General features: G+C 38.6%; 1 protein-coding gene and 1 long non-coding RNA gene across 4 annotated transcripts; both read left to right on the top strand.

Annotated features, from left to right (window-relative positions):
* The first annotated feature begins 35,774 nt into the window (after nucleotides 1-35,774).
* Nucleotides 35,775-37,707, top strand: LOC141623867 (inositol polyphosphate multikinase alpha-like). 2 transcript variants are annotated; one of them, XM_074440017.1, is made up of 2 exons: nucleotides 35,775-35,903; nucleotides 36,516-37,707. In XM_074440017.1, exons 1-2 carry the CDS (start codon nucleotides 35,861-35,863, stop codon nucleotides 37,454-37,456), a joined length of 984 nt encoding a protein of 327 aa, XP_074296118.1. In that variant the 5' UTR covers nucleotides 35,775-35,860; the 3' UTR covers nucleotides 37,457-37,707. The 2 variants fall into 2 exon arrangements, with proteins under 2 accessions (XP_074296118.1, XP_074296117.1); XM_074440016.1 differs by having other exon boundaries at nucleotides 36,513-37,707.
* Nucleotides 37,708-40,251: 2,544 nt separating this feature from the next.
* Nucleotides 40,252-44,033, top strand: LOC141623866 (uncharacterized). 2 transcript variants are annotated; one of them, XR_012533694.1, is made up of 4 exons: nucleotides 40,264-40,996; nucleotides 41,319-41,463; nucleotides 42,491-42,782; nucleotides 42,867-44,033. It is a non-coding gene; the product is annotated as an uncharacterized LOC141623866 (long non-coding RNA). The 2 variants fall into 2 exon arrangements; XR_012533693.1 differs by having other exon boundaries at nucleotides 40,252-40,996; nucleotides 41,319-42,782.
* Nucleotides 44,034-72,089: the final 28,056 nt, after the last annotated feature.

The raw sequence follows: 72,089 nt of genomic DNA, 5'->3' as shown, positions 1-72,089 counted from the left end.
TATGCTTATGGAATGAACATTATCATTTTGAGATAAACAAAAAGTAGGAATTAAAAAGCCATAATTTCATGAGAGACCGTCTCTCCCAAGTTTTAGTGAAATATGAATCATTGTAAAGAAACTTGAGAAATGAGTTATGGAGAAAGAAGATGAAAAGTGTAGTTAAAAGTTGATGGTGAATTGAATTAGGTATTCATGTGGAGGAAGATAAAAAAGTTTATTACCTTTATTATAAGATTATAATTGTATGAATAAATATTAGGGGAATTATTTAAAACAAATATGATATTTATAAGATTATAATTGTAGGAATAAATACTAGGGGAATTATTTAAAACAAATATGATATTTATAAGATTATAACTAGGTTTGTGACCCGTGAAATTCACGGGTTTATCTGTTTTAATTTTGTTAGTTTAATCTTTTTGTTTATACTTGTCTGAGCAATTAGTTGATCCATTTAAAAAATATAGTCTTGGAATACATAAAAGTTAGTCGCTTTGAGTGTTATTTCTTTGACAACTTTGGTTTATTTTCAAAACTATAGATTGTACTTTAGTTGTTTATTTTGATTAATATACTAATACCATGTGGTTTTAAAAAAAATTTAATTACCTTTAATAAGTCTAGTAATTCATGATAAATGCTTAAGATTACCTTTTAATTAGATTGTATAGATTATGTACAAAATTTTCTATGTGAAAGCTTGAATGTCTCTTTGTCATTTAGGCCAATAAAGTTAGTACGTGAAGACGAAAGAGTAAATTAATCCATAATATTAAAGAATGGGTCTCCTGAGAGATGGTCTCTCACTAAACTTATTGAGAGACATATTACAGCTTCATGGAAAAGTGGTACAAAAAGTAATAAAATACGTACGCATGCTATAAAATGAGGTACTAATAAAATGGTTACAAAATATGATAAAATAGGTACGATTGTTATGAAAACATGTACCAAATGAAAGACACTTTTTAAGGCACGACCAATAATTAAAGGGGTACGAAAAGTATGTAAAGAGGTACGATAAAAGTAGTCTCTCAATAACTTATTGAAAGACCGTCTCTCCAAAGTTTTGGTGAATATTAAATTATTGATCCTTTTTTTTCTTCTTTTTTTTGAGAATAATAAATCTCGAAATGTAAAGAGTTAAGAAGATATAGAATTATAGGACTTTTTATCTTCTCAATCTTTTAATTCTCATAAATCATATTTTCTAATAGTAGCATAATTATGAAGTTTAATAAATGATAATCTTAATATATTGTTTATATCAATTTATCAAAAATCCTAAATTTTAAAATTTTGCATAAAAGATAAAATGAGTTAAATGGTAGCCTACTACAAATCTCATTGCAATCTCATTTGTGCTATTATTTTTTTTTTTGGTTACAATCTCATTTGTATTATAAGACATACACACAAGATAATATGACATGTACGCATAAGTATTATACAATAATTTACATTTAGCTATTATCAATACCAAAAGAGATTTTTTTTGTCCAACTTATTAATAAGATTGAGATCCTCGCAACTTCAATTTTATTCTATGAGAGCTATTTTTCAAAGAAAAAATGATGAATAAAAAAATAACACATACCCAAATAAAACATATAGTTAAAAGTTCCTGAAATAATTAAAAAAAAATTATGAACCTAAAAACAATTACTCATTCACATTCATGTTGTCAATCTTGTAGTTACTTTATAACATAGTATTGAGTGTAATGGGGGAGTATTTGTTTAAGCAATTATAGTACTTCTCTTCTTCATATAGTCTTCTTTCTTCAATTAACTATCCATACAAAAAAATCCATTGAGTGATTAATAACAAATAAAATAGTGGAATTTGATTTATATAATATTAACCTTATCGTTATTAATTTAAGTTTTCCCATACCACTCTTCTTCATATAGTCTTCTTTCTCCAATTAACTATTCATACAAAAAAAAATCCACTGAGTGATTAATAACAAATAAAATGGTGGAATTTGATTTATGTAATATTAACCTTATCGTTATTAATTTAAGTTTTCTCTTAAATAAGGTAAGAAATAGGCATTAAATTATAAAGATATAAGTATATTTACCTTTGAATAGTTCAACTCCACAAATCTTGATAGTCTCTTAATGAAAACAAAATTACATATATATTGAGGTTAAAAATGTGAAGATTACTTCAAACCAATCGAACTTAAAAATAAATAAATAAATTATTAATTTAAAAACCTTAATACACTTACCTTGATGTTGATACAATGATAAGAAAGATTATTGACACATACATAAAATTCGTTTGGCAATAGGGTTAAAAATGTTGGAAATCTATATCTCATTATACTCAACATATTCTTATATGTTACAAATTAATTTAGTCATAAAATTAATTTAGATCTTATGCATGCAAACTAAATAAGAAGAGATAAGAAAATCGATTTCTCACCATCAAAATTTTGGTCATCATATGGGCACCAACAAGATCTCCTTCTTGTTAGTTCTTGAGCTCAAATACTTTGGGATGATCCTCCATAACCCAAGTTTTCAAAGTAGAAAACCTCCTCTTGATTGCACCCAAGACTAACCCAAAATACCCACATAAAGATTAACTAGATCTTGATGTAAGTAACCTTAAAATAAATCTAATAAGTGTATAAATACTACACTAGTATAATATGGAGTTTATTAGAATTTTTATGAACAAAAGAACACAAAACTTCTTGTGTAATTTTAGAGAGAATCTTAATTTTTCTCACCCTTTTCTTATTATCTCATAAAAATGAACAACAACAATAATCATGTATGTTAAGGGGGAGTGGCCGGTTTTTTAAGTGGGTATAGGGAGTGTAGTTTTTGTCTTTTCCATGCCCAATAGCTTTTGTGCATAGGTTAGACAAAAATTGCTTTGGTTAGAGTAACCAATAGAAATCAAGGCATGCTTTAAACTTGTCTCTTTTGTGTCTAGTGTACACAAAACAAGGCATGTTTTACACGGTACAAATGACCCATTTACGGGTCCATTTTGGTTCTTATATTTTTCGCACAAATCACGTGTAATTTTATTTTAAACATCGCCTTATGTTCAAATAATTTCCGATTAATTTGATCAACAACACTCTGTAAATATACGTATACAACTGCACATATATTTTACGTGGCAATACTAATCACATTAGTCAATTAGTACAAATTTTAATAATTAACCGTTAATTATTAATTCCCGTCTCAAATAATTAATTATCGCACAATTAAATAATAATTTCCGTGCCTCAAGTTCAAAAGTCGAAATCTCTCCAAGTAATTTGTTCGACTAACTTTAGTCAATTTTAAGGAATTAATTAACTCGTATCGTCATACAATTTATTAATCTTTTTCAATTAAGGGAATCATCCTTTAGGTGTGACCTTAAGGGATCAACTGATCACCACCGTCGCACGACAATAATGTCAAACTCTAGCCAACCAATCATTACCGATATGTGTGGACCAGTTGACTATATATGTAATGTATCATCCCTTTCGTATTCTTGATATGAGATTTAAATGAATCTTTGCTTAACTCAATGAATCTTTGCTTACGATTTCTAACAAATCTAATTACCAAAACAATTTATCATTTCAAGGCACTTAACTCAATTAAGCATGTGAGAAACAATCCATTGTAAGTAGATGTGTTTAGTCAAGAATCAAAAACCTGTTTGATAATGAATAACTTTAATCTATACTCTTTACAAGAGATCCTTAGCAATGGTTCATTTGAGATTTTAGAAGCAAATTCATATTTGTCTTTAATTACGTTGTTTTAATGGAGATTTGAATCAAAAACCGAAATGATATCGTATATGAATTGTGGTAAAGAAATAGAACAATATGATAACGGAATAATGAAAACAAAACATTCATCGTTATAATAATACTTGTAAATAAGAAGTAAAGCATTTACATAGTGACCTCTACCCAACTATGATAAATGATTCCAAGATCCAAATTCATATTAACTTGGGGCACGGTGTGCCGAAATACCCTTTATTAATATAACTCGGTGGATTAACTCTTTAATCGATTCTACTTTTAGAACTCCTGGTCGATAAAATTACATTAATATTTATCTCTAGCCCGAAACACATCCGGAAATCGTCGTGAATACTTTCGTTGAGTTCAACCCAAATTTCGAATAAATTTGTCCATGATCCAAACTCATATCAAGTTAGGGCACGGTGTGCCGAAATACCCTTCATTAACATAAATTCGGTGGATAGACATTTATCACCCACTTCCCCTACGTAACAAGGTCTGTGCCCCGGTGTGGCCGAGTGCACTCCCTCACGAAATAGGTTTTCATGGTTTCTACTTTTTGGTAAGACTAAGTCTCAATTGTTTATTTTAGCGAGAGGTCATGTCAATTTATTATCTATCACGTTTTAAGTGAACTAAAGCGGTGAACTACGATAATTGTAATTGACACGGTCGATAAACTCAATTCAAAATGATAATGCATGTTTTAGTTATGGCGATTTAGCGATGCATGTAACATATAAATAAAATGCAAAGCATAAAATAAATCCTAGTATGGCCTTCCTAAAATAGAAAATCTAATTAACTATTACATATTCGGAAACCAACTCCATTGCTCCCTTGAACTTCGGTTTTGGCACGCATTTTGAGGTAACACCGTCTTTATGTATCGCCTTCTTGAGTGACACCGTCTTCAAGGAACTCCGGAATAAATAAATTACATAACAAATTACATAATTTCCTATTATACATTTGTAATTAAAATAAAATAAATCTATTAAATTACAAAACGGTGATACGAGATCACAATAAATTACAACCGTATCGATATTCCGATACATTTCGGGTAATACCAATTAAAAAAAAACTAAGGCCATACTAAGTAAAAATTACATAATTCAAAATTACATAAAATAAAATTATGACAATCATAAATAAAATGCAGCATTATAATATGTATGAACATGCCCAATTTTATGCTAAATCGCCTTTAAGGAGCCAATATCGTATATTAAATGGTTTTTACGGATTTGCGTGATTCAACCTTTTAAAATCACAATAAATTACATAAAATCATATTTATGCACAAGTTAATTACCCTAACCAACTTAGGACTCAAAATTAGTCTCCACTAACTATTTGACTATAATTAACTTATATTTCTTAAAATTGTTCATTAATGGACTCAAAATTACAATAAAATGCTATAAACTTCAAATAAATCACAAAAATTTCAAATAAATTCAAAATTTGAAATTTAAACTCATGAACATTCTGGAAAAATACCATGACACTCATAATGTTCAAAAACTTAGGTTAAAATTTCGAAAAATTATCGAAAAAACTATGTTGCAGATTATCGGATTTATCAATTATAATCATAAAAACATGAAAAAAATTATATTCATCAACTTTTCAATTTTAGATCTGAAAAAGATAATAAAATGCAATATGTGACGTCTTTTCTTAGTCATGAAATATGTTTTAGTAATTATTCACTAATTAAGTCACTATTTATGTTATTTTTCATCAAAAATTCATAAATCATGCATAAAGACTTCATTATAGCCAATTATTTTACAAACATCTTGTAAAATTTCATGTGACAACATATTAAATTTCTATGACCAGATTCGAAATTTATCTCATATTAACCCATTTTTCATTTAAATTCGATTTTTATCATGAAAAAACTATATTTCGAGTATAAAAACTCCAAAAATTCTGAAATTTTACAGGTCATCTAACAATAATATATGTGAAATCATATCCAAAAAACACTGGAAAATTCAAAGTTTAGCTAATTTTAGTCCGAAAATGACATTTTTATCATAAAATCACATTTTAATGCCATTACTATATAAAATGAACAATAAAAAATCCATAAAATAGCCCAAAAATCCTAAATACATTTTAGGACCATAAAATTTAATATGCATAATTTATTTCGTGATATATCATAATAACACAAATTTACAAGTTTTATATGTTAATCGTATAACTCGGAAAAACTATAACCGATTTGCATGCAAACAACCAAAGGCTCTCGATACCGCTTGTTGGAAATCTATATCTCATTATACTCAATATATTCTTATATGTTACAAATTAATTTAGTCATAAAATTAATTTAGATCTTATGCATGCAAACTAAATAAGAAGAGATAAGAAAATCGATTTCTCACCATCAAAATTCCGGTCATCATATGGGCACCAACAAGATCTCCTTCTTGTTAGTTCTTGAACTCAAATACTTTGGGATGATCCTCCATAACCCAAGTTTTCAAAGTAGAAAACCTCCTCTTGATTGCACCCAAGACTAACCCAAAATACCCACATAAAGATTAACTAGATCTTGATGTAAGTAACCTTAAAATAAATCTAATAAGTGTATAAATACTACACTAGTATAATATGGAGTTTATTAGAATTTTTATGAACAAAAGAACACAAAACTTCTTGTGTAATTTTAGAGAGAATCTTAATTTTTCTCACCCTTTTCTTATTATCTCATAAAAATGAACAACAACAATAATCATGTATGTTAAGGGGGAGTGGCCGGTTTTTTGAGTGGGTATAGGGAGTGTAGTTTTTGTCTTTTCCATGCCCAATAGCTTTTGTGCATGGGTTAGACAAAAATTGCTTTGGTTAGAGTAACCAATAGAAATCAAGGCATGCTTTAAACTTGTCTCTTTTGTGTCTAGTGCACACAAAACAAGGCATGTTTTACACGGTACAAATGACCCATTTACGGGTCCATTTTGGTTCTTATATTTGTCGCACAAATCACGTGTAATTTTATTTTAAACATCGTCTTATGTTCAAATAATTTCTGATTAATTTGATCAACAACACTCTGTAAATATACGTATACAACTGCACATATATTTTACGTGCCAATACTAATCACATTAGTCAATTAGTACAAATTTTAATAATTAACCGTTAATTATTAATTCCCGTCTCAAATAATTAATTATCGTATAATTAAATAATAATTTCCGTGCCTCGAACTCGAAATCTCTCCAAGTAATTTGTTCGACTAACTTTAGTCAATTTTAAGGAATTAATTAACTCGTATCGTCATACAATTAATTAATCTTTTTCAATTAAGGGAATCGTCCTTTAGGTGTGACCTTAAGGGATCAACTGATCACCACCGTCGCACGACAGTAATGTCAAACTCTAGCCAGCCAATCATTACCGATATGTGTGGACCAGTTGACTATATATGTAATGTATAATCCCTTTCGTATTCTTGATATGAGATTTAAATATGTGATCAATATGATCGACAATTGTGATCGCATTATTGTCGGGGACACTTACTCCAACAAAAAAAATTTGGCTTTAATTTTGGCTCACAAATGTGCCTTCCATAAAACATTTATATAGCCAAATGAGGATGCACTTTATGACTTTTAGACTTTTTTTTTTATTATTATTATCAAAGTTAATATATACATAAATATGTAGAAAGGTTTCATGACTTTTGAGTATTCGTTTTCATTATTAACATATTTATTATAGACATAAATATAGAGTAAATAGGAAGAAATGTAAAAGGTTTTTATTTTCTTTTCTTTTTTTTTTTTTACAAAATTCACAATACATGGATATTTATTTATCAAATTTAACAAAATTGAGCAAGTTTATTTCAATAAGATTTAAGATGGAGTTGCACATATAAAAAGTTTAAAATTAGAGTGATATAAATTTTTAATTTTTCGTCTAACCTATTGTAGTTTTGAAAATTAAAATATTAATATTTAATGTTAGGTATGTTATTATTTGCTCTTAATATTTACAAATTATTTATTATTTTATAAATGGTGTAAAATTATAATTATGTGATATTTATTTGTTGCTTAAAATATTCTAACAATAAACGTAAAAATTTTAAATTTAGTATGAATTTATTTTTAATGGTTGTTTAATTTATCTAAAAATTAAAAAAAGCTAAAGTGAATGTTTGTTATGCTATTTGCATTTAATGGTTCAATTTTTTTTCTTTATAAATAAGAAATAATGATGTGGCTTTCTATAATTGGTGACGTGGAATGTTGGTTATGCAAGGTGGCATTTAGTAATGCGAGGTGACATTGTCTACGTGGCTTTTAAGGTTTACTCTTTTAATAATATTTATAGATAATGATGTGACTTTCTAGAATTGGTGACGTGGGATTTTGGTAATACAAGTGATACCGTCGTAGAGTACCAAAGATAAATTTATAGTCCAAACTACTACTATAGCTAGTGGCAGTCAGGGTCGAACCACAGAGAGACGATGCAATTATTAGTTGTCTGATTTTAGTCTTAAAGTAACAAATGAGCGGGGGTTTGTTTTGAGTGATCTATAGCTAAAGGCAACAAAGCTAAAACAAATAAACGAGCTAATAAAAGAAGTAAATGAAATCAAATATTAAAAGGGTACTAAGATGATCAGTTCACTATAGTTTCGACGGCAGTACACTAGGTAGGTCTAAAACAATCATGTGAGACGGGAAAATAAGAAGTCCTCTCGGTCCATTCTTAACAGGTAGCATCTTTCAATCTCGCTACGGGTCCCTAATATCACTAATGCTAACTTTCGTCCTGAAAAGTGATTTAAAAGTCCAAATTAACTTATCTCTCGATCTTATTAATTTAGTCGTCTTAATTAGGCAGTCTATTTCCCTCCCCTATCTTTCGATCTTTATTGGGTCGGTCAATTCCTAGACATTCAACTAGTCGCGTGCACTCGATTAGTCAAATATAGCAATTAAATTAATTAAAACGAAGTAAAACTCACGGAGCCGATCGATCGACCTGTAGGGCTTCTGGTCGATCGACCATGGCGCGGTCTAGGTCTTCCTAATTCTAATGCCGCCTAACCTACAGATCCCCTACATCCTAGCACAGGGTATTTAGCTACTCATACTAGAAATAATGACAGCATTAAAATCAACAATTAAAGCATTCGAATTCATACTTAAATTAATTAAATAAACAATTAATATAAAACGATAATTGGCTTTGGGAATTCTAACCTAACAATTCTATACTACGAACGAATTAAAGCAGCGAGTATTAAACGAAGGAACAGAAAATACCGTAGGGAGAATTGAAGAGGAAAGATCAAAACCGAATGCAAAAATTAAACTTTATTGACGGAAATAATCTGAACTAATGACTATCGAATTGTATGTTGAGAACTTGATCATAAAACTGGATGATAACAACTAAAACCTAAAGCTACGTTATATAGGAATACAACGTGATTCTTATTTCCCAAAACCTAATTACAATGGGCTTCTAACTTCTCGTTCTATTTATTCACGTCAGAATTAACGGTTTGGTCGATCGACCATGCAGCTCAGTCGATCGACCAACCTACGCTGTATAGGAGCTACTGGAAGTCGTGCTCTGGTCGATCGACCAGAGGCATCGGCCGATCGACCACTGTAGCTGGTAGTCCGCTTCTAAATTCTTCATAAAGTTGTCTTTCAGGCCTCGAAATGCGCACCAAGTTCGTTTCTTGAGTAAATGCTTCATGTCAAATGCAATGCTAGGTACTTAGGGACGGATTTGGCCCGATATCTACTCATTTCCGCAATAATCTGCAATATTACATGAAAATACGAAAGTAGACGAAAATAGGGAAAATGGTAGCTTAAACTACACAAATGAGCTCTGAAATGCGTGTAAAAGAGGGTGTAAAACAACATATTTAGGACACGCATCAACAAGGCGGAATTTAGTAATGTGAGGTGGCATTTAGTCCATGTCTACGTGGCTTTTAATGTTTACCCTTTTAATAAGATTTATATATGCTAAATTTTTACCATAAAATGGTCACATTTATGTAGTAGCACAATACAACGGTCTCATTATAATTGTGATTGAGAATTAGACCCTTGCTCGTTTTCTTTAATGCTAAATATCCAATCAAAACTCTCTAATGCAGACCTCTTATTCTTGTATAACAATGTCATAATCATATTTTATCCATATAAATTGTCATTAACCAACAAAAAAATTTGAGAGATAAGAGATTGTCTCTAGATAAGTTATTGATATACTCCCTCCCTCCCGGTCATTTGTTGTCCTATTCCATTTTGGGTGTGTCAGTCAATTGTTGTCCTTTCTATTTTAGTATTGCATTTGATGTGTAATTTGATCTTTCACACCCAATTTATTCTACTTGTCATCTTATAATTGGCCCCTCCTCCCCTTTGCTTGATTTTTGTGCCAAAACCAAAGGACAACAATTGACCGGGACGAAGGGTGTATATAACACTAATCTGTATCCATTTATGCGTTTTCGTGACCTTTATTATATTGTAATCATGTCACAAAATGACTCTTTAACTTTGTATCTATTGTTATAATAAATATACTCATTTTATTTTTAACTGTGTTTTCACCTTTTTTGTTGCCCGTTGTACTGTTTTGTATTATAAATTATGAAATAATCTAATAATAAATTTATTCTGAGACCGTCTCTGTAGATACCCGTATCCGTCGATATTGGAATTTATAGAGAACCCGACAAACACCCGATGATGATAGGACACATGTATTCTTTAGTTGTCATTGTCATTGTTTGGAGCTCGTTTACGAGGTAGAATGGGCGTCGTCGATGAAGTATTCTATTAATTTAAATGATATTTAAATTAATGTTTTTTTAAGTGAATTCATTTTTATTATTTTAAATGATATTTAAATTAATGTTTTTTTAAGTGAGTTCATTTTATTAATTTAAATGATATTTAAATTATGGTTTTTTAGGTAAATTTAATTTATTTTATTTTATTTTGAATTTATTTTCCCAAGTTTATTTTATTGAAAATAAAATAAATAATTGATTTGAAAAATCATTTTATGAGTATATTTGATTTGAAAAGTCATTTATTTTAATTTATTAATTGATTTGAAAAATCGACTTTAAAAGCGAAGAACTCGTTTTTAACCGTGTGTTTTGAGCTTGATTTTAGCTCGGTTTTTAAGCCCGTTTCCTTTGCGAATTGGCACGAATCTCGAGTACATTAACCCACCTAGACCAATACCCATCAACCCATGTTCGAACCCCCTCACAAGCAGCCCAAATTCTCGTCCCAAACCCCTCACAAGCAGCCCGCAACCCAATCCCGTATACCCTGTTTTGCAGCTCAATTCTCGAGCCCAAACCCGCTCCAAACACCACCAAGACCCGTACCCATTAACCCTAACCCATACCCTAGTATCCTACCCATATTATCCTAGCTTAATCACCAAGAAAACCCCAAAAACGAACCCTAGAAACCCCCCCAAAAGCTGCTGGACAGCAGCTATGTTCAGCTAGCCCGATTTGCCTCCCCTCTCTTTTAACCTATTTTAACTCCCTATAAATACCACCCCTTCACCATACAATCATTCCTCTAAGTTCTCCATACATCCTACCATCACCCACAAGCTTTAAACCTCAGAAACAAACCCTAAACATCCTCCAAAAACCCTAAACAAACCCGACACACAAACTGAAACTGTTTGTGTGTCCTCTTCGAAAACCCATTCGTTCCTCCATCAAAACTCCATAAAAATTCGAGTTTCTTGTTCCTAATTAACCACATAACATCCATCTACACATTAGACAAAGATTTACGAGCCAAATTGCCCTTGAGAGTACACGAGATCCCTCGAAAAACAGAGTGAAATAACACTGCTTTTTTGCGGCTTACTCTTGTCTGTCCAGTTCTGTTTGTGCTCGTTTTTCGTGCCCAATAACCCAAATCGAGCAGGGGTTGCTTTAATATCCTTGTTCTCCTCTCTTTATAGTTTCCAAAACATCTTTCGAATCGAATTTTCGTCGTGAAACAAGAGAGATATCACTGTTTTAAAATCGCTGTCCAGAAACTTTCCAAAACCCGTGTTTGCTTTGTTCTTCGTCGACGACGGCCTCTCGAGATAAAATCTACCATCGATTACGACCCAAGACGGTGTCAACGATACATATAGGTTGAGGGTGCATCAAATCCCCTTCTCTTTTCTCTTTTTATTTCGTTTTTTTATGCCTTTTTTATTGTCTTTTTTTGTTTGTTTTTTCGCTTGTTTATCGATTGTTTTAAATTAACTATGAAACTAGTTAGTCCGAGTATGAGTTAAAGTACCACTGCGAACACCCGCGTTGACTTGAGATGGGAAAAGAAACCGCTACATCTGTCGGTCGTACACCCCCGTCTCATTTACATATCCTCGTGTTCAAAGTAGGGCATAAATAAAACAATTATCTAACTTTGTTCTTCGTTTCGACCCCCTTTTGTTTCAGCCAAATCGACAGACCCTAGGACCCGTTGCATGTTAGTTTAACCTCTGATTGTTAACCTATGACGTATTTAGATGACTTTAATTTAATTTAATAACCTAATTAGACACGATAGGTGGCTTCGACGTAAGTTATAAAATCAATCGACGATTCTGTAAATAATTGAATGCATCTCTCTCTTTCACCTAATTTCTCGCTAGTATAAGAGTGCGTGATTAGCACCTTCTTATTGACACTCGATGAGTTAATTTAATTAGCTTAATTTGACCTAATTAGACCCTTTAGGCCGTGTAGAATGCACCCTCATGCGACAATCAATCAACATCGTTTTTAACTCATTTTCTAACTTGTTTCCTATCCCTTTTCGCAATCATTCGATCTAATCAATGAATCTAACTTAGGAACTAGGTTGGCCTTGTCTTGGCCGTGAGGGTGGCCGTTGGTTTGGGCCGTGGGGTGGCCGTTTTATTTACCTTTCTCGTTTTGTTTTTATACCGTTTGTTTCCTCGTTGTTTCATTGTTTGTAATTTATCGTTTGTTATCGAGTTGTATCTTTTTTCAAGTTAGCTTTCTTTTATTGAGTCAAAACCTTTTCAAAAACCTTGGTCTTGTTTGGTTAGACGGTTGTTCCCCAATGCTTGTAGGAGCGTAGTAAACCGCATGTTGTCGAAAGCGACATGGCCCGGTTTATGCTAATGCATGCTTTGGTGCGTAGCCCTATGTCTAATTCGATGAGATTAAGCGCGAGCACGCATTACGAGGAGTGACCCAAGGACCGTGGGTCATGTGAGCCGTGGGCCACCCTCATGTGCACGGTTTTCAAGGCCCAATGGCCGTGTGTTTTGTGTCGTGTTTTGAGTTGTATGTAGCAATTGTAATTAGATCGAGTTGTAATTTATTTATCGTTGTGTCGGCATGAAATGCCTGGTTTGTAATAGGTAGATCCCAACGGCTCCCCCATTCCCCCTTAAGCCTTGTTTGTTTGCTTTACATGTTGTTAGATCAATCAACCCACATGCTAAATTACAACTTTGACAAAGTTAGTTTAGTTGCATCTAAAACGACATAAAAATTGTTGTCACATGATAGGGTTAAAACAACGTTTGCATATCATACATCGTACGTAGCTATGACCTTGTTTGAAATCCGACACTTGACTTAGTAGAGGCCGTTATCGACGGGCGGGGTTGGGTGTCCTTATGGGCTTCCCAACACGTACCCTCACCCTTACTCAAGATCTATGGTTTGTGGATCCGTCTAAATACCATTGGATTACGAGAGTCATTCAAATCGAGTGATATAGGGTACAAGTCTTTATCTTTAATCACTCGTAGTCGATTGGCTTTATGCTTTTCGATGAAAGGTGTAAAGTTGACTTGAACGGTTCCAAGTTCCCAAAAAACTTGGTGGCGACTCTAATTTGTCTTAATTCGATTCGAAAGAACCTCGAGTCGATTATGCCTAGTGTGGATCCCGCGGACGCAGCTTCCCGAGGGCCTTGTCCACGCTTTGGCGACTCACTGGGAAAAGAGGACTAGTTACATTGTGTTTCTAGGGTCTTTTCCTCCGAGGTGAAACTTGAAAAGAAAGTGTTGGAAAGTAAAACATTACTCATAGTGCTACGATTCATGCATAAACCCTTAAGGACTTGCCCGGGCCGTCCCAGCGTTTCTTCGTGATGCGTGGGGGGCGACGTCCCACTATGCCAGGAAGCTGCACATTGCTCGCTTCCACTCCGCCTCGCGTGGTTCTTGAGGGTGGGGACGATCTTCTAGGTACTTTACCTTAAGACACCTTGCTCTATAAGACCGCAAAAGGATGGAGGGCATAGACCTTCTTATAGAAGACTTGCCGAGACTTAGAGATGTCTAGGAGCATACATCCTTATAACATGAGAATGACAATGTGCAATGTGTTTTCCCGAGTCCTTTTTTTCGAAAATTCCAAGTCCTTTTCAAAACCGAACTTTTGAACAACTTACTTTCAAACCTAGCATGGTTTTCAAAACGCGAATGCTGCCCAAATAGGACTAGAATTTCGCCCAAAACAAGCTTTTATAGCCGGATGTCGCCCATTTCAAATCTCTTTTTTTCAAATTGATCATTCGTTTTTCAAAATCAATCCAAAATGTTTCTCGAACCTCAACCAAGCATGAAATGCGTCGAGTCGTGTCCGGGTCCTGGCCGTGTTAGGCCGGGCTTGTTTCAAGAGTCTAGAACACGACCTTGTTGGGTCACCCAAACTCACCTCTTGGGCTTTGAGTCATGTTGGTCGACCTTTTGGTCTAGAATAGTCCACAAAAAAAACGTCCAAGCTAGGCCTTATGGACGTTTCACTCGAACCCATGGGCTATGTTAGCCCAATCACGGGTTTAGTCACACCAAGTCCAGTTTAGAATCGAGTTATGACAGTTTGAGTCATGTCGTTTTGTCGAGTCTAAAATGAACCGATGTCTAAATCAAACCGTGAGTTGAACCTTTGGTTAGTCAATCTCAAGTCGAGTCTTTGTTCAAGTCAAGTTAGGGTCGTGTCCTTAAGTGTGCAGGGGCTCTTACTTTAAATATTGACTCAGTACGGGGTTTTCTTGTAGAAAGGCCGCCCAAAACCCGACGTCAAGCAATGGAAGATGCTATCAACAAGCTCACGGAGGCCGTGAACCTCATGATGACCCGAATGGATGTGATCGAGTCTAAGTTGGTTGAAGATTCCTCTTCATCTACCCCACCTCTGACTGATTTGGAAAAACGGTTCAAGTTCATCGAGGACCGTTTGAAGCTCTCCCAGGGTAAGAACATTCACTATGAGAATGCTAGGGCCTATGCCCCAGTTCAGGATAAGTTGCCCACGAACATGGTACTCACCGACATCCCAAAGTTCAAGGGCACCAAGATCCATCCACCATGTTAAGGCCTATAAAGGGTACTTAGCACCGAAGGGAGTACCGCCGATATGCTCTCTGAAATTTTCGCCCAATCTCTGGGTGAACACCCAAAGGCTTGGTTCTACAATCTTGACCTCAAGAACTTCCCCACTTTCGAAGATATTACGGTGGAGTTCTGTAAGCACTATGCTGACAACGTCGAGATTCAAACCAACATAAGAACTTTGGAGGTTATGACGCAAAAGGAGAAAGAGGGCTTTACTGAATTCCTCGCAAGATGGCGCGCTGAAAGCGTGAAGTTAGCTAAAAAGCCTGATGAAGTCGAAATGGTAGATAAGTTCGTGAAGAATTTACGACCGGTTTACCGTAATGCTCTGAAATACCAAAATTTTGGTTCTTTCAAAGAATTGATAAGGATCGGGATAAAGGTAGAGGACGATGTCCGAATTGCTTGGCCGAGAAGCCAAAGGGATACCAAGGGGCTTCATCATCAAAAGCAAAAGCACCCAGCCCCCACTTTGTTGAAACTGTCAATCTCTTAGATGGACAAATAAAAAGGCCTCCGCGCCAAGCTCCGAGGGTATTCACCGATATCGGGTGCACTTACGCCTATGCTCTCCAAAGGCTCATGGCCCAAGGAAAATTGAAGCCCATTGGTCCAACTCCGGACCCTCCTGCTGATCAACAAGGCAAATGGTATAAACCGAATGCCTACTGTGCCTTTCATCAAGGGAAGGGACACGATACCGAAAGGTGCTTTAGACTAAAGCACGAAATTCAAGATATGATTGAGAACGGAACGCTCCCAATCCCGGCCATAAAGCCTAACAACGTCACCAATCCGTTTGGCGACCACACTAACTTTGTCTCTACCGAAGATAGTGTCGATTACTCTCACTTGATCCGCCCATGTCGTCTAAAAGGGGTGTTCGTCGGAAGAATATTCGTAGATTGCTCCGAATTCCTACCAAGCTCGAGAAACGAGATTACATTCGGGGATTTTGTTGTTGATTGTACTCCTTACATACTCCGAAGCGGCAATGAGATCAATGGCGTTTGGGCTGATGACGAGGATGATGTTTACCTCGTCAAAGGTGCGACAATTCCTCACACCCAAGAAGAAATCTTAAAAGTGAAGCAAGATGCCCTAGAGTCAAACCATTTGACTAGATCCGGGCGCCCATATCGTGTGGAGAAAGCTAAGGATATCCCGAGTAAGGCACCTCAAAAGGAGCCGGCAGTGGTCGAAGTTCTTGGTGAAGGGTCGACCTCCGAGGCTTCCCTCATCAAGCAACTCCAAAAGACTAAGGCCGACGTATCTATCTGGCAACTTATCTTGAGCTCTTTCGAGCATCGTCAAACTTTGTTGCAAGCTTTGATGAACATGACCGTGTCGTCAAATACTACTCCTGCGGATATGGTCACCCACATCGCCCGTAATCGGCCTCAGATTACCAACGGTGTGACATTCTCCGACGAAGATCTGCCGCCGTTCGGGCCTCGACATAACCTGGCCCTCTATATTGCTACCGTGTGTCTCAACAAGCATATCCCTATGACCTTGGTTGACGACGGATCGGCCGTCAACGTACTCCCTCCGAAACGGCGCATATTCTCCGGCTTGGAGAAGAATGACTTCATCCCCACTACGCAGCATGACGTTCGGGCATTCGATGGCACGGTGCGTCGAGTGAGTGGACTTGTCGATCTAGTAGTACAGACTGGGCAAGTGGAAAAGAAAATAAGTTGCCAAGTGATTGACATATGTTCATCCTTCAACTTATCTGTGGAAGGCCTTGGATCCACGCTGCGAAGGCCGTAACATCAACGCCGCATCGAAAAATCAAGGTCCCACTCAATGGCAAAACCGTCACCATTGACGCCACGCCAATTATCAGCAGGAGGAGACATTACCTCCGAAGTAAGGGTCGAAGCTACCAATGACGCATGTGGTTTCGAGATTGTCAACATGATCGAGCTGAACTCCGAAAATATGGATCTATATACGGGAAGTCATGTCTGCGAGGTGATTCTCAAAACTGGAAAGTATTTCGGTTTCTCTTTATATCCTAGAAAGGAGGAGGTTTTCAAGTTGAAACCACCCGTAGCCAAAGGAGTAACTTTCGGGCTTGGATATGAGCCCACTGAGAAAGATCTACGGGAAAAGAAGGGAAGAACGATCGAAGATCGAGATATTAAAATGGGACCGTATCACCTAACTCTAAACGGTCACTTCGTGAGAGCTGGGGAAGAACTCCCTTGCATGGACTTCCCCGAACCTATCTTTGACCCAAAGAAGAACCTTATGGTCCCAGGAATCGAAGTATTCCAAGATTGCTACTACATCCCCGAAGACATTCTGACCGTGATGCCAATAGAAACCAAACCGGATCCAATAGATGACGAGAACGCCATGGGTCTCCTTTTCGGTGAAGAGAAGAAATCACCAACACCAAACGAAGATTTGGTAAGCATGATCCTGAGAAGCGAACGGTTCGACCCATCTACCCTCATCACCGATGTGGATCCTCTTAGGACCAACACGGGATGGCGGAAAACAATCAAGTGGACTGACAACAAAGGACTTCTTTTCAAGTTGACAACGGGAGAAGGAGAGATGTTCAAGCCAAATGATGTTACCGATTCTGAGTCCGAGTCGAGTCCGAGTCCGAGTCCGAGTTAGGTCCTAAGATTGAGTCTAAGGAGTCAGGTGTTGAAAATACCCCTCCCCTAGCTTTCCCTTCCTATGCACCTTTTCCTAATGGTGGTATTCCGGGGCCTGTCCCGAATACCCCTATCTCGCCACTGAGTTCTGATCAGTTGGCTCAAATGTTAGCGCATTTCGCGCAATTTCAAATCAATAATAATATGAACCAGTTTGCTTACGACTTGTCTTACTTACATTGCAATTCAATTTTTGAAAATGATTGTTTTAATAATGACATTGAGACTGAGGTCGAGGATGAACAGTTGGTCGAAGAAGAAGAAGAAGAAGAAATGGAACCACCTCTACAGTTGATAAAAGGGTTGGAAGAGTACGAACAGAAAACTTCGATCATCGAGGATACCGAAACTATCAATGTAGGTACAACCTTAGAACCACAGGAGCTTAAAATAGGAACTACTTTAAGTCCCACCGAAAGACAGGGGTTCATTGATTTGTTACATGAGTTCAAAGATGTTTTCGCATGGTCCTACAAAGACATGCCAGGCATTGATAGGGAAATTGCGAGCACGGGATCCCAATCAAGCCGGGTATAAGCCGATCAAGCGAAGCTACGCAAAATGCACACAGATTGGTCTTTGAAAGTCAAGGAAGAAATCGACAAGCAACTCAAAGTCGGGTTCATCAAGGTGTCGAATACTCGACCGGGTGGCTAACGTCGTTCCAAAGGCCCAAGAAAGATGGCAAAGTTCGGGTTTGTGTCGACTTCCGGGATTTAAACAAGGCAAGTCCGAAGGACGATTTCCCATTACCCCACATCGACATCCTGGTTGACAACACGGCAAAACACGCGTTACTATCCTTTATGGATGGATACGCCTGGTTATAATCGATCAAGATGGCGAAAGAAGATATGCATAAGATCAAGCGTTCGAACGCAATGGGGAACCTATTGCTACACAGTAATGCCTTTTGGGTTGATAAACGCAGGGGCTACATACCGGAGGACCGCGACAACATTGTTACATGATTTGATGCACAAGGAGGTCGAGGTTTATGTCGATGACATGATTGTCAAGTCAAAGGAGCGTGATGGCCACCTTGGTACATTACGCAAATTCTTCGAGCGATCGCTACAAGTATAACATGAGGTTGAATCCACAAAAGTGCGCATTCGGAGTCACATCCTGCAAACTGTTGGGTCACATCGTTAGCCACCGTGGCATCGAGGTGGACCCATCAAAAATAAAGGCTATAATGGAAATGCCTCACCCAAAACCGAGAAGGAAATTCGAGGTTTCCTGGGAAGAATCCAATATATAAGTCGGTTCGTGGCAAGGCTAACTATGATATGCGAACCAATTTTCAAGAAATTGAAGGTCGGGAACACGTCGTATGGGATGATCACCGCTGTCAAAGCTCGATAAGATCAAAGAAATACTATCTTCCCCCCGTGCTCTCGGCCCCACCAACGGTACGGGTTACCACTTTTGTTATATCTTACAATCCACGGATACCGCAATGGGGGCAATGTCTTTGGCAGAGATAGTCGATAAAGAGGAGAGAGCGATTTACTACATTAGTAAAAAGTTCTTGGAGTATGAAATCAAGTATACTCCACTCGAAAAGACATGTTTGGCTTTAGTATGGGCGACAAAGAAGTTACGGCACTACATGCTCAGTCATAGTGTCCGCATCCACTCGAAGATGGACCCAATCAAATACTTGTTTGAAAAACCATTCTGAACGCAATGGTGTCAAGATGGACTCTAATGCTTTCCGAGTTCGACCAAATATGTACCGCCAAAGTGATAAAGGGAAGGGCGGTTGCGAGACTTCCCGATAACCCAATAGAAGAAACTGAGGTTTTGGATACGTGGTCGTTTCCCGACGAAGATATCGTTCACATAGACAATGATACGTGGGACCTCTATTTCGATGGAGCATCGAACTATAGGGGATACGGGATAGGAGTTCTACTCATTTCGCCGGAAGGTGAACATGTTCCTATTTCGATCAAGTTGGACTTTAACGTCACTAATAACGCGGTGAATATGAAGCATGCCTACTCGGTTTGCACAAAGGTTCTCGAGTTAGGTATCAAAAAGCTTGTAGTACATGGGGACTCGTCATTAGTGATCAATCAAGTGGCCGGGACGTGGAAAATCCGAAGTGATAGCTTGGCTCCGTACCAAGCAAAAATCGAAGAACTAGAAAAGTTGTTCGCCGATGTCAAGTACGTGCACCTCCCCTGGAGATGAAAACCAGTTTGGGATGCACTATCAAAGCTAGTCGCTCCGATCAACATACCCGATCATATGGATACTATGCCGATATGTGTCGAACGAAGATCATCACCCGCCTATGTTAATGTAATCGGAGACACAGAAGAAACCGAGGCCGAACCTTGGTATCATGCTATTCCGAAATTTAAAGAATCAGGAGAGTATCCACCCGACATGGATAACCGCGGAAAGCGCTATTCGAATGCTAGCCGCTCAATTCGTTAGAACCAATGACGGACAATTGTACAAGAAGACTCGCGCAGAACATCCTTCTGCGATGCATAGACTCACCAACTGCGAAAAGAGTCATGGAAGAAGTCCATGACGGAGAGTGTGGCCCACACATGAACGCCCATATGCTGGTTCGTAAAATCATGAGATTAGGGTATTATTGGACCACGATGGAGACAGATTGTCGCCAATATGTCAAACATTGCCATAATTGCCAAATCTTCGCAAACATACAAAGATGTGCCACCGTCACCGTTATATACTCGACATCACCATGGCCTTTCTCAACATGGGGAATCGACATTATTGGAAAGGTCAACCCATCTCGGAACAGGGGCATTGCTTCATGTTAGTCGCCATCGATTACTTCACGAAGTGGGTAGAAGTGAAATCATACAAAGTCCTACAAGCGAAGCAGGTAGCAAAGTTCATTCAGAATGAAATCATTTGCAGATATGGGGTGCCGCATGAGCTCATTAGCGATCATGGCACTCACTTCCAGGTAAACCGCCGTAATACTTGAAAAGTATAAAATCAAACACCACAAGTCGTCACCGTATCGACCCCAAACAAATGGTGCGGTGGAAGCCGCCAACAAGACAATCACCGTGATCCTCGGAAAGATGACCGACAATTATCGCGAATGGCCGAAAAGATACCGTTCGCACTATGGGGATACGTAACGTCTATTCGCACAAATGACCACGGAGCAACTCCGTTCTATTTAACGTATGGGATGGAGGCGGTTCACCTATCGAATTAAAGGTACCTTCTTTAAGGATCCTGTTAGAAAGTCGTCCCTCAAGGCGACCGGCCGCAAGCCGTATGATTCCTTGGTCATGCTCGACGAGCGACGGCTAAATGCGTTACACCATGTTCAACTCTATCAGAAAAGGATACAAAGGGCATTTAACAAGAAGGTGAAACCTCGAGGAATAAAAGATGGGGATTTGGTCCTAAAGTCTGTGCGCGCTTTATTACCAATCGACCCGAGGGGAAAATTCAAGCCGAATTGGGCCGGTCCTTACCTGTAAAGAAGATATTATCGGGAGGGGCAAGATCGACGGATCTAGATGGAAATGACTTTGCGAATCCGACGAATTTGGATCAATCAAGAAATACTATCCTTAGAACTCACTCTCAATGTCATAAAATAAAATTTTGAATTGCGGTGCTCGTGAGCGAGTCTAGGCCGCGGCACTTTTGCTTCACGCTTTTTTTGTGCGTTATAAATCGATGATTGTAGCGCGTTTGTTTTGTGGAACTACGAGCTCGGTTTGATTCTCGTTGATAACGAGATACGTAGGCGCTCTTTAAAAGAGTACAACCGACCCTTCCTTGAATAAAATGAAATTTTATGCAGAAACTGGGAATGTTAATAGATAGTAAGTCTTATTAAAGGTCGGGCGATGCCCATTACATCCTTCAAAAAAAAAAGAAGAAAACAACTAGTAACAGATAATAAGTAGTAGTATTAAATAATATATTTGGAGTCAAAGGCTCCTACATCTTCTTTTTCCCTTTGCCTTTTGGGTCACGTGACCGAGGCTCCGGTGGGGGAGGGGTAGTTGTGTTCTGTCTAGCGCGCTTCTTAGGAGGAATCGTCATTTCTTCCCGAGGGCCCAGCCTATCTTTTACACTCAAGTGAGGACCAAGCCTCCCTTCTAAGGCTGAGCCCGAGTGTGTCTTTGAACCCAACCGTTTCCACGCACCTGTCGCCTGTGAGTCAGTCTTAGGAGTCTTCTCAGTCTTAGCACTCGACGTAGGCTAGGACGAGGATATAGGTTCAGATGAGTAGTGTCAAGTCTCGGAATGAGTTTTATCTAACGGTTTAGGCAAAGATGCTGAGTCATATAGATGTAGGTTTGTGTTGGGAACATAAAATATGAAAAACCCGCTGAAAAGAAAGAAGGCGTGGAAGAAAAATAGTAAAAACCCGCTGAAAAGAAAGAAGGCGTGGAAGAAAAATAGTAAAAGCCCGCTGAAAAGAAAGAAGGCGGTGGCAAGAAATGATGAATACTCGCTGAAAAGAAAGGAGGCGAGGAGAAGAGTGACAGAATGTTCCCAACAAGAGTGACATGTGATGTCTAAGTGTTCTCATAAAATTAACCTGTGTTTAGTGTCTGGGCGAAGCCAACATTGTCCCTCTGTGAGTTTAATACACCTTGTCAATGCCAAGTGATCTTGATTCCCATGTGCCCTCGGGAGCACGCCCATGCCATACGATATCTCCGTCCCAAGTTCGACGACCTTGTGATTCCCATTTGCCATATTTTGGCGCCGGAGCGGCCGATTTACATTTTCTACCCTCGACAAGTCCATATTTGAATTAAAGCCCGTGCACACTTACGGTTTTATTTTCTTTTTGTTTTGCGGTAGCGGGCTACGCCCACGTTGTTCGCAAGTCATATAGAATGTCTGAGTCGCATTTCATGCTCACCCATCAAGGTTCGATTTCAAAATTTCAAAAAACTTTCAAAATTTCAAAAACTTTTTGGGTCGACGACCCAGCATCCAAGTGATTCATTTCAAATTCAAAATTTGGGTCGATGACCCAGTCTTTCAAATTCAATTTTCAGGTTGATGACCCAATCATTCAAAATTTTCAAATTCAATTTTCGGGTCGATGAACCGATTATTCAAAATTATCAAATTCAACTTTCAGGTCGATGACCCAGTACTTCAAAATGATCCAATTTCAAGATCGATGATCCAAATGTGCTCATGTGATGATTGCTAGTGCGTTTTGTGTTTCAAATATAGCAGGATATGCTTCAACTGGGGGCTCTAAAGTCTTCGACTTTAGAGCCATTGCAAACTGGGGGCTCTGAAGCCGTTGGCTCCAGAGACCATTATCAAGATGTAAAGGATGACATCCACCAAGAATTCAATTCGATACAAGAGTATGAAATGGAAGAATTCCGTAGCTGAAAGCAAATGATGAAAGTGGCGGCAACCTCATTGGAAAGTCCCGTCCCATTCGGACAAGCGCCAAAGTGAGATGATAAATTTTGGGCAAATGTCGTGAGATGATGAATTTTGGACAAAGGCCAGCAGATGATAAACTCGGGCATGTGTCGGCAGATTCTTAACTACGACGCGGGTTTGATTCCGTCAGAAACGGATACGTAGGCGCCTAAGGATAAGGCTCAACCCACCATTTATGCAACTTATGGGTCGATGACCAACGAAGATAATTCGACGCAACAGAAGGAAGAGTTAATCCCCGACGAAGTTTCGGTATGATCTCTTCTTATGGTCAAGCGAGCTTATATACGCAAGTCTAATGGACTATAAACGACCCGCAGAATCCTCGGTCGAAAGGGACTGGGGTATACTGACTTTCGCCTTGTCCAAGCCTCAGTCAAAGTGGGGGCTCTGTAGATACCCGTATCCGTCGATATTGGAATTTATAGAGAACCCGACAAACACCCGATGATGATAGGACACATGTATTCTTTAGTTGTCATTGTCATTATTTGGAGCTCGTTTACGAGGTAGAATGGGCGTCGTCGATGAAGTATTCTATTAATTTAAATGATATTTAAATTAATGTTTTTTTAAGTGAATTCATTTTTATTATTTTAAATGATATTTAAATTAATGTTTTTTTAAGTGAGTTCATTTTATTAATTTAAATGATATTTAAATTATGGTTTTTTAGGTAAATTTAATTTATTTTATTTTATTTTGAATTTATTTTCCCAAGTTTATTTTATTGAAAATAAAATAAATAATTGATTTGAAAAATCATTTTATGAGTATATTTGATTTGAAAAGTCATTTATTTTAATTTATTAATTGATTTGAAAAATCGACTTTAAAAGCGAAGAACTCGTTTTTAACCGTGTGTTTTGAGCTTGATTTTAGCTCGGTTTTTAAGCCCGTTTCCTTTGCGAATTGGCACGAATCTCGAGTACATTAACCCACCTAGACCAATACCCATCAACCCATGTTCGAACCCCCTCACAAGCAGCCCAAATTCTCGTCCCAAACCCCTCACAAGCAGCCCGCAACCCAATCCCGTATACCCTGTTTTGCAGCTCAATTCTCGAGCCCAAACCCGCTCCAAACACCACCAAGACCCGTACCCATTAACCCTAACCCATACTCTAGTATCCTACCCATATTATCCTAGCTTAATCACCAAGAAAACCCCAAAAACGAACCCTAGAAACCCCCCCCAAAAGCTGCTGGACAGCAGCTATGTTCAGCTAGCCCGATTTGCCTCCCCTCTCTTTTAACCTATTTTAACTCCCTATAAATACCACCCCTTCACCATAAAATCATTCCTCTAAGTTCTCCATACATCCTACCATCACCCACAAGCTTTAAACCTCAGAAACAAACCCTAAACATCCTCCAAAAACCCTAAACAAACCCGACACACAAACTGAAACTGTTTGTGTGTCCTCTTCGAAAACCCATTCGTTCCTCCATCAAAACTCCATAAAACTTCGAGTTTCTTGTTCCTAATTAACCACATAACATCCATCTACACATTAGACAAAGATTTACGAGCCAAATTGCCCTTGAGAGTACACGAGATCCCTCGAAAAACAGAGTGAAATAACACTCTGTTTTCGCGGTTTACTCTTGTCTGTCCAGTTCTGTTTGTGCTCGTTTTTCGTGCCCAATAACCCAAACCGAGCAGGGGTTGCTTTAATATCCTTGTTCTCCTCTCTTTCTAGTTTCCAAAACATCTTTCGAATCGAATTTTCGTCGTGAAACGAGGGAGATATCACTGTTTTAAAATCGCTGTCCAGAAACTTTCCAAAACCCGTGTTTGCTTTGTTCTTCGTCGACGACGGCCTCTCGAGATAAAATCTACCATCGATTACGACCCAAGACGGTGTCAACGATACATGTAGGTTGAGGGTGCATCAAATCCCCTTCTCTTTTCTCTTTTTATTTCGTTTTTTTATGCCTTTTTTATTGTCTTTTTTTGTTTGTTTTTTCGCTTGTTTATCGATTGTTTTAAATTAACTATGAAACTAGTTAGTCCGAGTATGAGTTAAAGTACCACTGCGAACACCCGCGTTGACTTGAGATGGGAAAAGAAACCGCTACATCATTCGGTCGTACACCCCCGTCTCATTTACATATCCTCGTGTTCAAAGTAGGGCATAAATAAAACAATTATCTAACTTTGTTCTTCGTTTTCGACCCCCTTTTGTTTCGGCCAAATCGACAGACCCTAGGACCCGTTGCATGTTAGTTTAACCTCTGATTGTTAACCTATGACGTATTTAGATGACTTTAATTTAATTTAATAACCTAATTAGACACGATAGGTGGCTTCGACGTAAGTTATAAAATCAATCGACGATTCTGTAAATAATTGAATGCATCTCTCTCTTTCACCTAATTTCTCGCTAGTATAAGAGTGCGTGATTAGCACCTTCTTATTGACACTCGATGAGTTAATTTAATTAGCGAATTTGACCTAATTAGACCCTTTAGGCCGTGTAGAATGCACCCTCATGCGACAATCAATCAACATCGTTTTTAACTCATTTTCTAACTTGTTTCCTATCCCTTTTCGCAATCATTCGATCTAATCAATGAATCTAACTTAGGAACTAGGTTGGCCTTGTCTTGGCCGTGAGGGTGGCCGTTGGTTTGGGCCGTGGGGTGGCCGTTTTATTTACCTTTCTCGTTTTGTTTTTATACCGTTTGTTTCCTCGTTGTTTCATTGTTTGTAATTTATCGTTTGTTATCGAGTTGTATCTTTTTTCAAGTTAGCTTTCTTTTATTGAGTCAAAACCTTTTCAAAAACCTTGGTCTTGTTTGGTTAGACGGTTGTTCCCCAATGCTTGTAGGAGCGTAGTAAACCGCATGTTGTCGAAAGCGACATGGCCCGGTTTATGCTAATGCATGCTTTGGTGCGTAGCCCTATGTCTAATTCGATGAGATTAAGCGCGAGCACGCATTACGAGGAGTGACCCAAGGACCGTGGGTCATGTGAGCCGTGGGCCACCCTCATGTGCACGGTTTTCAAGGCCCAATGGCCGTGTGTTTTGTGTCGTGTTTTGAGGTGTATGTAGCAATTGTAATTAGATCGAGTTGTAATTTATTTATCGTTGTGTCGGCATGAAATGCCTGGTTTGTAATAGGTAGATCCCAACGGCTCCCCCATTCCCCCTTAAGCCTTGTTTGTTTGCTTTACATGTTGTTAGATCAATCAACCCACATGCTAAATTACAACTTTGACAAAGTTAGTTTAGTTGCATCTAAAACGACATAAAAATTGTTGTCACATGATAGGGTTAAAACAACGTTTGCATATCATACATCGTACGTAGCTATGACCTTGTTTGAAATCCGACACTTGACTTAGTAGAGGCCGTTATCGACGGGCGGGGTTGGGTGTCCTTATGGGCTTCCCAACACGTACCCTCACCCCTTACTCAAGATCTATGGTTTGTGGATCCGTCTAAATACCATTGGATTACGAGAGTCATTCAAATCGAGTGATATAGGGTACAAGTCTTTATCTTTAATCACTCGTAGTCGATTGGCTTTATGCTTTTCGATGAAAGGTGTAAAGTTGACTTGAACGGTTCCAAGTTCCCAAAAAACTTGGTGGCGACTCTAATTTGTCTTAATTCGATTCGAAAGAACCTCGAGTCGATTATGCCTAGTGTGGATCCCGCGGACGCAGTTCCCGAGGGCCTTGTCCACAGTCTCTAAAGACATTTATCCAATACTTCTCAAATCCAATTTATTAATTGTTAGATTATTTAATTTACATGTATAAGAAAAGGGGAGAGATTATAATAACGTGATAAGCTAAGATCGGCAACAAAACATCGTTTAGTTCATAGTAAAAAAAATAATCAAATATATTAGTATTGAATTTAGATAGTAATCAAACATATTAGTATTTAAGACGAAGGTATCCGCCTTGAGCTTATTGTAAATCTCATATTAGCGACATAAAAGAAATTTCATGTACCAGGCCATTTAGTTAGTGGCCTATTTTCAAGGATCCTAAAAACTATGTTTAATGTGAAAGTGAGGTTTGGAGGAAAAAAAACACATAGTGGTTATTGTTTTATTATACTATATAGATTGTACAACAGACCTATATATTACATATTAAACTATCTAAGCCCAATAAAAATAAAAAAATTCTACACATCTCCTTTTTCCCTAATTCTGATTTCTCTCCAGTCGACAAACCCTCCCCTCTCCCTTCTCTTGATTTCTCTCTTAAACGACAGTTGATCAACCTGAATATGAGCTAAAAAATACGAGCACGTAATAATACGAGCTATTAAGATAAAAATACGAGGTAATGTAAAAAGAATACGAGCTTAAAAGAATTACGAACTTAAAAATACGAGCTATTAAGATAAGAATACGAGCTAATGTAAAAAAAATATGAGTTTAATAGGATCACGAGCTTAAAAATACAAGCTATTAAGATAAGAATACGAGTTAATGTAAAAAGAAAACGAGCTTTAAAATACGAGCACATAAGATAAGAATACGAGTTAATGTAAAGAGAATACGAACTTCAACTATTTTCATGCATTATAAATTATGGATAAAAAAAATTTCTTCCTTGCTAGTCACGTCATATGATTTGTTCTGCATAGTCAGTCAATTAATTATAATAATTTAAGGGAGAATATGATGGAGGAAGATGGAAGAGAGTTAGAAAAATATGAGAGAAGTAAGAGAGAAGGGGGATTTGATTGAAAATTGAATTAGGTAATTTTTTTTCCCCAAAAGTATTTGAAAAAAAGACTAAAATAAGTACAATAGCCGAATTTTTTGATTAATTAGCGTTATTAAGCAAACTAATTAGGTAATTAGTGTTGAGTTTAAACTATTTACGTTTATGGTGTCCACGTCATCACTTATTTTTTTTTGCAGATTTTTCAACAAAGCCGCTAATCTTCTTAGCGGCTTTTCTTCTTTTTTTACTAGTCATTGAATTTCCACAATCCAGTGTACTGGACTCAAAAATTGCGAAGATAACAGGTAAAGCCGCTAAGGATTATAGCGGCTTTGTCATCTTTTAAAAAAAAAATGGAACACAAGAAACCGCTAAGAAGTATAGCGGCTTTGCATGTGTATTTGGAAAAAAAGATTGTTTGCAATCCAGTAGGTACTGGACTTAAGAAATACAAAAAATACAGACAAAGCCGCTGATGTTCTTAGCGGCTTTGTGTAATTAGCAAAAAAAAAAAAAAGCAAACCCCTAAGCCGCTGAAGTTCTTAGCGGCTATGTATGTGAATTTGGAAAAAAAAAAGCTTGCACAATCCAGTAAAGTTTTTAGCGGCTATGTGTAATTTGCATAAAAAAAAAAAACAAACCCCCTAAGCCGCTGTGGTTTTTAGCGGCTTAACTTGCGGATTTGAAGAAAAAAACCACCTTCACACCTACACGCCTACATTCACACACCTGCCTAGTCCTCCACACCATCACACTCCTTCACACCAGCACACATACATTCACACCTGCACAAACATTCACTCCTTCACACCATCACACATACATTCACACCATCACACAATGCCCAAACATACACTCCAAACATGGGATTGAAATCCGGAAATTGGGGATCATTTCATTGATAACAAACTAAACCAACTAAAGTTCATACAAAATAAACCAACTAAGGTTCATACAAGCTAAACCAACTAATGTTCATACAAACTTAACCAACTAAAATTCATACAAACTAAACCAACTAAACTACTTGGCACATTAGCCTAATCTTGAGCGAGTCTTCTTTGGTCTTGAACTTGAACCGGTAGGTGTCTCCTCCTCACGGATAGGGGTAAGCCTATGCTCCAAGTGACGTAAATGATATCTAGGAGGAGGTTGGTGTGGAGGGCTTGGATGATCGGCTTCAATGGGTGGGACTAGATGCCCGTGTCCCGTGCGTTGCAAGCATTCGAGTGACATTGTCTGCATCTCTCGCAACATGCCTGATACCCGTCGTTGTGAGTACCAAAAATAAGATTTATAATTTCCTATTAAGACTAATCTAGGCTAGTGGTAACAGGGTCGAACCACAAGGAGGCAGACGTAATTTCTAGCTGTCTAATTATAGTCTAAGGTAACGATTGTGGGGGTTGAGTTGAATTGGTCTATAGCTAAGAATAAATAAAGACAGTAAACTAAAAAGACGGATTAAACAGATAAAGAAGGGGCACTAGGATGGTCGGTTCATTACAAATTCTTCGGCAAAGATACTAAGTCGGTCTCAATCAAACACGGGTGAGGCGGGAAAACAAGAGGTCCTCTCGGTCCACTCTTAACAGATAGCATCTTTCGATCTCGCTATAAGTCCCTAATATCACTAATACCGACTCTCGTCCCGAAAAGTGACTAACGAAACTAAACTATACCTATCTTTCGATCTCAAACAGTTTAGTCATTTTAATTGGTGGTCTAACAACTGTCCCTGTCTTTCGATCTAATGGGTCAGTCAAAAATTAAGCATATAACTGGTCGCATGCATTCGATTCGTTAAATACAACATTAAAATCAATTAAAACGAAAGGTAACCTCACGTGGTCAGTCGATTGACCAGGTATGGCGGTCGATCGACTGACACGCGAATTCAGTCCAATTTAATACTACGCCGCCTACGCCATAATTCGCCTACATCCTAGCACAATTGATTTAGCTACTCATGGCTATGGCTAAAATAACAATAATATTGACGGTAAAGACTACTGAATTCATGCTAAAAGTAGTAGAACAAACAATTAACATAAACGATAATTGGCTTGGGTTCTAACTAACAATTCTATAACTAACAACGCAATAAAGATGAACTGAAAGTAGAATGGAAGGAATATCGAAAATTGCAGAAGAATAGTAACGGAATGATTAGAAGTATGAATGAAAATCCGATGCAACCAATATTCCAAACCCTAACTATGATATTCTAAAACTGAATGTGAAACTTAGATAAAAACTCGATAATCAACTGATGTTTCTAGGGTACGTTATATAGCAACTAACGTAACCTTATTTCCTAAACCTAACATAACTTTGGGCTTCAAGATTCACGGTCTTTTAATTCTCGTCTGGAATAGCAATTTGGTCGATCGATCACTAGATTGGTCGATCGACGATCTTCATGAAACAAAGAGCTTCGAACTCAGAGTTGGTCGATCGACCGATGGCGAGATCGATCGATCGCTGAGCGCTACTTGACTTCTATAAACTCGTGGACTTGTCTTTTGGGCCTTGAATTGCGCACCAAGCTCGTTCCTCGGGTGAATACTTCACGTCATATGCAATGCAGGATACTCGGGGGCGGATTTAGCTCGATTTCCGCTGGATGCTTCACATTTCTGCAATAATGTACAAAAATACGGAAGTAGACGGAAATAGGGAGAAATGTAGCATAAACTACATGAATGAGCTCTGAAATGCGTGTAAAATGGGATGTAAAACATCATATAAAAGACACGCATCAATGCCTACATGTGATAGTGGAACATCCTCCGGCATGTTACCAAGCATAGTAGTAGCATGCCTATAGTTGTATAGATGACCCTCCGTCTGCAAAATTTAACAAGTACAATTCTTGCTAAAATTAAACTAATACTAAACAAATTGAAATTGTGTCTCTTCTTGCTAAAATTAAACTAATGCTAAAGTTGTTAAAATTGAAGAAATACTTACAAGTAGCATGTTGTCTGCCGCATTCGGATAGAAATTGTGTCTCTTCTCATACAAGTCTTTGGATTGTGTTTCGGTACTGAGGTTACTAACTACTAGACGAGTGATGGCACGATACCATTGTAGGTATGCATCATTGTAGTCAAGGTAACCATTGTAAGGGACACCTCTCGGGGTCAATCTACTCTTGCGGTTATTCCACTTCACAATGCTTTCTTTATGCAAGTCCTCATAATCAGTGGCATTTCCCCGACGATCAATTTTATGCAACTTTTTAGATGTTTTACACATAGGGGGAATGGTAGGATGTCAACCAAATTGCCTAACGACCCTATTAGGTGCCACTCAACGGCTTCAAAGCAAATGAGTGGTGCATTTACAATCCACTCACTAGGGTCTTCGGTACAAATGGCGGGAAGAAGGGAAAGGACCTCCGTAGGGTAGGGTTCCCAAGTGAACATGGTATCGGTCATTGTATCAAGAGCATGCCTACATTGAATTAAACCAATCAAGTGATACCTATAAGCCCGGTGTATTCTTAGCCACCTACAACCAAGTGGGTCAACACCCTCCACCACTTGCGAACCAAGAGGGTATTCGACCCCGGCTTGCTCCTCTACTGTTGATTTCATGATGGTAGGTCGACCAATAGATATACGTTCCCAAGCCCAAAGTTGCATTAGAACAAGACAACCACCAATTTCTATAGCTCCTTTTGTACACGCCGTACACAAGTTTCTATACAAATAAGCAAGTGTTCCACTTCCCCAACTATATTCATTCAATCTTTCCAAATTTGTCAAAAGAGGGAAGTAAATTAATTGTACTCTATTGCCACTTTTATCAGGAAAGAGCACGGTACCGATCAAATATAACAAATAAGCTTTTACATGTGCATGAAGATGTTGCTCGGTTGCATCTTGTGGTAGGCCTTGAAAATGTGCTCTTAACCAAGAAAGTTTCAAAGTTGTCCCCTTAAATGCATTAGGTGGTGGTCTAATACCTAAGTGATGCTCCAATAACTCAGGCCAAAAGTAATCAGATTTACCAGTTATAGGTAATCCCCCGACCTTTAGACCCAACAAAACATTAACATCTTGCAAAGTGACGGTGGCTTCTCCGACCGTTAAATGAAAGGTGTGGGTTTCTTGTCTCCAACGCTCAACTAATGCGGTTATCATATCAGGACGAGCTACAACATAAGCTAACCTATGAATACCATGAAACTGGGTTCCACTAATGAAATTCTCAACAGCTGGGTCTACGGTGAATTTAGATTTGGAATATAGATGATTTCTACATTTTAGCGGCTCGATATCCTTCAAAAAAAATAAACATATATGTTTTAAAATAAGTTCAACAAGTAAACACTGGATTTTTTTAAACATAATACTAAATTTAAAGAACCGTTAATTACCTCTCCTTCCCAAATAACCGAGCTTCTATGGTTCTCTTGCAATTTCAGAATGCTATCATCTACTGGACCCGGCTCCATTTGACCTAAACACATCAAAAAAATGTTAACATTGTCAAACTCCAAGAAAAAATAACATAGTTTTTAATAGTTCAATGTTAAACAATGAAAAAATAACTTCATAAATTACCCCTTAGATTTATTTCTTGCACATGATCGCTTGTTATGGCCCTCTACATTGCACAAACTACAACTAACGGGAGACTTGGAAACCTCATCCATTTCATTGCGAATTCTTTTAGATACCGGTCTTCCCTTTCCTCTTATCCAAGAATCATTAGGAAATAATTTCTTCTCCGTCCATGTCTTCCAATAACCCTCATCGGGAATAGGTTGAAAGATTGCACGATAACAACCATGATATTCCCCGGAAGAGTATAATGGGTCAACATATTGATCCACGTCGATTGAAAAAGCACGACATACCGCCATTACATGTGAACAAGGATAATGAAAGTTTTGCCACTTATTACAAGTACAAGTCCTTTCTGTCAATCGTACCGTGTGACTTCTTCCACCACGATTTCCAAGCCTACGACCTGGACTTGTAGTCACTTGATAAAGGCCTTGCTCAAAATCGTGTTCACTAACTTCATGATGGGCGGCAATTTCTTCAATTTCATCAAGTGTCTTAGTTACTTTATCCGACCATTTAAAACCACCTAGCAATCTATCCCTTGTCATTTTTCTTCTATCAACGAAATATTTGTTAACTCGTGTAAAAGTGGCTTTTACTAGGGCTTGAATTGGGAGAAATCTTACCCCCTTTAGCACACCATTGAAACATTCACACATATTTGTTGTCTTCAAACCATATCTTTTACCACCATCATGATCAAGACACCACTTACTTGGTGGGATACTCTCTAACAAAGCTCTAGCATTTGCATTGATCGTACCAATTTTCTCCATACCTAAGTCAAATTTTCTAATTTGGTGTTGCATAGCGGTGTCGGTGAAAGCTGATTTCAAATCTGAATTTTTGAACATCGAGTTAATGTTGGATGCATGATGTCGAATACAATACCTAAGAAAAGCATATGGCTCTTCCCAACCACTCCCCACTTCATTCATTGATTTTAAGATACCCGGATGACTGTCGGACAAGACACAAAGACCTCTACGCCGTGTCACATAATGTCTTATGCAAGCCAAAAACCAACTCCAATTCTCATAGTCCTCCTTCTCAACAATGGCAAATGCTAATGGAAAGAGTTGGTCATTTGCATCAACTCCCATTGCAATCAACATAACCCCTTTATATTTGCCATATAGATGAGTGCCATCTATGGTAATAATGGGCCTACAATGAGGGAAGCCTTTGATTGAGGGACCAAATGACCAAAACACTTTATCAAGTAGTTGGATGTTGGGATCATTAGTTGGCTTATTGACAAAATGGACAGCGGTTCCCGGATTTGCCTCTTTTAAAGCATCTAGGTAACGAGGAAGAAAAGCATAAGACTCCTCCCAGTCTCCATAAAGTTCCGCCATCGCTCTTTGTTTAGCCACCCAAGTCTTCGAATAAGAAATATTGAAGTTGAATTCCTTTGTTATGGATGCCCTTAACAAACTCACCTTAGCCCCCCAATCTTCTTTCACAAGATGCTTAATAGCATTGCTAATAAACTCCCCCCCTTAAATTTGGATGATCAAGAGATGGTTTCCGAACCACACAAGACGCTTCATGTGGACCTTTGTATGACACAATTGTGAAAACATCCATGGAAATGTTTTTTTTACTCGCTCTCAAATACCAACTACAAGCTAAGGGTTGTCTATTACACTTATAAGTCACGGTGTGAGGTCTTGATTCGGTAATTTTATAAACTTGGTTTCTAAGAACATTGTAGGATGTGACAACTTGTCGCAAAATCTCTTTGCTTGCAAATTCTTGCCCAACAATAAATTCCTCTCCATTCTTAAATGGCGCCACACTTGACTTATACCAACTATTTACATAATCAACATCTAAAGCATGAACCTTGATGAATTGGGTGTTAGTACATGGTTGAGAAACAAGGTCTATCATATCATCATCATCACTCAACAACAACATTGCATCCTCCTCTTCAATCACATTTTCAATTTCATCTCCAAAAATATTACCATCAATGGGCGCTTCATCAACATTATTAGATGACAAAGACAAAAACCAATTTGGATCCTCAACTTGACTAAGCATATTTGTGAATGACAAATTAGAGGGCTGTGTAGTAGTTTGTGTTATTTCAAGAGGCATCAACTCAATAAACAAATCCATCGATGCCGCTTTCGATTGACACACACTTGCCCACATAGCTTTCAAACTACGATCATTACTCAAGGATACTACTTTATAACCTCTTACACTTGGGAATTTCATTTTGATATTAATCTCATATTTTGTTTTATCCACCTCTAAAGACTCATATATTTCACTCTTGAGCTCATTAAGACTAATAGTACTATTAACAATAACAAAGCTTTCACAACCACCCTTATAACTAATATCTTCACCATTTACCTCTACTTCACCATTCCACCAACAAGTCAATGGATAATTATTTATCTCCATTGTAAATAATCAAACTAAATACAAACTATATCAACCAAGCTACTAATTTGAACTATCAAAGTAACAAACTAAGCTAAAAACAATTACAAAACTAAGCACAAAATAATTAGTAAATTGGGGGAAGAATTACTTAAGTATGCACGAAATTAGTAAATTAGGGTTGAATTATTACCTTTAGATGAATATAGGATGAATTAGGTTGATGCAGATGAATTGATTGAAAGAAATTTGGTGGATTTTGGGTGAGAAATTGGGTTTTTCGCACATTAGGGTTCCGGGTCTGAAGAGAGCAATTGGAGATTTTTTTTGTTCAATGGGATGAATGAAGATTCCCGTGTTTTTTTTTTATATAAGTAGCAAAGCCGCTATACTTCTTAGCGGTTTAAGGTGTCACATTTTTTTTTTTTTTAAAAAGTTGACAAAGCCGCTAAAAACTTCAGCGGCTTTGCCTGTTATCTTCGCAATTTTTGAGTCCAGTACACTGGATTGTGGAAATTCAATGACTAGTAAAAAAAAGAAGGGAAGCCGCTAAGAAGATTAGCGGCTTTGTTGAAAAATCTGCAAAAAAAAATACCTGATGACGTGGACACCATAAACGTAAATAGTTTCAACTCAACAATAATTATCTAATTAGTTTGCTTAATAACGCTAATTAACGAAAAAATTCACAATAGCCAGTTATATAGTCTTAAGATCGTGCACCGACTTTGGCCTTAACACAAAGAGGCTTACGTAGGGCATAAAAACTGCCAAACAACCTAACAAGAGCTTGTTAACTCCATTAACAAAGAAAAAAGTGCAACCAAACACTTGCATGCTTTCAAAACAAACATTTCCAACTTCCCTCGGAATTCTCCGTCAGTCTCTACTCTCTATTCTTTTTTTATTCTCTTTATTTATGCTTCAATCCTTTTATTTCTGAGTATATTATTATTATTATTATTTGATGCGCGAATTTGCATGTGATTTCTGGGTTTAACTTGATAGTATTTTTTTGGGTTAACAAATCAATTTGTTTACTCCTATGAAATGGATAAATCGAGTTAAAGTTCTACATTGTTCATTGATATTACTTTTTTTATAAACTGGGGGGATTTGCTATTGCTTAAGATTGTCGCACGTACTGGTTGGTGGAAGTTGTTTTAGCGGTGTTATTTAAGTAAAATAATACGAGTACTTGGTTTTACAATATGGTTTTAAACAAGAATTTGTGCATACTGTTTGTACACCTCATTTACTGGTATTGTAACTTACTCCGTATAAGCGAGATGGGGAAATAGTTCATATGCCGTGGACCGTAGTTGATGTGAACTATGACTGCGCTTGTTTTAATTTGTAATTTGTATTGCTTGATGTTCGGTAGGAGGCGGTAATGCCCATTACATTATAATGAGATTGTTGTTGGATGCAATCGCCATCACCAAGTAATGTAATGGTTTTAGATATTGATATTTGTCTTATCTCAGCAGGAAAATTACCAGCTAGGTTTAGTAGAATCGACTTTCAAATTTCAATGCTTAAGGTTCCGGACCACCAAGTTGCAGGACACAAAGCCCTCAACGGGAAACTAGGCCCGCTGATAGATGATTCAGGCCGCTTCTACAAACCCCTCCAGAGTGGCCAGCGAGGCTTAAACGAGGCGGCTTTTTACCAGTCATTCTCATCTGATGCACGTATTCCCCATCATATACACAAATTCTTCCCCAAATTCTATGGCATTCAGTCCATAGAAGCTTCTGATGGCTCTGGCCTTCAATCCCACCTAGTTCTACAAGACTTGGTTGCAAATTACTCTAACCCATCGATTATGGATGCTAAGATTGGGTCTTGCACTTGGTATGTGCAGGCACCAGAGGCGTATATACAGAAATGTCTCAGAAAAGACAGACTATCCTCTAGCATCCATTTGGGTTTTCGGATCTCTGGGTTACAGATATATGCGGGTCAGGATTCTGGATGCTGGAAGCCTGATAAAAAGATTACTATGAATTATACAGCTGATGAGGTTAAGTTAGTTTTGAGGAAGTTTGTTTCGTCAAATCAATCGACAGAACTTAACTGTGATCAGGATTGCGCCTATGCTTCAAGTGTCTATGGTGGTCCTTCTGGCATTTTAGCACAGTTGTTGGAGCTAAAGTCGTGGTTTGAGGATCAGACGGTTTATCATTTCTATTCTTGTTCTGTACTAATGGTTTATGATAAGAAGTCGCTACTTAAAGGTGGAGGTGCAGACTCTGGTCCTGCAATTAAGCTTGTTGATTTTGCTCATGTTGTTGATGGTGATGGCGTTATTGATCATAACTTCTTAGGAGGTCTCTCCTCCTTTATCACGTTTATCTCGGAAATAGTAGCACAACCAAAGCTTCTGCGCAGAAATGATGAATATTTAAGAAAAAATGATGAAAACTGAGGATTGTGTAGATCTCTTGGAGGTTAAATTTTATGGTCATTTTCTAATTGAAAGCCATTCATTTGTCCAAAATGAACTTCTTCATGCTGTCCACCAAGGGTCTGGTAAGATGCCTTTAGTTTACTGTTTTCTTTAACTTCCACTTTCATATGTACCCTAAAAAAGGGAAAAGAGGTAATCTTTAGTTGCGTTTTGCTTGTAGACGAAATCGAATATAAGTTTAAGATCCCTGGAACAACGTTTGCTTATTCCTTTGCCAAGGCTTTGTTTATAATGTATCTCACCAACAGAATTCCAATTTTAGTAGTCATGACACTAGGTCACTAGATATCTTCAGAGCCATAGGCTTGACTTGTTGCTCAAAATTGACCTGATATGGAAGACTCAATAATCACAAACCCAAAACATACTTGATTGGGAAATGACCTAAGTACCCAACCCATAGGCAAATGCAAGCATACCCAAAGTGAAACGACTCAAAAGATTGATTAGGTCTACTCACAGTTTATGAATGTTCACCTTCCTCTGACCTGGGACGTCTCCATTAGAACAATGCTATGTCTGCTATGCTGTAGACAACCTACGTTTTGACGTCTGGGAAGCAGTCAAAGTACAACTGTACAAGGGGTTTGTTCTGTGCTTGGGAATTGAACTTGGCTATTTTTCAGGACAATTTCTCCGTTCGTGGCCTACATGAAGTCTCAAATTTCCATAACCATGTCCGGTTGTCCACTGTGAAACACAGAGTGCTTCAGAAAACCTAGAGTTTAGGATTGACCCACTTGCTTGGAAAATAATTTAGCAACCACAATATTTCTGAACTCTAATTATTTTAGGATTGACCATGACAGCGGTCGACTTACAAAGATTAAATAGGTAAGAAACACTAAGATGATACAGTGAGAACTTGAGGAAGGCTTTATTATAAGGATATACTGGGGTTAACAATTATCCGGATTAGATGTCATCCTTTTCTCTATGTAAATAAATGGTGGGATTTATGAATGCAGTTTTGCAGTTAAGATTTGAGGTGAAAGCAATTAAAGCAGAGATTGAGGACGGAGAGACGAAAAGGGGACATTTGTGGCTATAAGACAATAACTAACCTAACCTGAAAGCGACCTACCTAGAGAAGATTTTACACGAATGGGATGCCGGAAGAAGGTTAATTAGCTTATAGTGAGCAATATGTTGTTTTGATAGTTATAGATGGATTGGTAAATGATAGAAGGAAAGATCAGAAATCAAGTGTACTGTAGAATGATAGGTTGGTAGATAGTAGTTTGAAAGGTCAGAAATCAACCAGTACATATATGTCGGTATTCAAAGAAAACCCACTTCAAAATGCACTCTTATATCAGACTTCAGAGGTCAACCAGTCCATGTCTTGTATTCTTGTAATATCTTCATTTTTTTTACTAAAATCAGTTGCAAGATTGAATCTGCCGCATTTCAAATTCAATTTCAATGCCCAATACGTCAACTATGATTGAGTGCTGGTAATATCCGTGAGCAAACAAAAGCATCCAATTTATCAACTTTTGCGTAATTTATCTGATGAAGTTTATATACGTTATTATGAACGTGAGTTGAAATTTAGTAGAATTTTTGGTTGATAAAAGTGAAAGTCAAAGGGGTAGCTTGTCTCACTCGAAGGTCCGAGTTTGGTTGCATTGTTTCGCGTTCAGTCTATCCTCACTCAGGATCATCCGTGCTGCAACGAAATTCTTCAACAAACTAGCTAGGCCCCGAGAGGCCGATAACACTTTATATGTGAACCCAGTAGTATTGTACTTGAACCCATTCCCCAAAACCAACTGAACACTGAACCATGCAGCAGTGGGTCAGACAATACAGCGTACCCCTTTGAGCGCCTACCACGAGATTAGCTCATTGCCTGCCAATAATGGATAATTTTCAGTATCTTATTGGAAATTGAGCCTTTACTTCACTTGGAGAGCAGTTAAACATATACAAGCAAGGATTTATATTTAATTTGGTGCTTAACTTATTGGGCAGTGAATAGTTTTAGTAGATATAGTCAGCCGATCATGGAAGAAGAACAGCCCACTTCCACGTTAGGTTCATCATTGAATAATTTGAATTGGTGCAAAATGCTTGCAAATAAAATGCACTGGAGTTTGGTTTTTGGTGGTCTTGGTTGTCTAGAGTTAGTCAAGGACTGGGATATCAATACTATATATTAAATCCAGAAACCAAGGGACTTCAATGTAATTAAAGAAAGTTATACAAATTAATTATACTATATAGTTTTAAATCACTAGCACCGTGTGATGGACCCGATTAAGGGATCTCAATGCAAATATTATATAGTTTGGGTTAAAATTAAATTATATAGAAACTTGGTAATTTTCCTTAACATTTGTAAGAGACTAAAACATGGTCAATTTCCTTAAAATAAAATAATTATTTAAGATGGTCAATTTCCTTAAAATAAAATAATTAATTAAGATGGTCAATTTCAAGGAGACTAAAAGAAAAAAGATGCTTGGTAATTTTCCTAAATATTTATAGAAGATGGTCAATTTACTTAAAATAAAATAATTAATTAGTATAAACATGTACACTTATGGTATTAATTATTATCATCATAAAATTATATATTAAATTTAAAATCTATGCAATTTTATTAAACTTTATAGTTTATTAGATGTATAAAGATGTTAATTATTTAACATACAAAAATATAATATAAGTAGGTTATAAATATTTCAAGTTAGATTTCATAATATATAATATTGCATAATTCTTTCGATTTGATTTAATGCATATATGTAATATGTTTATATAAATATATAATCCTTTTAAAATTGCATGTCTAAGTAGTAAAAATAATTTCGTCAGTGAAGAAAAGAATTGTAGTAACATTGGATATAGTTATATGATAATAATCACTCATTTGAATATAGTAAAAGTAACAATATTATCAGCGAGATTAATGAAAGTGATAGAAACAACAACGGGAGTAGTGAAATAATCAATATTAATGCGCCAATAGTGAAAGTAATAATAATTACGGCGGGAGTAGTGAAATTATCCATATTAATGCGGCAGTAGTGACAATAACAATAATTACGGCGGGAGTAGTGAAAGTAACAATGATTACGGGCAAGTAGTGAAATGTTATTACTATTGTTTCATTAATAAGAGTAAAATATTAATAGCGGGAGTAGTGAATTTGTCTCAAAATTTATTTTATCGTAATTTTAGAATATATCATAGAAATATATATTAATGATAAATTTATGTGTTATACAACTTCAAGTAATTTTATTTAATGGAAAAAAAATTTAATGGTAAGTAGAGGTAGCCCGGGCGAAGCCGGGCACCAATACTAGTTCTTTTTTTAAAGCCGGGTCGGAGTTCTACATGAAGGATGTGCAGAAATCGCAACTCTTTGAAGCGCAATATATCAAGCAATGTCTAAACTTCCCTGATTTTTTAGAGCCTATTTGGGGTCTAATGACAGGTATTAAACCTGTCCAAGGGTATCACAGACGGCCTTATTCAGTATTGCAGGTATATTCTTGTCATGTGATTATGCATATTTATATTTATATTTTCATTGCTCAAGTCTTTTATTTACTTGAAATTATGGTTGCACAAGTGGTTGATTCCTATCTTGGGCACAACCTCAAAATGGTAACTGATCTGACCAACTGTTGTCGTTCACTTGTGAGTTGTGAGATTCAATAAGGGAAAAAAGCAGAATGGCACACTAATATATCTGCTCTTGTTATATTATGGAGCAGGCAAATAACAATGTCTAGATCCAATTTTCGACTCAACTTTTGTTATGTTTTATCCGAAAACCGTTTATGTGTATGCTCTCATTGCACAGGTAAGGCTGCAATCAACGGGGCTCGCTATATCCTACCATAAGGTGCGAGTCAATAAGAAAGAGGTGATGTTGTTGGTGTTTGGAAGTACTTATGAGGTTTTTCTCCCTTAGGATAAAAATTTATAGCCTTCAGATTATACCGCGTGTGAGTATATATCTCAATTCATTGCTGGATTTAATTGGTTTGATGGTGTTTTAGGCGTTATTTGCATCTTTCTGATGCTGTACCTATCCTTGGATAGGGAATTGTCCATTCTCTTGGTTGTGCTTGCTTTGACAGTTCAAAATACTAACAGGCATTAGAATCTTACAGCCAACGTTCAAACCTGGGTCTCCCTCTGTTATTCAGTTGGGTCACTTTAGGAATTCTTTGTCATTGGCTACTTGGTTCACTCCATCAACGCAACAATAAGTTTTACAAGGGACTCAAAGGGTTTCACATATTGGGTAGGGGGTAGGATGTACACAACCTTATTGTGTGTTAATACGAGAATGTTGTTTCTAAATGACCCAAAATAAAACTCATACCCCCAGGGATGGAGATCTAAAACCGTACCCACCTATTTATCTACTACCCATCTATATAGCAACTTGATCGATATGGTTTTAGTAAAATTAGTTAAATCACTACAAATAAATTTGCAAACTTTTTAGAGTCGATTTCATAATTTAAGATTTTCATTGATCATTCAAGAAAAAAAGAAGATAAATATCTCTATAGAAATGAATAATAATATTAATTAATGATCTTATTTTTGGCGGGTATGAAGTGTATTATTTTTTATATCCATTTCCACCGCACCACCCGTTAACATTCTACTCATGCGCGCTCGAACTGGTGGGTGGGTGCAGTACGATACCCAATTGTGCCCGTCATGCTGACATCCCTATAAGGCGATGAGTCACTCTGCAACTTTGGAGTAAAGTGCACCTATAAATTTCAATTTTTTTAATAAAAGGAAATCAAATGGATCAAAACCGCGGAGTGACTACTGACTAGTAATGAAAAGATAGGATACGATTGTCAAATGCTAAATGAATCCAATGGTGTAATATCTTCAGCTGTGGATTTATCATTTATGTGCTCCCTAAATTATGGCGAGACATTAGTTTTCAGGAAGAAGAGCGATGTTGGTAAGGTATTTTTAACTCCCAATTTTATCTTATCTTAGAAAGGTTTCAGGTTATTCACTTCTATGGATTGGCGATGATCCCAGCAGCTATAGTACTTGTAGTCAAAATCATTCACAATGGAACGCTGAATATTTCTTGGAATGAGTCGAGACAGAGACTCGAAGACTAATGGATGCAAGTAGAGAACTGTATGGTCCTTGGAGGTTGTCAAAGATGTGGTGAGATGTCTATATATGTTCTTGTCATTTGCCTCGAGTCTGGATGTTCATGATGGTATGTCTATGTTCTACTGGGTATACTGATTCAGATCCAGGTCCTCAATTGTCTCAGGTATGATAAGGAAAAAGTTAAGAATAAAAATGTTTGCTACATAATCACTCAACTTTCAGAAATTTGTTGGGCATATGCGTGTAGGTTCAGCTGGTGGCCTAATGGGATCTCTGCTATTCCAATATGCCTTGAATGATCACCAATCTCGAGATCTGAGTCTTTGGAGCCGGTTCTTGGATACTTCTGGTATCGCGATGGAATATGAAAGTCGGCATCTCAAATGAGGTTTTCGGAGCTATTGCCAGCTTGCCTTCCAATTTATGTTGAGGCTCAAATGGATGCCGGTTCTAGCTCGCAGTGCCAAACTTCACCTCCAAGGAATTTAAGGCATCTTCTTTGCTTTAACAATGTCTATTGATAATCTTGGTAATTCCACATCATATCTTTTGGTTAAGTGGCATCTTACTCTTTTTTCCGAAGATTAAGAAGGCGAGTCTCAACAATCTTGGATTGCCATCTTGATCCACAGTATATCTAGATTGTGTCCGCTGCTCGTCATATTTTGGATACCTACCAACTCTTTTGTCCTTCCTCGTCGATTCTCGAGTACAGAAGAAAACAAGATGGGCAGAATCCCGAGTACAGAAGAAACAAGGGAGATGGAACAAAAATACTCTTGTCTACAATTTGGACTCAGTTTCAGACTTTTATGGAACAAAGTCGAGTGTTTCAGGGAGTGTGAGTATGCAGGTACTTAGAACTGTAATTCTGTACACTATAGGTAGACAACATTAAAAATTCAATTAATGGATTATTATTTCCATGTTCAAATCATTCCTCCATACTATTGGCAAGAAAATATACACTAGTGGGAACAAAATGAAAAAAACAATCACAGTTCCAGAAAACTAGATAAGAAGTATTGGACCACCTGGAAGAACAAAGCCGAGAGCATTTGGAGAAATTATTGGCCGATTTTGAAAGGCCGCAGTCGGGAAAGCGGAAGGATTGGCGAGGAAGATGATGGAAGTAATGAAGAGATAAAGCAGTGTTGTAATTGGTACCATCTTTTGGTAAGCCTGCCTTCTCCTTAGAAACTCAAAACTGCAGATGGAAAGTTGGTACTACTTGTTTATCTATTCATCTTTAAACCTTTATTATACCAACATTAGTTAATTGGTTAGTTAAACTGTCTTTATATAGCAACATAAAAAGGATGAGTTAGTAGTAGTGGATTACTAAACTATCAGAGTATCATAGTAGCAGTCATTGCATGATTTGAAGTCTCTGAGCTTATTTAATTATCTAGTGTAAAAGATACCCTCTATTCTTAATATAGACTGTTTAAATCGAATGATTTGAGTGGAAGAATAAGAAGAAGCAAATAAGTTAGCCAATTAGGTGTAAATTAAACTTCATACATTTTGATTATTGTACAGTTAAGCCAATTAATGATTTATCTTTCATTTCCACTCCATTTAATTCCATTTTTTCTTTAAAATTTAATTTAATACTCGTAAAAAAGAAATTGTTTTAGCACTTTTTATGAATTTCTTAATTGAATGCGAAGTATAAGAAAAAAAGTATAAAATATATTTTGATTTAATATTTTTTGTTTATATAGAGATGTACTTTTATAAGAGATATTATTATGAGAGAGTTTTTTTTACGATTGTATATACACTTTATATAATACTCAAGGGTAGAAAATAAATTTTATCATAAAAGGTTTGTTTTTATTATTGGATTATTTCACAAGAATAATCCAAACTAAGCCCCATCTTCTTATATTAATCGACACTACAATTTAACTGAGAAAAAGCCAAAATTTGATATTTGTTGTGAATAAAAGAGAGTTGTGAGAGAATAGAGAGAGCGGAAGAGGTATTCAGCTTTATTCATATGAAGGGTATATATAGTATAAGAGTATATCCATAATATGGTAATAGAATATATCCTAAAGATACGGTAATATATGGACATCCATATAATATCTCTAGATATTTCGTAACACCCCCCCTTGGATGTCCATCATTGGAGAAAATGCCTCGTTAAAACCTCTACTAGAAAAACCCTATGAGACAAAAATCTAATAAAGGAAAAAGAGTACAATAATCTCCGTAATACGCACTAAGTGTTGCCTCATTAAAAACCTTGCCTGGAAAACCCAGTGGGACAAAACCATGGCTAAGGGAAAAAGAGTGCAACGCGTATTTACTCCCCCTCATTAAAACATCGCTTGACATCCTTGAGACGACGTAGCCCAAGTTGATTGATTAGCTTCTCAAATGTCTTGCTCGGAAGTGCCTTGGTAAAAATGTCTGCGAGATTTTCACTAGAGCGGATTTGTTGAACACTAATGACACCATCTTTTTGAAGATCATGGGTAAAAAAGAATTTCGGCAAAATGTGCTTCGTTCTATCACCCTTGATGAATCCTGCCTTGAGTTGAGCGATGCATGCAGTATTATCTTCATGTAAAATAGTTGGTGATTTATCTCTTGGAGATAGATCGCATGATCCTTCAATATGATGAATAACTGATCTCAACCATACACATTCTCGACTAGCTTCATGAATTGCTAATAACTCGGCATGATTTGAAGAAGTGGCGGCTATAGTTTGCTTCACAGAGCGCCATGAGATAGGAGTATTACCACATGTAAACACATAGCCGCTTTGCGAAACGACCATTATGTGGGTCGAAATATAACTCGCATCTGCAAAACCAACTAACTCTGTTTTGCATTTATTAGAATAATATAAACCCATATCAGACGTACCTTGAAGATAACGGAGTAAATGTTTGACTCCATTCCAATGCCTTTGAGTTGGAGAAGAGCTATATCTTGCTAAGAGATTTACTGAAAAAGATATGTCGGGTCGAGTATGACTAGCAAGATACATCAAAGCTCCAATTGCACTCAAGTATGGTACTTCAGGACCAAGGACTTTCTCATTTGCTTCACGAGGTCGAAACGGGTCATTCTTCACATCAAGTGTTCTTACAACCATAGGAGTATTCAACGGATGTGCTTTATCCATTTTAAACTGTTTTAGCACTTTATCAATATAGGTCCCTTGATGTAACAAAATTCCATTGTCAAGATGTTCAATTTGCAGACCAAGACAAAATTTTGTTTTTCCTAAATCTTTCATCTCAAATTCCTTCTTCAAACATTCAACGGCTTTTGTAATTTCTTCAGAAGTTCCAACAATATTAAGATCATCAACATAAACAGCAATAATCACAAATCCGGATTTTGACCTCTTTATGAATAGACACGGACAAATAGGGTCATTTTTATAACCTTCTTTTAACAAATATTCACTAAGACTATTATACCACATACGCCCTGACTGTTTCAAACCATACAAAGATTTGTTTAGCTTGATTGAATATTGCTCTCTTGGACTTGATTTTAATGTGTCAGGAAGCTTAAAACCTTCAGGGAGTTTCATGTATATATCATTATCAAGTGAGCCATATAAATAAGTCAGTAACAACGTCCATAAGACGTAAATCAAGTCCTTCCCTTATAGCCAGACTAATCAGATATCGAAAAGTAGTTGCATCCATTACAGGAGAATATGTCTCTTCATAATCAATACCAGGTCTTTGTGAAAAACCTTGTGCAACTAAACGAGCCTTATATCTGACTATCTCGCCTTTTTCATTTCTTTTTCGCACAAACACCCATTTGTAGCCTCATCGGCTTTACTCCACTAGGTGTGCGACCATTCGCCCAAACACTTCTCGTTTAGCCAGTGATTTTAATTCTGCTTCAATAGCATCTTTCCATTTAGGCCAATCAATTCTACGTCTGCACTGATCAACAGACTTTGGTTCATGATCCTCATTTTCATGCATGATATCAAGCGCTACATTAAATGCAAAAACATCATCATCGACGTCGACTTTGTTTCGGTTCCATATTTTTCTAGACATGACATAATTTATCGAGATCTCTTCACAATTTTTATTTTCGTGCACCGAATCTCTTCTAGATTAATATTATCAGTCATGTCTCCAAGCTTTTCAAGGGGCTTTTCAAAAGCTATCTTATCCTCAACATTGCCATTATCAACTTTTGCTCCTTTTTGTTTTCGAGGATTTTTATCTTTGGAACCAATAGGTCTACCACGCTTCATGCGTGCTTTAGACTCATTTGCAATTGAAAGTCCTTCAGGGACATTAATTTTAGTGAGCATTTACAAATGGTATATGAGATTTTATCACTCCTTTTGGATCAGTGAAGGCATTTGGCAGTTGGTTTGCTAACCGTTGTAAATGAATTATCCTTTGAACTTCAAGTTCACATTCTTTAGTACGAGGATCTAAATGAGATAATGATAATTCATGCCAACTTATCTCTTTTACCAGTTGTTTATTTTCTCCCCTAACGTTGGGAAAAGTGATTCATCAAAATGACAATCAAAAAACGGGCCGTAAATAAATCTCCCGTAGATGGCTCTAAAATTTAATAATTGACGGAGATTCGAACCCAACATATATTCCCAACCTTCTTTGGGGTCCCATCTTTGTACGTTGTGGTGGACTAATTGGAACATATACACCACAACCAAAAATTCTTAGATGAGAAACATTTGGTTCGTGACCAAAAACCAACTTTAGGGAGATGATTTATGATAACTCGTTGGTCCGATGCGAATTAGTGTTTCTTTGCATGTAAAACAAAGATGCCCCCATGCCGAAATAGGCAATTTAGACCTCATAAGCATTGGTCTCGCAATTAATTGAATGCGTTTTATTAATGACTCAAAGAAGACCATTTTGAGTGTGAACATGTGCTACATGATGTTCAACACTTATCCCAATAGACATACAATAATCATCAAAAGTTTGTGAACTAAATTCACCAAATAAGTTTGTCAAAACGGATAGTTTTAATGGGATAATCTGGATAGTGAGCTCTTAATCTTATCAATTGAGCTAATAATCTTGCAAACGCCAGGTTGCGAGTTGATAACAAGGATACGTGTGACCATCTAGTTGATGCATCAATTAATACCATAAAGTATCGAAATGGTCCACTTGGTGGATGTATAGGTCCACAAATATCACCTTGTATCCTTTCCAGAAATGTAAGGGATTCATTCCCTATCTTTGTAGGTGATGGTCTAATAATTAATTTGCCTTGTGAACAAGCGGCGCATGAAAATTCACTAGTTTGAAGAATTTTTTGATTCTCTAATAAATGTCCACGTGAATTTTCAATGATTTTTCGCATCATTAATGATCCGGGATGGCCAAACCGGTCATGCCAAACAATAAACTTGTTTTTATCTGTAAACTTTTGGTTTACTAGTGCATGAGATTCAACTACACAAATTTTCATATAATACAAGCCAGAAGATAACGCTTGTAGTTTTTCCAACACACTTTTCTTGTTCAAATTTGAACGTGTGATATATAGGTATTCAACCCCATTCTCATTTGCTGTCTCAACATGAAATCCATTTTTACGGATATCATTAAAACTCAGCAAATTTCTTTTTGACTTAGGAGAGTACAAAGCCTCCTGTATTTCAATATTTGTTCCATTAGGCAACAAAATATGAGCTCTTCCCGAGCCTTCAATTAATTCTGTACTACCAGCAATTGTACAAACATTTGTCTTTTCCTCTTTAAGACAAGTAAAATATTTCTTATTTTTAAGAATTGTGTGCGTAGTTGCACTATCCGCGAGGCATACATCTCCATGTGTAGCTCCCATAATAATCTTCATAAAATAAATGACATGTAATAAGATACATGCGTTAAAAAATAAATAAATAAATAAACTCATACATTCATATGTCAAAAACACTAAATAGTTAAACGAGACAAATTTGTGTATGTAAAAATATGTACAGACCAAATATAGCATAAGACAAATTTTAATTAGTATGTAAATCTATATGTAACAACTTATAATTTATTACAAGACACAAATATACATTGTCTGCGCATGCAATTGTCTCTGTCTTTGGAATTCATGAATCACGTATTCACGTGGCTTGGTGGGGGGACCTGTGTATAGTATGTAAATCTATACTCATATGGTACGTAAAAATATTACACAAGTTATGATTTTCGAGGAGAAAACGTACGTGTGTAAATAATTCAATTGGAAATAAACTGTTAAGATAATGTCGTAAAATATTAATAATATCCATAAAATAAACTCAACAAGCGTACTTAATATTATTCGAAAGCAAATTAATAGGTAAAATAGACGAAAAACAAATAACTTTTAGTAATAATACAAATAAATTTAGTTCAATTTCGGGACACTTTCATCGCCAATCAAAGGGCCAATTTCTCCATTAGGATCAAAGGTCATGAAATCTGAGATGTCCAAATCCATAAATTTGCCAGATACGAAAGGTAGATTGTTATCACCATCAGCATAATTTGTCTCAAAATTTTCATGCTCAGCAGCAAAATTTGCTTCAATATTCTTCCCTTTATTATTTTTCTGAGACTGCTTGTAAAGATCAACAAGATGTTGCGGCGTACGACAAGTATTAATCCAATGTCCTGTACTACCACAACGGTGACATGGATTTTCACCAGTTTTCTTTATCTTTTCATGTGGACGATCTTTTGATTCCCCCTTTCGGTGAGAATACGATCTTTTAAATTTTCCACTTCCACCTCTACCACCACGAAAATTGTTTCGTCCTCGTCCACGTCCACGTCCAGGGCCACTACTTCTAGTGTGACCCGAATATTTATTTGTCGCATTCTCTATATGGAATGGACCGAAACCTGCCGCATTCACTTAAGGGAATGGATCGATGCGATGGGACGGACGGACTGGTGGTTTTTTAACAGGATTTGATTATTTTGCCCAGCCACCAATAAGCATGAAACTAGTTCAGAGTATTTTTTAAATCCTCTCTGACGATATTGCTGTGAAAGCAACAATTGAGAACTATGAAAAGTCTGATATGTTTTTTCCAACATATCTGCATCAGATATCTTTTCTCCACACAAAGTTAACTGTGAAGCGATTACTCGTGCATGGTGAGTTATAATCAATAACGGATTTGAAATCCTGTAGCCTTAGGTGAATCCAGTCAAATTTTGCTTTAGGAAGAATTACTGTTGTAAGATGGTCATACCTTTCTTTCAAATTTTGCCATAAGATCAAAGGATCTTTCACAGTCAAATATTCATATTTGAGTCCCTCATGGAGGTGACGGCGGAGAAAAATTAGGGCCTTGGCCTTATTTTGTTCGGATGCTGTATTCCCATCTTTAATAGCATCACCAAGGGCATAAGACTTAAGATACATCTCGGCATCTAACACCCATTCAGAATAATTACTTCCAGAGATATCCAAGGCCGCAAAATCAAGTTTGGACAAATTCGACATGATTAACTATCAAGAAAATAAGACAAGTTAATTATAATGCGATTAACGAAATACAGTATACAAACAAAATAATGAAAAATAAACATACGTCATGCATGGATTGTGTTAATTTATAACATACATGGCCGACATAATGGGTAACAACTAAGAACTAAGGTCATGTGTTTGCATGTTGTTTGTACTTTGTATATGGAAAATGTCAACGTGACAAATTGATTGATACCTGTGTATTGTAATAGATTAGAGAAAACGTACCTGCGTAATAGGTTATGCGGTATTCGAAAATAAAATAAAATTAGGGTTAGAGACTCGTGCTGATAACGTGTTGTGAATAAAAGAGAATTGTGAGAGAATAGAGAGAGCGGAAGAGGTATTCAGCTTTATTCATATGAAGGGTATATATAGTATAAGAGTATATCCATAATATGGTAATAGAATTTATCCTAAAGATACGGTAATATATGGACATCCATATAATATCTCTAGATATTTCGTAACAATATTATTTAAAGTCTAGTAAACTGATGGAAGGGCAACCTTGAGAACCGGTTTCCCCTTAAAAATTACCTATTAACCCATCTAATTACCTGTGTTCCCCCTTCATTTTCACAAACTCAACTTCACAAACCCAAAATGTTTCATCGTCTAAAAACCCTAAATCCCTAAAATAATTTCTTAATTAATCAAAATCAATCCTGAAGCTTCATCTTTGCGAAATCAATGATAAAGTTTCAGTGCCATGGCAAATGTAAGTTCCCTATTCGATTAAGTTACTTAATTTTTTATTAGGGTTTTCAATTATTGCGTGTTTTTGGGTGTTTCAATTGCTGTGTTTTTGTGTTTCAATTTTTGCGGGTTTTCCAATCAAAAACCCTAAATCAATTTCTAATTTTTTTCAATCAACAAACCCTAAATCACTCAGAATATGTTATTTGGATTTTGAATTTCTGCTGCTGTTAGTAATGTTTGCGATTGTTATTTAGGTTAATTCGTTGAATATGGTTACTTTGAAATTCTTGTATGGTGGTTCATTTGTTAAAGATAAATCTGGTATAGTGTATAATGGAAGAATTAGTAGGACGACTGCGGTTGATGTTGATGAATTTTGTTGGTTTACCATGGTTGAGGAGGCTGAGAAGTGTGGGGTTTATAAGAGGGATGTAGATGCCATCTTTTTTATGAATCCTGAAGTTGAGTTGGAGAAAGTTGATGATAAAAGAACCTAATTAGAAAGGGATGAGAGAGATTTTAGAGAGAGAAAAAGCTCTTAAAGTCTAAATTAGGGATTTCAATTAGCAATGGCTAAAAGAAAGAACCCTAAATCTAATAATCCTAAATCAAATACTAATCAGAATAGTAATCGTACTACTAATAATAATACAAATAATACAAAATCACAAAAACAGATAGATACTAATATAGCCAGTTCGAGTGGATCGTCTCCGTCTCCGGTTCGGCGACTGAGTCTTAACTTCCCACCGTTGTCTAACTCGGAACTAGATGTTATCGTGGAGGAAGAGGAATTATCAGATTATTAGGTACCGGAACATGAAGCTGAGGAAGGTTCAGGATCTGATAAAGAGTCAGAGGTGCCATTACTTCGATTATCCTCTGCTGATGTTGAGGAAGAGGTAAATTTCTGGTCATCTGCTGTTTTTTGTTACATCCTAGGGGCGAACCCTCCAGTAAGTGTAATTTCGGGGTTTGTGAAAAAGGGTATGGCAATCGTATGGGGTTGATCGTATATCTTTCTTACCGAATGATATTTTTTTTGGTGCGGTTTAAGACAAAGGAAAAACAAATGGAAGTGGTGAACACAGGTCATTTAATGTTTGATAATAAGCCAGTTATTGTAAAGGAGTGGAAACCAGAGACGGAATTTATTAAATATGATGTTAAATCGATCCCAATCTGGTTGAAACTATATGGGCTTGACATAAAATTTTGGGGAAATGGCTGTTTACCAAAGATTAGCGGACTGGTGGGTAAAGTTTTGAGATGTGATGAGGCAACCTCTCATAGAGCTTTCTTAGGCTATGCGAGGATGCTGGTTGAAGTTCAGATTGGTCAGGATTTCCCAACTGAAATTGAGTTTTTGGATGAGTTGGGTAAAACTCAAAAGATAAGGGTGGTTTATGATTGGCTACCTCTAATTTGTGAGAAATGTAAAGGCATGGGGCATTCTACTGATCAGTGTAGGAAGAAGGGGGCTGTGAAATCAAAGAAGATATGAAGACCTAAATCCAAGCCTCGGCAAGCTGCAGCTGGTCCTCGGAAACCTCAGACTCCAATATCAAAACCTATTGCTAAGGCAAGCTCACCAAGTGTTCAGATGGTTACCCCTGAACCCTCTGTGTCTGTTGGAGTACCAAACACTGTGGGGAAGTCACCTGTGGTTGAGACACCGTCTCTACCTAGGAGATTTATTACTAAGATGTTAAGGCAGGATTCAGGAGAGCCTAGGATTTTTACACCAAGAGTAATCACTTTCATGGATGCTCTCACTGTATCATTGCAGAAGGCCAGGAATGTGAGTAATGGTAAGAAGGTGATTCAGGTAGGGTATACTGACAATGGGTAGTTTGGGTTTTTGGAACGTTAGGGGTATGAATAGCCTTAATAAGCAAAATGAAATAAGATGGTTTCTCCATCAAAATAATATAGGCTTATATGGTTTGCTTGAGACTAAAATAAAAGGTAGTCAGTGGATAAAGGTAAGGAATAATATTTGTGACAATTGGTCCATATGCACAAATAATGGGTGTCATCCTGGTGGTAGGGTATGGCTGGTGTGGCAACCTCTTCTGTATCAAGTTGATATTCAGTTGGTGACTGATCAGCTTATCCATGCTCAAGTCTTTGATAAGGGTATCAGGAAGAAATTTTGGGTCACTATGGTGTATGGCTTTAAAAAAAGCCAGGAAAGGGTCTCTTTATGGAATAGTTTGCAGACTTGTGAGGCTATTGTCCAAGGGCGTTGGCTAGTGTGTGGGGACTTTAACAGTGTGATAGATGTGAATGAGAGAATGGGATTGCGGGGGGGAGGGGGGGGGGGGGCTAATGTCACTTGGAGTGAAATGACACCCCATAAAGGAGATGATGGCTCAAAGACAATTGCAGGAATTAAAAACCATTGGCTCCTACTACACTTGGAATAACAAACATGAGTTATAGTAGGTTGGACAGGGTGATTGTTAATGATGACTGGATACTTAGCTTTCCTGATTATTTTGCAAACTTTCTCCCTGAAGGGCTTTTTGATCACTGCCCCTGTATCATTAACTTATATGATAGGGGTGAAAAGAAGAAGGCTCCTTTTAAATATTTTAATATGTGGGCATTGGATGAGAATTATCTTGAGGTGGTTAATTTGGGGTGGAAAGTCCATATTCAAGGCACTCCTATGTTTCAAATTATGCAGAAGTTAAAAGGTTTGAAGAGAGGTTTCAAGCAGTTGAATAGGGCTAACTTCAGTGACATTGAAAATTTAACTCAAGTTACTGAATTATCATCGAAGCATTTCCAAGAGAAGCTGATGTCGGATCCTCTTAATGTTGAGCTGTGCAAAGCGGAGAAAGAGTGTGCTGAGGAGCTTACTACTCTTATCAGGGCTAAAAACCTACTCCTAGCTCAAAAAGCAAAGGAGCACTGGATGGAAGAAGGGGATGAGAATACTTCTTTCTTCCATTCTAGCATAAAGAGAAGGAGGGCCAGGAACAAGGTTTATCAATTAAAAAGTAAACATGGCAAGATGTGTACCCAACCTGAGGAGATAAAAGCTGCATTGAGGATTTTTATGTAGGGTTATTGGGAACCTCAAAGACTATTACTCAGGTTCACAAAGGTGTTGTAAGGTCTGGTTAATGTCTCAGTGCTGTGCATAAGGCTACCCTTACTGCTCCTTTGACTGATGAGGTGATACGATATTGATTGCCGAGGAAGTTAACTTAGACTAGGAGCGGTTAAATGAAACAGTCCCGCAGACTGTTCATATCCATCAGCTATTTGGTGCCAAGTCCGAGTCAGCCAAAGGAGTCGTGTGTTTACTTGGACTCCAAGTATAGTCTTACCTTGGACGCCAAGCAACAAAGACCGAGTGTGGAGAAGCAAGGAAACGTGCATAGGCAAGCACAAAGTCAATTGCCATATTTTTCCTTATTTAAGTTTTCCTAATTAGTAGTCTATCCGGTTTTAGGAAAGTTTCCAATTTTCTTAAAATCTGGTTTAGTTAATTATTTCCTTGTTGTTATTTCCTATAATTATTTTCCCTAAAAGTATTAGGATTATAATAAGGCAAATTAGCCATAGCTTAAGTCGAGTAAGATTAGGAAATTCGATTGTTTCCTTAAGTCCTTCTAGGAGTCGGTCTAGCTTAGTATAAATAGGGAGCTATTGTATCCTTATTTCACATACAAGAATTATCAATAAACTTGCAAAGTTTTCGTTTACATTGTGTAAGCATCAAGGTTCGACGAGTTTCGTTCCAAACCCCGTTATTGTTTGACGCGTTTTCGAACTTTAACACGAGTTATAATCAATAGGTCTTGATTATAATTCACCATTGGTTGAGCTATAGGTCTAGCTCAAGCAAATATCCTTTTATTTTCTTGTTTCGTTTATATCACAAAAAACACATAAAAATTACTAAGTTCTCGTTCTGAATCAGACAGTTTAATAAACCGTTCAAATCATATAAAATTGACAATCAGACAGTTCTCAGCACTGTCCAGTTTTATTAATTCCGCTGCAACTCTAACGAATCTTATTCTTTTGAGCAATTTTCGTATCATGAGGAGATAAAAAATGCGATGTTCTCTATTCCTGGAAATAAAGCACCAGGCCAGACGGATTTAAAAAATCCGGGTTTAAAAAATGGTCATTACGACGGCCTAGAAAGGCGTGTTGAAATGGTTATACAAAACCGGGTTTGAAAATCGTCATTACGACGGCCTAGAAAGGCGTGCTACGGTTGGCGAAAGACCGAGGTTTGAAATGGCCATTATAACGGCGCAAAAAGGTGATTTTGGAAGTTTGAAAATGACACGGAAGGACTTATGATCAAGTAGCACATAAGCACTCACAGTTCATCATATTATGCATTATGCTGACACGGGTTTTGGCTTAAAAGGGTGGGTTACACACCAAGCGATCAAACCCCGATTTGCGAGAGGGATACCAATCCAAACAAAATGTGTAAGGAGGGTGCCCTAGCCTCGTGCTCGAAAGTGATGAAAGCTCTTTGACGAAACAGAAATGTGTAACGTCAATGGTATGCTTGACTCAATCGGGATTTGAAACGCGGGGATGAGAAAACTCACGCCGACGAGACGAGCCAATTGGTCGAAAAGGGTTAGGTTGTGGGCCCGGACAAGGAACCCGACCGTGACCGTAATATCAATTAATGCATTCCAACCAAGACCTCGTTCGAGTCTCACCATCTAGGGATCACAAAGACGTAAGTGTCCTAGTTTTCCCCAGCGGAGTCGCCAATCTGTGGACATGGGCCACGTCTCGGTCTGTGGATTTGGGCCACAAGCCGATCTGCGGTCACATGCCACCTGCGATCCCACTTCGATCTGTGGACGCACAACGGTCTCTTTGAAAGCCACGCTCGGCGGCATAAAGATGCTTTCGACCAGATCGTTTTAGATCGGTCGGTTTCGTCTCGGTAAGGGTCTCGAAACGATTAGAGATGTTCGGAGTCGCCACCAAGCATTTGTGGGATGCCTGGAACCCGTTCGAATTCCACTTTATACCTCGGTCAAATCGAAGCACAAAGCAGCGTTTGACATAGGTACTAAAGATAAGGAAATCGTCCCTCTTTAGCATCCTATCTCTAGAATGACTCTCGTACGCCCTGGATAAGGTCGTCCACTATCCAAAGAGTCTGAGTAAGAGGTGAAGGTACGTATTGGGAAGCCCTTTAATCAGACACCCAATCCCGCCCGCGTTTAGCGGCCTCTACTGATCGATCTTGGTTGGTTGAATGCAAAAGTTGATAAAACGGTTTAAATGCATGAATGCGCATCCAATGATTTAAACCTAACATGTGAGAGCTTTCTAAGTCAGTTGATTTAATCCAAGTATCAAGTATAAGATGCCGAGTTGGATTAATGATTGATTTGCATGCAAGACAGAAATTAAACATCCATTTACCGTATTAGGTTTAGGGTGCATAACATGATCCATTTGTCTTAGTAAGGCATTTTGCAAGTGTGGTTTTAAATAGTCATCTGATCCGTCCTATATCCGAGTTAACCGGGGTCGAGATCGTCCTAGCCTAATGCTGGAAGAGAACAGGCCCTGTACCAGACGGCTATATGAGGCGCGAGCCAGCCGGCGGTGTAAGGGGCCTCCCTCTGGTTTTGAAAATGAGAAATGAGGAACCTGTTTAGGCGCGGGTTAGCCCACGGTTTATGTACCGTGTTCTGACCTTTTAGAAAACGTTATAAAACGTGTTGAAAATGGGTATTTGAACCCGGTTTGATTTGAAGGGGTCGTTTAGACCGCATTTGTTGATTTGAAGAACCCGACTCGAATAATCATCATTATTTTGATAATATTCGGTGTCGGGTTCGATTTGACAAACTTGACATGAATAGTTTTGAAAATGATTATGGACTAATTGTTTTAAGTCCATTTGAATGTTATTAGTCGATACTCGTCATCGTACCCGGGTTAAAATCCGGCATGGTATGTAGAACCAATGATGACTTTGTGTTGGTGACTAATATGTTTGTTTGAAAATGTAAAGAAATGAAATAGAAGGCTTTAAAATACCTTCTAAATGTCATTAACCAAATATTATCACCGAAACACGGATTTAACCGTCATGGTATGAGGAACCAAGGGTGAAAAATGCTTTATGGTTAAAACATGTGAAATAAAATAACAATGGTTCGAAAATACTTGAAATGGTGAAAACCGATTACAAATATGAAAATGGATTAAAGGGAAATGACGAGAACAAACACAGTTGATCTCTTGTCTGAATACCCCATTTAGGCGCGGGCTAGTTGGCGACCTAAGGGCTTCTGCCTCAGACCAAAAATCAGTTTTGGCTCGTTTATTCCATGTTTTGGTTCATGTTATGCATGTTTTAGCATGTTAGAGTCATGAAACAAATGAAAACATAATAAAAGAGGATTTTTACACCCTCATACTTACATGTTTCGTTATGGCGAGTGACCGATGTAAGTGTAACAACTCGTTTGATCGGAAAAAACTTGGTTTAAAACCGTTTTGGTAAGTAAAAAGAGTGTTTTAAAAGTTTAGTGATGGTGTAGTGGTCGAAATGGTCGGTCAAGTGATTTAATGCACGACGACGGTACCAAACAATGTGTAAGGCTCTTGTTTACGATCGGTAGGTCGTAAATACGCGTCGGGTTGTGACTTAAGAAGTCGAGTCGAGAATTTTAAGGGAGAAAAGAAGGGGCGGACACTCGCGTAAGTCTCAAATGGGTGGCATTTGAGGGGTATTTATAGGAGAATGAGTGGTTGTGTGAGTTTTGAGCGACGTGGCCACCTGGGCTGCTCAAAGAGGCGCGAGCCACGTCGCGGTTCTTCGAGTTGTGCTGTCACTTTCACAATAAACGCAATCATGATTAGTTCTATCCTAGGTTTTGTAGTCACATGTTTGGTACTTGACCATTCATGAATCCGGAAAAACTTAAGGTAGAAGGTTTGAAATGTTTGGTTTTTGTGGTTGACTCGGTTTGACTCGTTGTTGCAGTCGGGATTTGAATTTTCTAGTCGGTTTTTGGTCCGGTGTCGGTTTTGACTCTAGTTAGTGTCATTGCGATCCCGTTGTCGTGAATTAAACACTCCAGGTATTTTTGAAATGTTTTGAAATATTTTATTTTCGAAATCGTTTTAAGTTTTCCGACGTAAAGTTGTACACAAACTGTCAATCAAACGCCGCGATTCCAAAACATGTTGTAGTCCGATAATCATCGGGTGTTTGTTGGAGTTTCAGCAGATACTGGGTATCTACAGAGCCCCCACTTTGACTGAGGCTTGGACAGGGCGAAAGTCAAAGTAGAGCCCCCATGCCAATCGAAGAGTACAACCTGGAGACCCAAGCGACGTCGAGGCGGCTTGAAAGGATTCGGGCCAAGGACCTGCCGTCGGGAAGGGCGACGCCAAGGCGACTCGAGGGTACGAGTCAAGGACTTGTCATCGGGAACAGTTTAGAGTCTGTCGACTATCCATGCGGGTCGTTTAAAGTCCGTTAGACTACGTACAAAGGCTCGCCAGCCATAGGAAGGAGTCATACCTGAGGCATCTTCGGATATGTCCTTGCATGTTTGCGGACAAAGGCTCAGCTATGGTAAGAAAATGTACCCGAGGCATCTTCAGGATCTGTCCTTGAATGTTTGCGGACAAAGGCTCACCAGCCAAGACAAGGAAATATACCCGAGGCATTTTCGGGATCTGTCCTTGGAAGGTTGCGGACAAAGGCTCGCCAGCCGATGGTAAGGAAATGTACCCGAGGCATCTTCGGGATCTGTCCTCGAAAGGTTGCAGACAAAGGCTCGCCAGCCATTGATAAGGAAATGTACCCGAGGCATCTTCGGGATCTGTCCTCGAAAGGTTGCGGACAAAGGCTCGCCAGCCATGATACGGTCGGTTAATGGACCATGGGAATAGCCGCGTCAAATGGGCTTGTTTTGAAAGTAGCGAACTCGTGATGCCGCTGGGGAAATAGTGAGTATTGATTTTCACTATCACTGTTTTTGGAATGAGCGGGTTCCGCGAAGAAGCCCCCTGCTGGTATTTGAAAGAATAGTGAATTTGGCATCTTCACCATTCGTCGTTCCTCTTTGAACTCGAAGTGGCGGTTTCGATCGCCGTTTGTTTTAATTTTGAAGGAAAATAGCAAATTTGAGTTTGCTATTGCGTTTGAAGTGACGGTTTATATGCCGCCGTTGACATTTGTAAGAAATAGTGAATTTGGAATCTTCACTATTAATTGAAGTGACGGTTTGTGTGCCGCCGTTGACATTTGATGAGAATAGTGAATTTGGAATCTTCACTATTGATTGAAGTGACGGTTTATATGCCGCCGTTGACATTTGATGAGAATAGTGAATTTGGAATCTTCACTATTGATTGAAGTGACGGTTTATGTGCCGCCGTTGACGTATGTGGTGAAAATAGTGGAATTCAATTTCCAACTATTATCTTGAAAATGACGGTTTTAATTGCCGTCGCTTAAAATTTGGAGAAATAGCGGTTTTTGAATTTTCGCTATTATTTTTGAAATTTTGAAGGAAAATGGTGAATTTTGATTTCACCATTATTTTTGAAATTGGCGGTTTTGATCGCCGTTTGCTTGAAATTTTTTGAAAATAGCGAATTCAAATTTTCACTATTTGTTTTTTGTTTTTGAGAAAATGACGACCTTTAATATCGTCGAATGAAAACTTGAAGTTTATCACGAGAAATTGAGCTAAAGCCCAAAATCCGCTGAAAGAGCAAGGGGGAGGCCTGGTTTAGGCGCGAGCCACCTGGTGAGCCAAAGGGGCTTCCCTATTTTTCTGTAAAAGATGCGAGGTTGGTCCGCATATCAACCTCACTTCATCTTCTTCCTTTCGACACAAAACCCGCAAAAATCGCCATTTGAAGGACCTTTGCTAGCTTCCACTCGTGCCATCATCAACAATGTCATGTCAAGGTATGTATTTCCTTTTGAATCCATTTAGATTTGTTGATCCTTAGCTTTGAATGAATTAGGGCTAATTTTACCCTAGAAAATCGAATTGGGCGTTTTTGATTGAGCCCATTTCGAGTGAAATTGATGTTTGCATTAGGTTAGAAACCTGTTTAGGAGTATAGGGGTGCTTTTAGTTTGCATTTTGGTCCCCGTTCCCGCTCCCTATGCTCGAAAAACGTGAGTGAGGTTAGAAACCGTCTCACTTCACAATGCTAAGTTTATTTGCTTGGGTAGTGGGTCCCACTAGGTTGCATTGTAGTTGGGAAAACCCGTATTTGCCATTTATGGACCTTCGTTGGATATTTGTGGGCAAAATTGGATTTTTGCCTTTTGTGACGGTCTTACGTCTGACTAAATAAGCGCCTGTTTGGGCTTGAATTGAGTCAGTTTGCCTTGAAATGGACCTTATTGGTAATTTAGGTCGTTTTGAGGCGTGATAAAATCACGTTTGCCTTTTTGCGGTCGTTTTTGAATTTTGACCGGTTTGAGCTCAAATTAGCGTATGAATTGCCTTTTTGAGCCGTGGAAAAATACCTCATTGCGTCGGGACTGTATTTTGGTTTGTAGGCGGACCCTGTAGGGGTCTTGAAGTGTCGTTTTTTGGTTTTGACTCGTCTTTTGCTTGAAAAGAGGGGCGAGTCGTTTTTGTGTTTTTTTTTTTTCGTGAATGGTTTTGTTTGGTTGGATTTTGGGCGGGATTGCCCTTGTTTTGCATTGCAGGTTATTTTTTTTTGGATTTATCTATTTCATGCTGTCGTAATGCCGAAATTTCGGCTGACGTTTTTTTGTTTGTTGTTTTTTTTTTTATCGCAGGTCATCGTTTGGGACCTATGGGGTCCGTCGTTGAGGATTTGGAGGAGGAAGTCGATCCTGGAGGGGCTGTAGCGGCCGAGGAGGCTGCCGTATTCGAGATGGTGGTGGAGGATGCTTCCGTAGAGGAGGAGAGGCGGCTGATGCAGCCGGCTTGTCCTTTTCGTTGTGGCTCATAGACAGGGTGGCTGATGAGTGGGGTTCAGTACCGGGGTGGTGCATCGCATCATGGTTCTTGGTCTCCTCATCATCCGAAGTCTGCAAGATACTGTCTTCATTTTTGTCGTGGAGCAGGAACGGGGTATTACCATAATGGTAATCACCTCTGCTTCTGTTGTTGCTCCTTTGTTCCCTATGTTGCTCCCTTTCTTTTCTGATCGGAAGGGTAGGGAGTGCTTAGTTCGGTAGGTGGCAGATAGCCCCCAGTTCGTTGTCTTAGGCCAGTGTCTGTATGATAGACGGTTGTTTTAGGCTAGTGTCTGTATGATAGATGTCTGTACTGAACCCTGTTTGTACGGTCAGTTGTTTGTATCGAACGCGTGTCGATGTATTTTGCGTAAGGCGGTTTGTATATATGTGTTTTTGGATTGTGGTTCATTTTGTGATTTTTGGCTTTTTGTGTTGTGTTTCGGAGGAGCGCTGTCGGCTGTCGATTCTCCTTTTGATGTTTGCACCAGTTCCTGCATCGTTAGTGTAGAAAACCGGCAACAGATAGCATACATACATAAACGCAAACACGTAGAAGCATTTGATTGAAAACCAAAATTAACCAAGATAACTTGAAGTTAAAATTGAAATTTTGAAATGAATTTTGAAAATTCCGTGACAAATCGTCACGTTCGGAATTCAAAAGGAATTGATTTGAAAATTTGAGCAATTAACTCGTGTTGTGAATTAAATTGCGTCGAAATTATTGAAATTGACTCGAAAAATTCAAACTCAAACCGTCAGGAAAGAATTTTTAGAAAAGGATTTTTGTGAGTATATTTGATTTTTGAGGTCAAGACTCGAGTTTGTGAGTGCTTGAATTTTTGAGGAAAATTGATGTCGTGTTATCAATCTTCGATTTTGAAAGTTTGATGGAAAATTGCGAAAAATTTCCGGAATTTCGACTGACATGGAAACGATACATCGCGTATCGGGGCGACTAGCCCTTCCCCCCTTAAAAAAAGAAAGAAAAATCCGTATGTTTAAAGCCGTGTCATGGAAACCGTGTCGGTTTTCGTAAACCGCGAAAACAAGGAAATGTGAGTGTGAGGAAACACAAAATGTCCTGAGTCATCCCGAAGAGGCGCGAGCTTCCTGGCGGGAGGTTTGAGGTGTCAGGAGAAAGCACAAGTTGAAAGAGACAAGTCAACAGCGGGAATCCTGGGGAAGCCTCAAAGAGGCGCGAGCAGCCTGGCGATGGAAGCCGACTCTCCCCTTTTTTCTGAAAAATGCGCTGATCATTTTTGTATAAATAGGGACGTTTGCGCTTCATTGTTTCATCATCCGAAACACAAAACCATCTCTACAAAAACTCTTCTTCTTCCACAAAAATATTTCATGGATGCTTTTGAGAACGCATTGCGACAATGGTGCCGGGATTTGTCGCCTCCCGAAAAGTATCAACTCGTTTGCATGGGAGTTGGTCAATTGTTGGTGCTTCATCAAGTCAAGGTGCAACCTTCGTTTCTTGAAGCATGTTCTCGGTTTTGGGATTCGAAGCATCATGTTTTCGTGTCCCCGAAAGGCGAAATTTGCCCTCTTGCCGAAGAATTTGGAGCCATTGGTGGGTGGCCGGGTTGTGCTCCAGTGCTTCCTCCGACTCGGTTGTGTTACAAGGAGGAGAAATTCCGTTCCATGTTGGGCATATCAACAAGCCAAATCAACTTTCTTCTTGCTCCACATGGTGTGGATATGTTGGCTCTTATCAACATCTTTTCAAACCGATTAGATGCTAATGTCTCGGAGGTGGCTAGGAGAAGGGCTCTTGCATTTTGCCTCGTCCATGTGTACCTCTTTGTTGATGTCTTGAAGAAGGAGGGGCCAAGATGCCATGGTAGCATGACCCTTATCCATGTGATTGAGCAAATGGAGCATGGTAGAGATCCATCATGGTTGGTGCTTGGAGAGATTATCCAAGCTTTGGACAAGGAAGGCTCTTGTGGAGAAGCTCCCTCTTTCAGATCCCCAAGGATCCTCCAAGTGTGGCTATTGGAGAGGCTAAGGTATGTAGAGCCTCTGGTTGATTCTTCTTTTTATTCCTTCCGTCACCTTACCATGAGGAAGAAGTTGTACCCGGATAGTTTCGCTTCCACCGAGGCCTATTGGGCCGCAAGATTGGCGGAGGAGGGTGGTCCTCATATCCGTTGGGTGGTGCCGTGGTGGCACTTGAGGTCCTTCACGGAGTTGCCTGCTTCGGGTGCTAGTCCTCGTTCTTTGATGGTGGTGGGTTTGAAGGTTGTTTCCTTCATTTATCCCGAAAGGCTCATGAGGCAAATGGGGCGTCAACAAAAGGTGCCCGCCCAAGATACTCTTGTCCAAGAGAATATTTTCCGGAACTCCGAGCTTGTGGAGGTCTTCGAAAGGTGGTGGGCCACTCGGCCGCTTTGGGAGGTGCCAAACCCCGTTGCCACGACATGGGTGACTCCCGCTTATGTCAAGTGGTCCCGTGCTCCGTCCTTGGAAGAGAGATCCAAATTCCGTAAGGACGAGGTTGTCGACTTGAAGTATCGAGAGGTTGGCAAGGCCAACCGTGCCTTCTTTGAGGAGTATGTTGATGGAGCTACCCCCGATGTGATGAGACCACCGAAGAGGAGGAGTTCAGGCCCCAAGCATATGGTGGGCCGTGCATTGGCTCGTCTTGGGTCAAATATGGGGTCTTGTGCTAGACCGGAGGCCGTTGCCGTCTTAGATCCGTTGAGGATCCGTTCCGAGGAGGAAATCCATGCTAGGCGGGCCAACAAGAAGAACACGGGGAAGATGTACCCCGAAGGAAAAGGCAAGGGTAGAATGGAAGAGTGAAGACCTCCCTTACCCACTTTATTATTATGTTGTATTATTGTTGTGAGTTTTTATTATGTTGTACTAGCTAGTTATTGTGTGTTTCGTGCTAGTTTTATTATGTGAGGTGTTTTAGTTGACACCTTAGCTTCGACAAGTTGTAGACTCGTCGAGTTCTATTTGTTGAAATTGTAATCCCTCCCATTATTAATTAAATAAGAGGATTGCTCGTGTCGAAAATTGTGAACGCTTGTTTCTCCCATCCATTTGGTGAAGGCAATTCAATTTGAATCGTCTTAAACATTTGCACTTGGGAAAGTGGTATTTTGTGGAAAGGGAGAAAGGCTCATTTTTTTATTTTTGTGGGAAAGGGAATGGTTTTCCCTTTTTTCCTTTTTTTGATAGGGATTTTTGTATGTGGGGATGGCTGTTTTTTGATTGTGGGAATGGTTGTATCCTTCTTTTGTAAGAAAGGACTGCCTACGTATTCACCTGGAAAGGTGAAATCAAACCATGATTGTAGTTCGAAATGTTATGTGAATTTTAATTGGGCTTTGTGGTTGTATCCCTCAGGCATAAGAGGGACTGCCTACGTATCCACCTGAAGAGGTGAAATCAAACCATGCTCGTAGTTCAGGGATTGTTTTGTTTTAGTGCAAATGGACGTTGCCTTTGACGGATCAAAAGACATTTGAAACGGGAAAGGTGCCGCAGCTTAGACTCGATAAAACATGCAATTTCAAATCAGAACACGTTGAGGAACTTGACTTGAAAAGGGTTGAGGTCGTTGCTAGTTGTAAAACTAGGCTAGGTCGTTGGTTGCTAGGGTTCAAGGGTAGTATTTTTTGAGTTGGTCTAGGTTGGTTGGGTTTGTAAAGTTCTGCCCATCTAGGTCACTCAGTCTCACTGCGCCCCCCGAAAGTATTTTCTTGACCAGGTATGGCCCGGCCCAGTTGGGTTTGAACTTTCCCCTCGGATCGACGGGTAATGGTGCTCGAACTGACTTGAGGACCAAGTCGCCCTCCTGGATGTTTCTAGGTTTAACCTTTTTGTTGAATGCCCGTTGTATACGTCGTTGGTATAACTGGACGTTGTGCAAGGCGTTGTGTCGCCGTTCGTCTAGAAGAGTGAGTTGTTCGTACCTTCGACGGGTCCATTCCGCCTCAGGGACTTGACTCTCCAGTAGGATGCGTAGAGATGGGACCTATAACTCTACCGGTTGAACCGCCTCCATACCGTATGCTAGATGGAAGGGTGTGGCGCCTGTCGGTGTTCGAATGGAGGTTCGGTATCCCCAGAGTGCGAATGGGAGTTTGCTCGGCCAATCGCGGTAGTTGTCTTGCATTTTCTTGATAATGATGACAAGAGTTTTGTTCGCTGCCTCCACCGCTCCGTTGGTTTGGGGATGGTAGGGGGATGATCGATGTCGTTTGATCTTGTACTTGTCCAGCAAAGCTTGAGTTTCCGCCCGGAAGTGAGAGCCTTGATCGCTGATGATTTCATGGGGTACCCCATATCGGCAGATGATGTTATTTTGAATGAACTTGGCCACTTGTTTAGCGGTCAAGACTGCATATGACTGGGCTTCTACCCATTTGGTAAAGTAGTCGATGGCGACGAGGACGAAGCAATGCCCCTTGGTACCTATCGGGTTGACTTTCCCGATGATGTCGATGCCCCAGGTTGAGAAAGGCCAGGGTGATGTCATGGTGTACAAAAGGGATGGTGGTATGTGTTGTATGTATGTAAGAGAGAAAGAAATATAGTCACTCACCTAGACTACGACCCACATAAACATGCATGCAACTAATATGATAGACAATTCTAGCTACCGTACACACATTCCAACCAAACAAGGTCCTGTCACAGCCGAGGGCTTACAAAAATATGGTAAAGTGAGGCAATGGGTAAGAAGAGGCAAAACATTTATGGGAATGTGGAGCTATAGGTGATCAAGCTAGTACCTAAACAGAACCATATGACAACATCCATTTCCAACTCAATTATTGAATTAAGCATATGCCCTTCATTTGGCACAAAACTCACCAAACCGAACTGAAAATACTCCTCAAAACATACACTAAACTAGCTTGACAAGGCAGGCTGAATTTGGAATGTAGCTAAGGGTCAACATGCAAATTTGGCTAATGTGGAGTTAAATGGGTAAAAATGAAAGAAAGGGAAATTGTAAGCACCTCCCTGCATGTGACACCAACCACTAACCCGAATGTATGCAGGCAAAAAGTAATTGAATTTCATATATGTGCAAATTGATGAACATGGTATGCAAGGAGTAACTACTCACAATCCTACATGAAACTGGTCACAAATGACACTAGTTTATAAGACTCTAATCCTTAGCAATTATAAGTAGGTTGCCAAATTTCAGGTCAAGTCTATTCGTTCAGCTAAATTCAACATTAACTCGTAGATATGCAATAAGACAAAGCTAAAAGATATAAATTTATTGCAAGGCTTAAGCAAAAGACAAATTACAGTGCAATTTCATCATTGAAATCAACCGTTCCGACTCAACCTACATGCTAAAATAAACGTGAAATTTTTGAAATTTTCAACTTTTCAATTTTTATGAGATTTTTAAATTTTATATGAAAAATAAACAACAATGCATACGGAAATAAACGTGATAACAGAAATGCAAATAAAAACAGGATGCAGACATAGATATGGATGCATAACCTCCCCAAACCAAACCGTACAATGCCCCCATTGTACCAAAACATGGAAAGGAAATGCAAACTAAAAGAGAAAGAGAGTAAATGCGGAAAGCTTACAAGATTGCGCGAATAAGGGACCTCCCCAAACCAGCTAGCAACGTGGGAAGTCGCTAAATAGCCCAAATATCGTCACAGGAAGCAAATCCAAGTCAAAGGGCATCCAAAAGCACTCGATCGAAGAAGAATAGCAGTCGATCGAAGACTTTTCTCTTTGGCAGGTGCTCGATCGAGTAAAATAATCACTCGATCGAGTGTATTTATCAGCAAAAGTGCCCGATCAAGTACAAAAAGTACTCGATCGAGTGATCCTCAGTGTGTTCCTGCAAAACGCAATAAAAACAGCCCGCAAACTAACAAAACAAGCATACTGATATAGTCTATGGTATGAAAACCATTTATTACAACTGAAATGAAATAGAAAATTAAAAATAAATTTCCGGGTTGCCTCCCGGGTAGCGCTAGCTTCAGTCAGGTCCCAACTCGACCTTCTTTTCTTCGAGGCTCTCTAATTAGTCATAATCAAAACAGCTCAAAGCGCGCAGCATGAGATCGTACATCTGCACATGTGCTACACAAAAATGTAAGTAGCACCACAGTGGAATACAAGCATAGGAAATAAAAGTATATAAACATTTAAGTCTAACAAATTTCCTATGAGAGCTCCTAAATTTGTCCACAAAATAGAGGAGCTCGGGAGCAATTGACAATAAAGTGGGGTCCCGTTTTAGATTAACAAAACTGAAATGACAAGGACGATGAAAATTCGTTAAATTAAACGTCCACATGGGAGGGGGTGTAGCATTAAAAGCACGAGTCAAACGAGGTAGTGTACTTTGAATATTAACAATAATAAAATTATCGCTAATTACCTCAGGTAGGTTGCTCTCAACGATGGAATCATAGATAAAGGAATTTATTACCTCTTCCGTGCTAGGAGCAATTACCGACTCAGCTGTCCTTTCGTCACCCTTCTCAGTGGATTTCGTCCCGTAAATCGCAGCCTCAAGTGCATCCAACTCGGCCTTGAATAAGGGCCACTCACCGTATCCATTATCATCATCAAAATTGTCGTCTAAAATGAACCCAAACAACAAATCATTGCTCTCGCTGACCAACTCACTCGATCGAGCAGAATTATTACTCGATCGAGGACTTCCCTCCTGATTTTCACTCGATCGAGTGCTTTGAACCACTAGATCGAACAGCTTTTCTGGAAATTCACTCGATCGACTAATATAAGTCACTCGATCGAGTGATTCTTCCTGTACAGCGCTGAAATCTTCGTGTAAGCTCTTGAAATATGATAGAAATTCGTCATCCGAGTCATATAAATCATCCTCAGCATTGGGCAACACGGGTTCTTCAGGGGAAAAACCGCTCTCAGTAAAGTATACCTCTTCTGGTTGCCAACTATCCGACTCAGCTACTAACTGAGCAATTTCAGACTCGAGCTTATCAAATCGCGCACACGTGCGTCTCTCATCTTCTTGCATTTGGGATGCAAGTGTCTCCAACAGAGATTTCAGCTCCGCAAGCTCTTCTTTCTGTATATCAGGAGGATCTTGTTGCGGTGTCCATTGATAGGGTGGATGTGGCGGCACAACTACAGCTGCTTGACTAACTCGTCCCCAAAGCCTGAACTCGAGGAGCTCGTCAGTTTCTGCCATGCAAAGGGCTGCATTGTGCTCAGCAGAACCACATTTCCCGCAGTAAATCACCTGTTGCGCCATATAATGGGACATAGGTGATGGGTCAAAGGTACTCAAGCCTTCCCTTTGACGATCTTTCACCTAGAACTGTCTAGGTAGTACCTGTAAGGCCTATCAAAACAGCACTAAAGAAAAAGATTAGAACTGCCTCAAGGGAAAAAAATCCCTCGAGGCTAAAAACAGACAGAATTAAACAAATAAATAAATAGTTGCCTCCCCGGCAACGGCGCCAAAATTTGATACGGTCGTTTCTGTACCAAAAATAAATACCTAGATTACTACCAACAGAAGTCAGCGGTAAGTAGGGTCGATCTCCACAGGGAGGCGGTTTACTATCTACTTGACTATTCTATCTGTCTAATGTCACAATTGGGGGTTTGAAATGTTTTGACTAGACTAAAGAGATTAAAGCAAGAGGGAAATGAATAAGAGGAAATAATGAAGAAAAGCAAGGATAAATCAGATAAAAGAGAGAAATATGCTAGGAATCGGTCTACCGTGGCAGCTACACTATCGGGTCAACTGAGTCGATTAAATTATTGATAAGAAGAGCGAGGTCGTCACCTTTCGGTCCTTAAACCTACGATTATACCCTTTCGGTCTCTAATCGCCCTAGGGTCTCTCTAACTTAGCTTTCGCCCTAATTAGGTATCACCTATTGTAATTAAGCAAGCCTTCCCTTCCAATCTTTCGATCCAGGTCGGGGGTAACTAAATAAATCTGTCTCCTGCATGCATTCATTCAACCTAATCACAATTATATTGCTTAACACAATTCTTATCGCAAAACTAATCTAATCATGTCAATCCTAACATATTGCTACCACGGCTTCCCTAGTCCTAACATATTAAGGGAATTAGCTAAACATAATTAAATAAAGAACATAAATAATAAAGAGAGAAGAAGTAAGCATTAAATAAGAGTAAAGGGAAAGATTAAATTACTGAATTAATGATCCGGAAATAAGGAAGAACAAAAGTAACAGTGTATTCGAATTAATCAGAGAGGAGAAGCCTCCTTCAACTGACGTCCTAACTCTCCTATTTATAAGAAAATAGGAATTATTTAACCTAATGACGAAAATAAACTAAAAACCCCAAGCCCGTAGGATAAACCACTCGATCGAGTGGTTTTAAACTACTCGATCGAGCAATTCAAGGCTCAGACCGTTCGATCGACCAAACAAAGTGCTCGATCGACTAAACACTAATATGGAACTGGTCGATCGACCATAAAATCTACTCGATCGACTGATTATTGAATCTAAAACCACTCGATCGACCAGTTAAGTACTCGATCGAGTGAAAACTAACTTCAACAGCCCATAAATCTCGTTAGTTTGACTTTGACTTGTCCTTTTAGCTCTCGAAACAGCTTTACGCATCCCAAGACAGCAATATCTCCGCTCCAGATCCACTCTTCCTCCAAATGCATGCAAAACGGACGATAAAAGGCTCGATTTCACTACTTTCTGGTTCATTCCTGCAAATAGGACAAAATAACCCAAAGTAGCATATTCGGGGCATTTCGTAGCATAAAACTACGATAAAAGCATGGAAATACGTGCATAAAATAGGCTAAAAAGACTATATAAAATGCACGTATCAATGTCGATGCCCCAGGTTGAGAAAGGCCAGGGTGATGTCATGGTGTACAAAAGAGATGGTGGTATGTGTTGTATGTTGGCGAAGATTTGGCAATTGTGGCAATGTTTGACGTAGTTACGGCAATCGGCTTCCATGGTGGTTCAATTGTAACCTAGTCGCGTGATTTTCCGTGTAAGCATCATTGCACTCATGTGAGGGCCACATTCTCCGACGTGAACCTCTCCCATGACTTTTTTGGCTTTGTGATGGTCAATGCAAAAGAGAATAATTCCTTGGGGTGTTCTTTTGTAGAGTTGATTTTGGTTTATCACGAATTGTGATGCAAGTAAACGGATGGCTCTTTGTCCTCTTTGATCAGAGTTGGGAGGGAATTCGTTTTTGGTTTTATAATTGAGGATGGCTTGGTACCAAGGTTCATCATGGCTTTCCTCGTCGTTGATAATGGCACAAATGTGGGCTGGCTCGCTCCTTCTCTCGACACATAGGGGCATTGATGTCATGTCTTCAGGTATGTTGACGAGCGCGGCAAGTTTTGCCAGGGCATCAACATATTGATTTTCCTCTCGTGGCAAGTGGAAGTAGTCGACTTGGTCGAAGAACTCGGCCTCTTGATTGATCTTTGCTCGGTAGGGAGCTAAGCTGTCAGATCGGATTTTCCATGATCCGGACACCTGATTGATGATGAGCAAGGAATCGCCGTGGACCCTCAGTCTCTCGATGCCAAGTGTGATGGCTGCTTGTAGGCCGATGAGGCATGCTTCATATTCAGCGGCGTTGTTGGTGAAGGCGAAGTCTAGCTTGACCGAGATTGGAACATGTTCTCCCTTTGGTGATATTAAGAGGATTCCTACCCCGAAGCCTCTCAGATTAGATGCACCATCAAAGTATAGGTCCCATGCGTTGGAGTCGGCACAAAGGATGTCCTCGTTAGGAAGTCACCATGTGTCGGTCGTTGGATCCTCGTTGACGGGATTTTCTGCTAGGAAATCAGCGACTGCTCTTTCCTTGATAACCTTGAGGGGTACGAACTTGAGATCAAACTCGGACAGCATCAGTGTCCACCTAGACAGCCTTCCGTTTAGTACGGGTTTTTCGAAGATGTATTTAACTGGGTCCATCTTGGAGTAGATGTGGACCGTGTAGCTGAGCATGTAATGCCGCACTTTCTTTGTTGACCATACTAGGGCAAGTCATGTCTTTTCCAGTTGGGTATACCTCGTCTCGTACTCAATGAACTTTTTACTGATGTAGTAGACGGCTCGTTATTCGTTGCCAACTGTTTGTGCTAGCATTGCTCCCATGGCTGTATTGGTAACAGTCAGGTATAGGGATAGAGGAATCCCCGGTTGAGGTGGCATGAGGAGAGGAGGTTTGGATAGGATTTCCTTTATCCTGTCGAAGGCTTTCTGACAGTCGTCGTCCCAATCGGTGTGATCGGAGGCGCGAAGCTTCTTGAATATTGGTTCACAAATGATAGTGAGCTTGACAATGAACCGGCTGATGTATTGGACCTGACCGAGAAATCCCCGAATCTCCTTCTCGTTCCTGGGCCGTGGCATTTGTTGAAGGGCTTTGATTTTGGTTGGATCAATCTCAATGCCTCTTTTGCTGACGACATGTCCCAAGAGTTTCCCGGAGGTGACCCCGAATGCACACTTTTGAGGATTTAGTCTCATGTTGTATTTCCGCAGACGAGCGAAGAATTTCCGGAGGGCATTGATGTGGCCGTCCCGTTATTTTGATTTGACAATCATGTCATCGACATATACCTCTACCTCCTTGTGCATCATATCATGTAGGAGAGTGGTAGCGGTTCTTTGATAGGTTGCTCCAGCGTTGATGAGACCGAAAGGTATGACCGTGTAGCAATATGTACCCCACTACGTAGTGAACGCAGTCTTGTGCATTTCTTCCTCAGCCATCTTAATCTGGTTGTACCCAGCATACCCATCCATGAATGATAGGAGAGCATGCTCGGCGGTATTGTCTACCAGAATGTCAACATGTGGCAAAGGGAAGTCGTCTTTTGGACTCGCCTTGTTCAGATCCCTGAAGTCGACGCAAACCCGAATTCTTCCGTCTTTCTTTGGTACGGGCACAATGTTGGCCACCCAGTCAGAGTATTCAGACACTTTGATGAACCCAGCCTTGAACTGTTTGTCCACTTCTTCCTTGATTTTTAGGGCCCACTCAGGACGCATCCGGCGTAGCTTTTGTTTCACAGGTTTAGCCCCGGGTTTAATGGGTATCCGGTGCTCTTCGATTTCTCTGTCAATCCCAGGCATGTCTCTGTAAGACCAGGCGAACACGTCCTTGTATTCGTGGAGGAGGTCAATGAACTGCTGTCTTTCCGAGGGGTCCAGGGTTGTCCCTATCCTAAGTTCTTGAGGTTTATTATCGGTTCCTACATTAATAGGT

The sequence above is a fragment of the Silene latifolia genome, chromosome X (assembly GCF_048544455.1).
Source record: "Silene latifolia isolate original U9 population chromosome X, ASM4854445v1, whole genome shotgun sequence".
NCBI lineage: Eukaryota > Viridiplantae > Streptophyta > Magnoliopsida > Caryophyllales > Caryophyllaceae > Silene > Silene latifolia.
The sequence above is the reverse complement of the archived record's forward strand: the minus strand, read 5'-3'. Positions and strand labels throughout refer to the sequence as shown.

Excerpts from the sequence above, each read along its gene's own strand:
- LOC141623867 (XM_074440016.1), top strand. The coding sequence starts at position 35,861 with ATGCTTTCAAAACAAACATTTCCAACTTCCCTCGGAATTCTCC. Across the intron at positions 35,904-36,512 it reads AACTTCCCTCGGAATTCTCC|CAGGAAAATTACCAGCTAGG; the intron begins GTCAGTCTCTAC and ends GTCTTATCTCAG.